The sequence below is a fragment of the Styela clava genome, chromosome 9, assembly GCF_964204865.1.
Source record: "Styela clava chromosome 9, kaStyClav1.hap1.2, whole genome shotgun sequence".
Taxonomy (NCBI): Eukaryota; Metazoa; Chordata; class Ascidiacea; order Stolidobranchia; family Styelidae; genus Styela; species Styela clava.
Window position 1 is genome coordinate 10,749,917 of NC_135258.1, and position 60,948 is coordinate 10,810,864.

At 34.1% G+C, this 60,948-nt stretch overlaps 2 protein-coding genes across 3 annotated transcripts in view; one reads left to right on the forward strand and one right to left on the reverse strand.

Annotated features, from left to right (window-relative positions):
- LOC120339694 (uncharacterized) overlaps positions 1 to 19,183 on the reverse strand; it is a 20,986-nt gene extending 1,803 nt beyond the window's left edge. Inside the window, exons 1-28 of one of the 2 annotated variants that reach the window (XM_039407876.2) lie at positions 19,068 to 19,183; positions 12,647 to 12,758; positions 11,751 to 11,909; positions 11,224 to 11,356; positions 10,591 to 10,694; positions 9,714 to 9,792; positions 9,162 to 9,268; positions 8,663 to 8,835; positions 8,078 to 8,208; positions 6,945 to 7,034; positions 6,492 to 6,654; positions 6,198 to 6,318; positions 5,292 to 5,436; positions 5,037 to 5,154; positions 4,663 to 4,811; positions 4,268 to 4,410; positions 3,728 to 3,870; positions 3,480 to 3,629; positions 3,234 to 3,365; positions 2,901 to 3,087; positions 2,500 to 2,699; positions 2,263 to 2,366; positions 1,878 to 1,994; positions 1,564 to 1,728; positions 1,275 to 1,468; positions 935 to 1,083; positions 595 to 756; positions 70 to 257 (exon numbers count right to left, since the gene is read on the reverse strand). In XM_039407876.2, coding sequence (XP_039263810.2) covers positions 70 to 257; positions 595 to 756; positions 935 to 1,083; positions 1,275 to 1,468; positions 1,564 to 1,728; positions 1,878 to 1,994; positions 2,263 to 2,366; positions 2,500 to 2,699; positions 2,901 to 3,087; positions 3,234 to 3,365; positions 3,480 to 3,629; positions 3,728 to 3,870; positions 4,268 to 4,410; positions 4,663 to 4,811; positions 5,037 to 5,154; positions 5,292 to 5,436; positions 6,198 to 6,318; positions 6,492 to 6,654; positions 6,945 to 7,034; positions 8,078 to 8,208; positions 8,663 to 8,835; positions 9,162 to 9,268; positions 9,714 to 9,792; positions 10,591 to 10,694; positions 11,224 to 11,356; positions 11,751 to 11,909; positions 12,647 to 12,701 — 3,761 coding nt within the window. In that variant the 5' untranslated portion in view covers positions 12,702 to 12,758; positions 19,068 to 19,183. The remainder of the gene's footprint in view (positions 1 to 69; positions 258 to 594; positions 757 to 934; positions 1,084 to 1,274; positions 1,469 to 1,563; positions 1,729 to 1,877; positions 1,995 to 2,262; positions 2,367 to 2,499; positions 2,700 to 2,900; positions 3,088 to 3,233; positions 3,366 to 3,479; positions 3,630 to 3,727; positions 3,871 to 4,267; positions 4,411 to 4,662; positions 4,812 to 5,036; positions 5,155 to 5,291; positions 5,437 to 6,197; positions 6,319 to 6,491; positions 6,655 to 6,944; positions 7,035 to 8,077; positions 8,209 to 8,662; positions 8,836 to 9,161; positions 9,269 to 9,713; positions 9,793 to 10,590; positions 10,695 to 11,223; positions 11,357 to 11,750; positions 11,910 to 12,646; positions 12,759 to 19,067) is intronic. The other variant, XM_039407875.2, reaches the window with a different exon arrangement.
- Positions 19,184 to 35,193: 16,010 nt separating this feature from the next.
- On the forward strand, positions 35,194 to 59,951 carry LOC120339679 (somatostatin receptor type 5-like). Its single transcript, XM_039407849.2, has 7 exons — positions 35,194 to 35,661; positions 38,417 to 38,642; positions 39,001 to 39,207; positions 39,922 to 40,047; positions 49,395 to 49,499; positions 57,545 to 57,758; positions 58,866 to 59,951. Exons 1-7 carry the CDS (start codon positions 35,279 to 35,281, stop codon positions 59,030 to 59,032), a joined length of 1,428 nt encoding a protein of 475 aa, XP_039263783.2. The 5' UTR covers positions 35,194 to 35,278; the 3' UTR covers positions 59,033 to 59,951.
- The last annotated feature ends 997 nt before the right edge of the window (positions 59,952 to 60,948 follow it).

Genomic DNA, 60,948 nt, shown 5'->3' on the forward strand with positions numbered 1-60,948 from the left:
CGTGCGCATGAGAAATAGTTATAAAATTTGATATACGGTATATCGGCAAAGTTATTTGTCCATACGTACCTGTAAAAAACACCAAAAACATTCGAATATAAAATAGGATTTAACGCGCTGTTGATTGGCAGAAGTACGATTGCAGCTATCGCATAAGCTACCGGATTTATTTCGACTCCAAGAACACTGAGAAAAGATGTCAAGCAAACAGGAACCAGGCAGAAAAAGTCCGCTAAAACAAGTCGTGTGATACGAGACTGCAAAATATAAAATAAATTAATGTAAAACCCGTTTATATACACTCTATCTGGTACTATTCATATTAAATCGCTTTTTCTGTTAAAGAAAATTTATGTGAGGCAAAGTGTGGATTTAGATGTATTTGATTCGATTGATGATATCGATTCCCAATTCTGAGCAACTTCGCTTAAAACTGGCAAACTTTTTCCTTAGTTATTGTAACGTATTATATAGCATTTATATATTTTTGAATTCATATAAGGTACGACAAAATCTGCAGGATGGACCGTTAGCATAACCGATAAGTGTATCCAAAAATATTGTAAAACATACAGCAAAGAAAACTGTTTTCACCTGCAATGTTTTATTTTCGTCAACAGCTGATCTGTTTTCTCTCAACGCTCCTTGGCGCGATGCATCATTATAAATTAGTCTATAAGACATCACTATATACAGGAAAGACAAGAAGTCAAACAGCATAATGATAATAGAAAACAACCAAGCACTGTCCTTCACCTGAACAAAATACATCATTACAAGTAAATTTATAGCCAGAAATATTTAAATATTTATAATTCGACTTTAACAATTGTTTACACAACACCCCTTTATACTGCACACCCGCTTGTGGGATTTAAAGGTATTCATTTTATTTTTTGTGAAAATATATGTTAAGCTTATTCCAGCAGATTACCTTGAGAAATAATTGTGGTAAGCAAACGCTGTGACCACTGTAATAACCGAACTCTCCCAATATCCGCAATTCGGGCCAATCCTGGGGGTATCGACTTTTTATTGAATGGTGAATTTGTTGCCAAGATAAACTGCCAGTGTTTTCAAAATCTGAATAAAATAAAATGGTCAGAAATATTATGCAGGTGATTTGAAAGCCACAGTATCCAATCGATTTTGAATCAAAAAGCAATGACGATCTCTTGAATTCAATGACTAACGACAACACTTTATAAGTTTTATTTGTAGAAAGATAAAATTTAATTAACAGATAAATTAGTTTATTTGCATTTATCGCTCACCGTGTGAATATGCTGATAATACGTTTGCAAAGTCACTCAACTCTATCTTTGTTGGTGTGTTTGTATCAAAGAAATAAACACCGGGAGATATATAAACAGAAGAAACGAAATAGTTCTTGAAATCAGGAAGTCTTGGTACAATCGCAATGAAGAGTGAGAAAAACCAGATCAAGCCGACGAATACGACAGTGTACCTGGTAGAAGATATATATATATATAATTGAAGCAAAGTTCAAATCTCAGTCTTTATGCATTAGAATAAGAAAACTGATTGATTAAAAAAGATTACCTTACTCGAAGGGAATCAACACGGAAAGGTCTCAACACTGCAATCATTCTATAAGTTGTTAAAATAACCAAAAAACAAACAGAAGATTGAATCGAGATCATTGCTAGACTTCCTAGTGACGCACAAACAGATCCCGTTCGCCATTCCTGGTCATATCGACAATACCTAAAGATGAGATACTACTATATTAACTGATCCTAACCTACCGCATCTACCTTAGAGCTCAAATAGTTAATACAGGTGACTCGTGTGAGTTTGTAATCCTTGCATACATCAATATCACACGAGCCAACAATAAATGTAACGGCACCTACTTTCCATTCGTTTTCGAGTTTTGAATTGCCAAAGCCAGTAAGTAAACTCCCATCAATAAATCAGCAGTTGCTAAGTTAAAAACTAAAATGTAGTTGCTCCTCATCATGGGCGAGAATCTGTGAAAGTAAATATTCTAGGTAATAGATATGAATTAAATCTGTGGTTCGTTTTTCATTTTGAATTTTTGTGTGAAGGCGTCATCAAATTATATATTGCGCACCGTGTGGCGGTTCTGTGATATGTGGTCGGGCTACCGGTAGTCTACGGTGAACGATTCGATACTGCTTCACCTTGGCTTTCGTGTCCATATATTTGGACATTGCTTCCTTGATAATGCTTATCATTATGGGATGTAGCACACTGTTTTATTCAAACTGAGTTTACCTTGTCTGTGATCGTAGTTTGGTTATGCTGTGATACATCACAATGGAGTTTCCGAAGAAAGCTAATAATCCCATTATCCACACAACACCACTCAAAATCACGTTCTGCAAAAGATATGTTGGGGGTATAAGGAAAGACAGCAGCATCAAGAGGTATGTATAAGTTGGAGAGTGAAGGAAAATAAGTGAGACAAAAACACACAATACAAACGGAAAAATTATAGGACCATATGCTCACTTTTATCATCCTATGCCGAGATGAAAACATGTTATCGTGAAACAGTTTTGTTGGACATTCATCACTTCCATCTTTGCAATCGGGTTTCCCATCCAAAACTTCTTGATTCGTCACGAACAGAGGCCCGGGATCTGAGCTGTTATCTCCAAGTTTTCTGCTCTCGCAGTAAAACCGACGCAACCCTTTACCTTGGCATAGTTCTGGATATTATTAAAATAATATTATTATACTTTGCAACACAAAACAAAATTTTTCGAATTTTTAGGAAACGAAAACCAAATTTCGAACTAATGCATCTCCAGTCCAATATTATTAAAGATTGTGATCTCCAATTCAACGTTACACATATAACAGCACTTTCCGTAAAGTTTATAGGTTTTCTTGTTACTTAAAATTTATACCTTCTGCTTCGTCTTCTTCCCCTTCGCAGTCTATTCTTGCGTCACAAAAGCTACTGATATGGATCGTTGATTTTCGTGATTCTTTGGGACGACTCGTTGGGCACTTGACGCGATCTTTACATCCTTGTTCATCGGGACTCAATTTATCTGGTGATGTTCTTTCACAGTCTTCAACACCATCGCAAATCTTCATAGTAATCATAAGATTCAAATATTATAAGAACCAACAAAAGCGAAAATAAAACAGATGAAGAACAGATAAAAAAACAACGAGACTCACCTGAAATTATATTTATAACACATATAAAACAAACTAATTTAAAGTAAACTTACATCCTTTGAAAGGTAATGATGAGGTTTTCCGGGACAGTGGAGGAAATCGTCTTTTATATCTAGCGCTTTACAGACTTCCATTGTTTTGTTTCCACACAGGAACTGACGTTCGGTTTTTGAAGCATTTTGATCCTACAAGAAAATTATGTAGATAACTTTACAATTGCTTATCCAGTACTCGAATTTACTTTTCTTTTCTCCTTCAACTCAAATGTACTAAGACCAGTTTATTTTTATTGGTCATACCATAACAGGTTGCTTGATTATAGAACATTCATCTTCAGCAAATGCACACTGTGGAATGCCATCACACATTGTAGCGTATTCTGGAGACCCTTGAGGATTCTTTGTCTCACATTTAAAGTTAAGAGATGCAGATTGACGTGACCAATTTTCCTGAAACATAAAAATACCAATCACATTGGATTAGGGTCACAATTTTAACTTAATTTTACGTTGATTTTTCTTATTGACAAACATCAAAAATTTCATACTTCATTTTTCGCTTGACACGAAGCTTCGTCAGTACCATCCACGCAATGTGATATTCCATCACATATGTATGTAACGTTGATGCAATTGTCACCATCATCACATACTATCTGATCATTTTCACAATGTGTACAAGAATCTGTGTCTTGAATGTCATGAAGAATAAAAAAAATTTTGAGTAAAATTTATTAATTAATACATCTGAATCAAATTAATGATCTGCTAAGTGTTATATTAAATCAGATAACTTTTCATTGCTATTTTTCCCGCATGCAAAAGAAATCTTCTAAATGACCACCTGATTTTTGATGCAGCAGTATTGAGACAGTGTCCTCTTTGTCTTTAAAATAAACTAATTTATTATTTGATTTGGGTTTCAGCTGTTTCTATATAGCAATTGTGACCAAGCTATTCAATTAGATTGGTGAAGGTAACTGAATGAAACTCAGATGTTAATATAGTTCTCGTAATTAAATTTAGATGGTAAAACGGTGATGTATTAAAAAATCGACCACTGTTTCAAGAATGCGTACATAAATTACCTTGTCCCTGGCAGTAACTATTGCATACTTTTGAGACATTATCATTCTCCTCCATACACAAGCATTCGTCACTCAAATCTGGACAGTCAAATATTCCGTCACATACTTGACGTTTTGAGATGAAAAAATCGTCGTTGAAGCATCTGTAAATAATTTTAACTTATAAGTCATTTCCGAGCAATCTTTTGAGCAAGTTTTTGAGATGTGTTACTAATAAATAATGTGCAAAATTTTTCCTTCTATGTAAATTATTTACAAAGAAAAAGGAAATGTGTTTTTAAGGAATATTTCAACCGCATAGCAATTAACATAGCAAGCATTGTATTCTTATGACGTGCATGGTAAACTTTTTGTCTAAGAACTTCACGCACGATATATTTAGCAATCGTTCTCACTTGAAGCACGTTCCGTTGTTTCCACACTCATCTGAATGGTCTTTGCAATATAATGTGTCATCGAACAACAACTTTTGCGGAAGTACACAAGAGCGAATGACGTCACCAAACTTTTGAGTTACGTCACATTTAAAACCAAGTTCACCCATCTGAAAACGTAAAATATCAGAATAGTGATATATATATAATATATATTATTCGAAAACAGTAGGCTATGACAATCAACGAATGAGTTGTCCGAGGCAACATTTTCAATACTCTATACTTAGTCTATAGTTTATATAAATCAGAATTTATTATCCATATTTTCTGTAATCCAGGGAATTATTCTCTTATTACATATCGAAACAAGTCAGCAATTTTTATAGCATTACCCGTTCGTCGCTATTATCTCTGCAGTGATTCGTACCATCGCAAAAGTCCTCTCGATTTATACATTGGCCATCGTCACAAATGAACGAATGACGGCAGTCGGATCCACATTCATCGGCCCTTTAAAAGAACATAAATATATATTACTTCCAAGTAAATGATTGCAGAATTTCTTGAAAGTTTTACAAACTGAATCAGACAATGTTATTTATCATTGTTACAAACTCGATAATTTATTTTTACAAAAAAATCTGTACCTGTTTTCGCAATGATCCAAATTATCACATACATATTGTTGTGGTAGAACACATTTCTTGTTGTGGTCGTTAAATTTATTTTTGCACATAAATCCGCTCATATTTGATGTTATTTCGTCGCTTCCATCTTCACAGTCGTCATTACCTAAAATTTAATAATTTCACATTATTCCCTTTTAAGCGTTTTAGCAAGGTTTCCAGTGGTTTTAGACGGTGTTCACTGTTTTTAGGCGTTTTAGCAAGGTTTCTAGTGTTTTTAGACGGGATTTCACTGTTTTTCAGCGTTTTAGCAAGGATCTAATGTTTTTAGACGATTTTTCACTGTTTTTAAGCGTTTTAGCAAGGTTTCTAGTGTTTTTAGACGGGTTTCACTGTTTTTAGGCGTTTTAGCAAGGTTTCTAGTGTTTTAGACGGGTTTTCACTGTTTTGGAGCGTTTTAGCAAGGTTTCTAGTGTTTTTAGACGGGTTTTCACTGTTTTGAAGCGTTTTAGCAAGGTTTCTAGTGTTTTTAGACGGTTTTTCACGGCTTTGAAGCGTTGTAGCAAGGTTTCTAGTGTTTTTAGACGGTGTTCACTGTTTTTAGGCGTTTTAGCAAGGTTTCTAGTGTTTTTAGACGGGTTTTCAATGTTTTTAAGGGTTTAGCAAGGTTTCTAATGTTATTAGACGGTTTTTCACTGTTTTTAGGCGTTTTAGCAAGGTTTCTAGTGTTTTCAGACGATTTTTCACTGTTTTTAAGCGTTTTAGCAAGTTTAATTTACTCAAGAGTGAGGCAATATAATAAAGAGTAAAACTAACAAACACACAGCAACCGATACAGTGTTGTAAATAAAGTGATTCATTTGTCAAGCACCATTTTTTACCACTTGTGAAGTTATATCAATTTTAAACTCCATATACATTACTCACCGTCACAAAATTTATCGAAAGCAATGCATTTTCCGTTGTTTGGACAAGTAAAGGTTTTGTTACAACCTGGTATTCCGCATTCGTCAGATGAATCGCAGCAATCATCCTTGAAGTTACAGACCTTAAAAAATGATCAACGTTACTACGATATATAAAAAGTCATTCATTCCTTTTTCAACCTATATGTCTGCACTCATATAGGGAGCAAGAAATTGTAATGAAAAAGGATCAATCCACATTATGATTTTGTAGTAAATTATATGTTTTAATATATACATTCAGATAGCAGCGTACCTTAGTAGCAGCATATATGGTGTTATTGTTTTTACATGTATAATGGGAGTCATCAGTTACAGAACTTTTACAATATCTTTCGTCTTCAACATCTTTGCAATGTCTGACGTCATCACACACGTGATGTTCTGGTAAAACGCATCGAAGTCCAGATGGGTTGTGTCTATTAAATAAATATAATGTCTTTTCCATAGAATTATTAGTTAATATATTTGAAGTACGACAGTCTTCTCCTATCGGACGGATTTCCAAATATAGGTATCCCCCACTCTGCTCTTGATGGGGTTGGGGTTATTTACTTCGACGTTCGAGAGTGCATAAAATCGTCTTTTCAAACTTATGTAAATGCACATAGAATGCACAGTCTTAAACCCTTTTGGGGCAAAATGTGGCAGTCAAATCATTACTAACAAAAAATTTCTGTTCTCATTGTTTCGAATAAAGGAAATTTACCTGCTGGTGCAGCTTGTTCCATTAGTGACATTTTCAGTCGAAATAATTTCGTCACTTCCGTCTGGACAATCTACACGCCCATTACAAAACCTAAATTGCAAAATCATATTAAAATATGACAGAGGTAGAACTAAAAAAATGCGTGATATTGAACTTCTGTGCCACAGGCGTCATCAGTTAAAGAAATGAAACGATAAAAAAATAATATTTTATTGCTTCACTTGCATTTTTATAAAAACTCAGCCTCTCCAGTTCACCTTATTTTAAAATAAAAGCTCCAACAATATTATAAGAACTGGATATATATTCACAAATGCGAACGTTGTTGGAATATGCAACCTTGAAATAAAGGTCAACTGAATTGATGCCATCCAGTTTCCAAGACTACTCGCCGTTGCTCGATGCAATATCATAAACTACTTGAAATGTAATTTCCGTTATATAGTAAACCATTTATTTATTAAAATGTTTCTGAGTTCACTTCTGTTTGGGAATCTACCCTTCACATTTCAATTCTTTGTAGATCAAGCATGGCATAACCAACCAATCAATCTTTATTAATCCATTAAGCGCTATTCTTATGACAGAAACGGTAAGTATTGATCGGTTGATGCGATTTAGATTGACCACAAAATGAACAAAGGCCCTTTAATCCAGATTTGGAGATGCCACAGAAAGAAAGACAAAATCGAATTCAAAAAGTTAGGAATCGATTTGTGGCCGGGACAAACCAATTCAATTGAAAAAGTCTGTTTAAAATTACAATAAAATTAAAAAATTGAATTAGTGGTACCATTAATGTTTTCACCTGGATTTAGCGATTTTGGAAATATATCGGTATGACTATGTTTTTTCGATGAATTAGGAATAATTAACTTTGCAATCCTGAAGTCTGATATAAGAGTATTAGTAAAAATCGTTGCAACACCAGAAATAAAAACGATCGGGACAACATTCTATCGAGGAATTATGACGTCACAAGAAGGCCATCTACCACCAATCACCCTCTTATGTTAGAATGCCTGAAAATCCTGTTACTCAATTAGTTCATTGGCTAAATCTCGGTCGGTATTTTATCAATCTCGACCTGTAAGGGCTTAGCAGGTAATATTGTAATATAAAGTAAAACTTACAATTCAATTGCAATACAGGTTTTCTTTTCATCGTTACAATGAAAAACATTATTTTTGCCTTGGCAAATTGAATTGCATTCATCACTGGAATCTCCACAATCATCTTTCCCGTCACAAATACTGGGCACAGTCTGGAGAAATACACATAACAAACTTTCTAGCAGATTAAAGTTGTTCAATATCGTTCAAAAACAATATTTATTGATTGAAAAATTCGATAACGTAGGAAAAAACATATTCAAATAAGACTCCTTGAAAGCGGATATGACAATCTAGCCGCTTGGCATTTTAAAAATTATACAGTGACGCAGATACAGGCAAATATTAACAACTGTTTCAGCTGAACAACGATGTAGATAATCAAAGTATTAGTTTGACTATAGATATGATTATGATTCCAGATAGTAGTCGTATCGAAATTTATATCAGAGTAAAGCAAGATAACATTTTTATTTGAAAAATAGCCCACGAATAACTCGAAAAGTTGTTCACTGGTCACTTCTATTTGTTCTTTGTAGTTTGATCCTATATTTTAACGATTCAGCCTACATGTGCTGAAACGTAAACTACATCTAGTTCCCTCACTTTTTTCCCTCTTAGACATTTCCCGTTGTCACATATAAATGAATGTTTACATCCCGGTTGGCATTCATCAACTCTATCATCACAATGGTCAATAATATCACAAACATATCTGGATGGCAGAACACAGTGCTTTGCAACATTGTTCCATTTATTGCTGCAGGATAATCCTGTACCTAAAAAAAGATTTGGGCCATCGAAATTGAAAGTTTTTCGATAAGCAAGATTACCGGTACTGTATAAAAAGATTTGATACTACTTAATTTTTGGATTTCGTGTCCATATATTTGAACATTGCTCGCTTTGTTGTCAATATCATAGCTTGTGGGTGTTTTTCACACATTGCTTATGGAACAGAGAGGGGTGGAATTCATCGGAATGATATACCAAATGCAAGTAGCACGGTATGGCTAAGACGTACAAAAAAGACTAAAATATTCATTCCAAGAATAAAAGGGGCAGTTACAGGGAGGTAAATTGGTATTGAAGTTTTCATGCGTACCTTCCCCAACATTTGTTGAATTTGCTACAACTTCATCACTCCCATCCTTGCAATCTATTATTCCATCACAAAATTTATCCGGTTCCAAACATTCCCCGGAGTTGCAGCTGTGTCAAAGAATGAAGTATTTATCAATAGTAATAGACGACTTCAAAATTCTAACTTCATGTCCTAGCATGAAAGATCAAACATGATTTTACTGGTATTGAATATAACTATTTTTGTTCTTCCCGATACATGCTCTTTGTTTGTTCCGTTGTAGGCTACGATATTACAATTTTAATGAAATTACCCCGGTGTCTACGTCTGCCGAACCAATTTAATTATGCAAATTCACTTCTTGGACTAGCGCGGCTCCAGACGATATTATTGTTGATGAACGCAACATTTCTTACTTGGAAATAAAATGAATCAATTTTTGGAATTTGAATACAAGACTGAGATTTGGGTAATCAAAATTTATCTATGATACTGCGTTCGTTTCAGAATCTCGGAGAAAAAAATCACATTGATGCAGAGCTGCAGCCGATTTACCTAGCAATATTTTATTACCTGAACGTTGATATAGATTCACATTCGTCTGTCAAATCCAAAACACGAGATGACCCGCCCCTACGCGAACATACATCACCTAAACATAAAGTATTTGTAATATTATTTTACTCGACTCGGTTGTTAAATTTAAATGTGCAGTTCAACATTGGCTTGTGGATCAAGAAAGCAATTTGTGTTTCTTTCATATTTGAACAAGTATAATGTAATAATCATTTCCTTGGAACAAATTATTGAAATAAAAATAGAGATTGCTATATCATTTTTGAGTTAGAAAGATCAAAGACCGCAGTATTTTGAATAATCTGATTATTTTTCATATTATTCCAATGAGAGTAAGAACTTGAACCTGAATTAACTTCAACCACCAGCTTGAATGAAAACCTGAGAAGGTATACTCGCATTTATTATGGCTACTAGTTCGTCTTTATTTTTCCTGAATTATTTAAAATTACGTTTTTATAAGCGCGTGTATCGACAATTTCCATGGATGTCAATCTGCTGTCAAGTTCCAAGGTCATTGTAAAACAGTAAACAATCACAACCACATTCGGCCCTTAAGGGAACGCTTTCCAAGCTAGAACCTTACGTGTTCGACTACTTGGATTGAATCTATTTAATTAGTATATTATACAAATATGTTTTCATAATTCATGAAATTAGGTAAAAATACCCCGTCCATAAAAAATTCATGTTTTAGATACTAATACCGTAAACATATTTTCGTGCTATTGTTTTCGTTACACCGTGGAAAATATTCGTAGAATTTCTTGTTATGCATCAGTAATTCATACCATAACGTAAAAAATGTATTTTCAGAGAAGTAACAGCGACTTTGGTAGAGAAAAGCCAACGAAATAAATAATGTAGAACGCACCTTTACATGGTATTTCATCCGAACATTGGTAACCTAGTTGGTTACCACAGTTAATCAACAATTTATTCAAACAATGACCATACTTATCGCACCGCATTCCATATCTGAAAAAAAAACATCATAGTGTGATTAGATCAATTATTCTCATAAACTTTCATGACCTGTTTCAAAGACTCTCAATACATCGTGCCCCAAATAAAAACTAAACTAAATTTTTTTTTATTTTAAACGGGTGTCAATCAAGTATTTTAATCGTCACGTATAATAATGAAAAGACAGCTAACGAAAGTACTAGAATAAACGACATAAAGTGTGTGCCATTTTACTGCAATAGAATAGTGCAGTGCGCATATATATATGTTCATTGAATAGTGTGAAGTGTTTGTTTGTTTTTTTCACAACATTTGAGTGCCATATTTTGCGAGGTGCTTTTTATTTCTCCTTTTAATAATAAAAAAAAAAACGACATCACTGAATCAGGGAATCAAACCTTGTGAAGGTCTCGGAGATTCGCCTCGTGCCCCTCTAGTGGGGCCAAGCGCCCAGTTTGTGAAATCCTGGTCTTGATAGATAGAATAGAAAAAACATAGAGAGACCGCAGTTATGAGATAGAACAAGGAATGAGAAACGTACTTTTTATTCTTACACAAAGTCTCGTTTTCATCTGTTTTATTATAACAATGATGGAAGCTGTCACAGAAGTATTGTTCTGGTAACTTGCATTGTAGGTTCAAATCGTTGAGTGGATTTTGACAGCCTGTTCCAGCTTAAAATAAATATCATAATGCTGTAAGAGATAGGATCGATTTCACCTAACACTTTTGTCTGAAGGAAATATTATAAATAGCCGTTACTCATCGGTATTTACGAACCCCAGCGGGGATGTATTCTCGCCAAATTGAGCTTATAGGATTGGTTATCGAATGGAAATGCATTAGATGTAAACCACGTCCGCAAATGAGTTTCAATAATGTACATTTCGAAACGTCAATTTCATTTTTTTTTATAAAACCCTTACTTGAAAAAAGTAAATAAAAAATTAAAATGCGAGAATGTTACTTTGGCAGTACTTATATATAGGTTTGATTATATAAGATACATGCAGAGATCATTAAAAACGGAATTTACATGATAAAAATAATATTGTATTTTCAACAAACCTTCTTCCAATATTTCGTCACTTTTATCCGGGCAATCGTATATTCCGTCACAAAAGAACCGAAGATTAATACATTCACCAGAATTACATTGATATTCCCAGAATTCACATTCAACAACACCACAAGTTGTTGCACCCCTTGTTTGGTGGCCTAACAATCCTTAAAAAATATCAAACAATTCTGCAGATTTTCTTATATTTAGGTGGGAATGAAGTGGAGAAAGACATCCTGTGGGTAAATTATTAATCTGTGTTCATTGCAAAGATTGCAATGAAAATTTTTTCAAATCCGATTTGGGTACGGATTATCCTTCTGAGACGTTTTCCTATTTGAGCCTAAGTTGATAATATACGTTTACACAATGTTTCAAATACACTATAATCCTTTCAATCCTACGTGTTTATGTTACATTTACATTTTGGACGATACATTCGTGAGCATATTTAAATAAATGTAATATCTCCTAATGGAAAAATATTATGACAGGAACTAATATACAAACCCCAACATACCAATGTTCAAATAGAATTTATAATCACAGAATTTTGAACGGAAATGATTTCATTTAACTTCAAGGGATCTGGAATCCTGGCATTCAACGCAGTTATACAACAGTCTTCTACTCAAACATGTTAAACGTTATCAAATTCCTGTTTCTTATTTTGTTCGTATCAATCTTCATCATTTATTTGTGTCACATTGGCAAAGTTTTATTTCCAATGTAGCGATGCTTTTTCAATTTGATATCGACTGGATTGATATTTTTAGCTCCAATACAACGGATAAGCCTTTGGGGCTCAAAATTATATATATAATGTGTTTATGTGAAAATAAAAAGATGTTTCAAGGTTTTAACTTCAACTTGAAATAAAATGAAATTTTTTTATAAAACTTACCAATAAACACAAGTTTGAATATTATCGACATTGTTCTTCGCATCGTTTCAAACATCCAAATACCGCGCGGAAGATATAATTACAATGTAATGTATTATCAAGTCATATTATGCTGTAAACAATTGTAATAAAGCAATATTAAACTATGATATTCAGGATGAATGTTAATTAAGGCATATATATATGTATATACACATAGTAGGCACGAAAGATGAATTCATGCTAAATTTTTCAAAAATCTACATTTCGGTTCGATAATGATTTTAAGGGAAGACCCTTACTTAACATCCTTGAGAATCAAATCAATTATAGAATCATAGAATAGCAAAAAAATCTTAATAGTTTACTTGATAACTAACATTCTGATGATAGGAATATCAATTGGGGGACACATTTGCGCTATGACAATATAACCTTTCTTTCAACTACAGCCGCGTCCGTATAATGCCGAGTAGAGTATTTCATCTGTAGTCCATGGATACATATTCTCCAATCTAATAACCTATAGGTTTAGTGGATGTTAGTGATTGATAGATACAGATTTCATCGATCAATTTATGTATGTACATCAATGCTCATTTATTGTAATTGTCCCCTTGATATGTGGTTAATAATTATATTATTAAACTGGCATTGTATCGTAAGTCATATTTATATACTATACACTTATACACCAAAATTGGTAAAATAATATATGAAAGATATGTTTAAATTTTTGTATAGTAATATTCGAACAAGGTTAAAAACGTTGTGAACATCTCGTCTGCTTTATTATATGCTTCAAATGCTAATCAACTAATCTGTGTGCAGTTCCATTTACAATGCTAAATCTTGTTCAACGGGAAATCTCACTCTCGTTGCCTAGATCTATGTTATATTATTTTCATCAGTGCTGTAACTATCAATTACTTTTGTTAACTATCAAAGATATTACAAATTTATTCTAGCTCAATTGGAAGTCGGCAACTACAGGCAAGAACAGTCACTCTTATTTGTGAACGTCTGATACTATCCCAGAACTTTTTTTACATAAGTCATCTATTTCAAATTTTCTTCCAAACTATGCAACTAGCACTTCAATCTAAATAAACAATTTTTATCCGCTTCAACTTCAGATTCAATCAAATTTGAAACGCTCAACTTGCTTCGTCGCCATCCAGTTTTATCCCTTTATTGACTGGAGTATAATTCTAGTCGAAATAACGATACCTTGGGGATCTTCTTTTATCGTATTTTCTCTCCTTATTTTCCCCGTCTTGTAGGTACTATAATAAATGATCAGCAGGTATACTGATCATTCCGTGTAAAGCGCAAACATCATTCGGTAGAAATAACACCACTACTCGGGATACAACACATCATGAGCCACAAATGGCCCACGTTTAAATAATCAAAATATACGTATTCCATGTATGATTATTAGTCTTGCCATCATGACTCTACTATGTGGAGCGCATGAAATGTTTCATTTTTTTTCCAACTTTGTGTCTTTTTCAAACACTTTATTGATCTCATTAGTATTCTTTGCAATGTTAATTGGTCGCAAAGGTGAGTCTTTAGCCCTAAATCATTCGTTAATCAGAAAGTATAGATTTTCTGTCCTGTGGGTCCAAATTAAATCTTGCCCTTTCTTGAACCTGTCGCACTGTTTCCGTCTAATATTGACTTGCAAATTGGAAAACAACTTCGTTAACTCGTAATTAAAAATATCAGTCGAAGAAATCGTTTGATAGAGACGCAAACAATCGTTCGAACTTTGATTTTAGCTAGGTTACATCCGAGGGGATATGGACTTTCGCTGCTAAACTGTTAGATATTGCGTCAGAAAATGGCGAATCCAAAATGTCTCCGCGTCGCGTATGTTGTAACCGACACCACTCAAAGCGTTTGTATATTTCTTCAATTATTCGCGTATCGGAATATCTATAAATAAACGAGTATAAAAATTTTCTATCAAAATATTTGTTTTCAAATACATAGCATTAAGATAATTGACAAAAAACCACAAGCCTAAGACGAGTAGAATTATCTTTACGATCTTCGTACGCTGAATTTGAATATACGACCACGTATTTAACCAAGTACATGATATAATCGGAGTATGGCAAAAATTTGCAGGAAAATTTTTGCATGAAAAAATTTCAATATTATCAATAGCTATACTTGAGTCGCAATCACTTTTGACATTTGAATCACCAATTGGGATTCAAGTTCAAACAATACCATAAATTGTAAAATAGCTATGTTTCAACACTAACCAAATCGCCGTGATATTATGCGATCTAAATATAGTATATTTGCATACATAGTTCTATTAAAACATTATTATCTTAAAAATATTCGAGCAGTAATACTAGACGGTTTAAGCGAAAATTGCATGATTGCAACCTTCCGGGATTATACTCTTTCACATCTTAGAAACTTGGAAGATTGATCGAAAATGCTAAAATACAAGGTGCATATAATTTCATTCATATCATGAATACCGAAATACATATAAACGTAAGGAAGGTATCATGTGACTGTATAAATAAACTAAAGCATGAGACAGACTATTACCGATTTCATTGACGGATAATTGAATATTTTGATTAATATTAGATGCCAAGTATGATTTCTATTTTAAATAAACTATTAAAATTCGGCATACCTCAATGAAAAGCATTGATACAAAATCAAAAATAGTATAGTCAATCCAATTGGCAATTGCTTTTCTTGTACAACTTCCCCATGTAGGATCCCCAACTAAAAGTTGTAAATTGGACTAATGTGAAAGGGCTAGGAAAAGAGTGCAAAGTGTCCACTGGTAATATAATAGTTACAAAGGCTTGTCGGTAGATAACAATTGACACTGGATTTAGAATGTGCCACGTGAAATTTGACAGGCAAAGAAATATTTATTGACAATTACATTCAAGGACTTAGATGTTATAAATTTCATATTTTGTGCCGTATCACCATTCATGAGTGCGTACTCTCGAGTGCATTAATATTGTAATTTGAGGACACTTAGCACTAATGTTAATATTATTCGAGAAATATCTATTCTATTATATTTGATCAGGCATTTGCAATTGATGAAGTACGGCATAGAGGCAAGGTTTATCTTTGGCGCATTTTTAACAAAAACGATTTACTAAAAATAGCATAGAAACAGTGATCAATTGAAACAATGAGTATGACGAATTCATATAAAATGACACTTGCCCTACAATGGACAAATGTGACTTATAGTTTGACCATCTAAAATAAAATACAGAATTCGTTTCAGAATTCTAAAGGTGAATAATAATTCGAAAATTATCCCTAACTTAATTTTTTTTTCAGAATGTGTGAAAAAAAAACGAAAAATGATTTATATTTCATAAGGTATTATTTTATCCGCATATTTGACTGTAGCTTTTCTACGACTGTAGCAATGCTCAGCATAGCTACCACTATTATTTTCTAATATAATTACATGTCTTCTGAGTAGAGGGATAAAAATGGTCTTACAATACCCGGTTTTAACCTAATCTACCCATCCAAATTATTAGGAAACATCTTTAACAAAATATAGCATACATTCTCACTGACAATAAAACCACCCAGTTTATAAAAAATCCTATTTATAATTGTTTAGTACGAAGCACATAACTCTCGTCATCGATTTCCAACGTGTCTAATCGCACATAATGGTAAATAGGTATGCAAAACATTTTTTAATATAATATATATCGAATATTTAGATTCAAAAACATAGCCCTGATCAGGAAGTACATAATTCAAAGTTTTAAAGGTTATTATCAATTTTTTAAGTATTGTATTCAGAGTAGAGTTGCAAGCCCGCTCATTCTCCTCTACCTGATGTATTCGAAAATGTTAACTCGAAAGCGGTATATGAGCAAATGGAAGCCCTGAATCAGAACTGAAAACAGAAAAATTTGATCAAATAAAGAGTAATTGTCATATTATAAAAGTGTAAGATCTGGTCTAGAAAATTTATGACACAAGAATTTTTTGTGTTCTGTCTTGAAGAGAGAGAGAGAGAGATTTATTTTTTTTGACAACCAAAATACAGCCATAAAAATCAACTATGAAGCACTATGCTTTTAGTATAAATAAGCTCTAACACAAACCTCTAAAACTGTGAGATCACGGAAACTTAAATATGCATAACATATCAAGACCAAGCAGGCAATCAAATTTTTACTACACACACTACCTTACATCACTAAGACGTTCAGTATTTTCTCTGCATTTAACGAACTCTTTTTAAGCCTGGCCTGTTAGTGACGTGAACAGTCTAGCATGCATACAGTTACTCCGGATTAGTCTAGAATTTCATCTAAATATGCGTAGTTGCATAACGCAAGTAAAATGATATTTCAGCGAAATTAAATGTAATATATAATATCCAATTTTTGCACGAGAAAATTGTCTCAAATTTTTAGTGAAGAAAAAATGCAACAAATTAGTTGGATCTATGCAACCAATGACCATGTGTGGCATATATACGAAAAAAAGTACGTTTGAATTCACTGGAATAACCAAGTAATTTTCTATAATTCATGAATCTTATACAATTTTTAATCTTAGAATATCGACGCCATATGGATTAAAGCAACCCACTATGTTTTCTTTGTACAACAGCAAAATTGATATATTCTACTTGAGTTATGTTGTTTTTGCAACTTAAATTTTTTGAAAGAGTTATTTTGAGTAACAAATTTTGCAATAAAAATATTCCCATGTTTCGTTCTTTAGTGCATTTTTCAGAAATACAGCAGCCTGCTTCAGTTCCCAAAATATCACGAGCTTGTGAGAAACTCAATCCTGATTAACGTCAAACACTTACTGAGGGCTTAAAGTGCACCGCAAGTTTTTGATTATATAGCAAGTTCATAAATGCAATGTAATATTAACCGTACCTTTTTAGGTATATTGGCTGCGTATTAGGCAGAGTACAAAATCAATGGCTTTCTGACTTTATTTACAATCGTTTACGAAAGTGGTAACATGAATTTTACTTCGATTTTATAATTGAAATATCTGTATCGGATTTATTGAGAAATATATTGTTACAATACAACATACAACATCTAATTTTTACACGCTAAATCTGAGCTTAACTACCTTACTTAATCACTTTGTCTTACAAAACAACACTTGTAAGGGTGAACGCCCTCTGATATGTAGTTAGATTATCTGACCGTACTGAATATGTACCCTCACACAGAAATATATTAAACTGTTATAATGGAAATAATAGTTCATTGTGGTACGATCACAGATTATTTCCCTAAATTGCCATTTTCGTGCTGTGATTCTTGAATTACTTTGAACTCCAACAATGACAAAATCAGAAAATGATCAAGAACATTCCTCATTGAACAAGTGTTTTCAAAATAGAACTCAAAATTCATGTTGTCACAAAACTAATTAGGCTAGCATGGCCCTAATATAATACACATGGCGCATTGATGGTTCATGAATGTTCAAACCTAATTTATTACGAACATATTTGAACAATTATTGTAAGATTTTCGAAATTCTACTCATTTTACATCGGCTTCGTAATAGTATTTGTAACAATGGTTTACACACGTATTGTATTTCATTTTAACGATATAGTAATCGCCACAACGTGGATATATTGACGACAATAATGTTAGAACTAACCGAAAATCAGCGTATTATTTATACACGCGGAAATAATATGGTGAGGTCAAAAACAACATCAATTTGTTTCATTTATATGCGATTGATACCCCGATTTTCGAACCAGTTTCCGACAGTGATTTTTATGTAAAAGTCGTAAACAAACAGTAATTTGTTTTGCTGTTCTTTTAATGATGCCATTGCTTAAAAATAACATTTTTCTCACTCTCCGTTCGTTACTCCCGTCGTGTGTATACCAGGTTAGGGTTAGGCTGTACTTTTATTCCGATTTTCCTTTATTTTGTTCTATTACGAACAACGGGGACTGTCTGTGTTAGCCTAGTGAAGATACCCCCTGCTCATATATTTCGGTCCTTTTACACAACTTGATGTAAAGTAGGCGAACAAAGTTAGTTACCTCCATATTGGTACACGTACTTCTGGAGCGCCCTCTTTCCCTCCTTTGAACGGGAGAAAGTTTATGTCAAAAACGATTCATAAATTCAAATATGTATTTCTAAAATCTTTGATTGTAGTAGTTGGCTGTTTAAAACTAGTCATATTGGTGTTATAGGTAAGACATCTCGGGTGCAAACCGTACTATTTAAGCATGATATTATAAGGTAAGCAAGCTGTGCACCGAAACTATGTATTCCAGTTTTTCCAAAAACACAGTCACTTCTAACACATAAGTGTACGCTGACATAAAAACTTATTAGGATCCTATCCCCATTTACAAACAATATTTAATTTTTATATTCACGTCATACGTATTACTTACGTCTCGCAGTGCCATGTGGTATCACCGTTTTCTTGCCTTTGTGGGCTTGAAGTGTTCCACAGCACTGGTCAGTCGACATCTCGTTATGCGGAGTTCGCCATATAGCCAATATATTATCATATATGTTCAAGCGTGTTAGTTTTGCTTGATTTACTTTACTATAATATAATTACATCCCACCTTGTTTTGGCAGACTTTTAAAAAATTGCTCCATTGAAAAAAAAGTTTAGGGATAAATGAAAATGAATAACAAAATTCCAAATTTATCCTACGCGGAAAAATAAGGCGATTGATTTTCACTCACTGTTAATTTGTTATTGCTGATTCCCGAATTTACGACAAGTTTAATTTGGTGTCAAAGGATTTGTATTCCATATTTAATTAATGAATCGTTCTGTCTCACAGTCTCGTGGGATACAATGAACTGAATTTGAACTATACTATGGTTTTTAATTCGTCACATCATTTTCTAATTCTTCAACACATGAGCTGTTGTTTCAATTACGTTTCGTCAAGTCCAAATATAAATTAATATTACTCACTGTTAAAGTGATAATGTCTTCGCTGTCGTTTTTGATGCGAGTATAGGTTATTTTTGTCTATTCATCTTTGTATCCCCCGATCGTAGTTAGGCGTATGTTGTTTTGGGAAAATCGTATCACAACTTCCCATGATTGCTTGAAATTTAATTACTTTTAACATTTTGTAACTTTGATGAATCTTTTAACAGTGTTTATCCCATTTATACATTCAGTGATTTGTGGTGCATGCCGTAGTAAAATATTGGTTTGAGGATTTACATTACTAAATTTGAAATTATTTGAAAGTGCGTGACGTAGGCAAAATCTAGGAAGTCCTAAGGTCAACCAACATTCAATGCTACATGTTTGTATATAAATGCTAAAACTCCGCTGCAATATTTAATTCCAAAGTTCATCGTGCATTCAAATTAAAATTTGCGACATTTAGTGTAAAAAACCCGCCTGTCTAATTTAGCCTTTCCCTGAGTTTAAGAGTGTTCATAGGTCGCAGCCAGGTTTTTTTAAATTCCAAACCCGTACATGTTCACAGTTGATGAAAAAAACTAATTGATTTTCTGCTAAAACCAAAAATATGATGAACATTTTTAAATGAAATCGAGTTTGATCTGTTGCCTAAATTTCGTAACAAGTTTTTTAAGATTTTATCTAGTCGGTGACGCGAACTTAAATCTCACAATGGTTTATAATTATTTTAAATATTATCATTCCATTAACGATTCACTTGAATCCAGTCCGATATTCATCTTCACGCATGTTAAAATGCTCAAATTAGATATTTAAGTACTTTTGAAACAGACAAATTTTACAGACACGATTAAATTTTATTTTGAATTTCAATCATAACGAAAAACGCTTTTAATTTATTGATTTTAGATAGAAAATCTTGTTATAATCCATTATGCAATTTTTTCTGAGATATTCGAAATAAATTCACAATAAAGATTTTTTCTTTTAGGCGATCGCATTTCTTTTATCATTGTCATGTTGCCGCTGTGATGTTGCAGCTGGACAGTTGGGTTTTACAAACACAAGTTCCAAACTTTATCGATTTTTTAAATGACTTCATACAAACTGTCTCTTTTTAGATTTTTTTCGTTTCCATTTAAAAATTTTTACCCGAAATAATAAACTCAAAGACGGAAAATATGAAAATATATTTTTATTTACCTGATTTTTCTCGTGTATTTCTATTTTGCTAGTCTCGTTTCAATGACATAATTTTTGAGAAACATGCACGAGTAATCAAATCAATATTGAAGCAACTCCCTCGTGGTACAGAACACAATAGACAACTAACAATATTTTCAATGAGGTAATGGCTACATATCCTGATAAAATCTAGAGATAAAATATTCTAATTGGCAGGCGGATCCCTTATAAGTAATCGCGTTACATGTCAAAAAGTGCATAAAAGTCTGTTATTAATGTTTCAAACAATTTTATCATTATCTTAAAGGTATATCGAGCACAGCTTTTACTGGACACGCTTTGTATTTTAATTTTGAGTTTATTTTTTTAGTGATGGGTGGTCAAGTTAAACTAAATGTGATATTGGGCAAGGCGCCAGTAAAAACTTATTTATTTTCCTTATTTACGTAATATTCGCCTCATCTTATTTGAGTGGCAAACCATCCATGACCAGAATCTTTTTATGATGTGTGTTGTGTGTCCATCCATCTTGTCATTCTATCATTTCCACGTAAATCTAGGCCTTTTCGCTAACCGAAGGTTGTATGTTATTGTCTTTGCTGATTATTTTTATCATATCAAATAAACATTTGTCATTTTGTCTAAATATGAAAAAGTTAAATGACCCTGGTTTTATTTCGATTTGACTAATTATATATTACTAATTATAAAGGTTACAAGGTAACTGGAGTACAACATAAGAATAAATCATTTAAAAAACTCTGATCATTCTCTCTGTACCTGTATATGTGTATTCGTTTTTCTATATTCTATATCTCCTGGCAAACGTTTTGACAATAAAAGCGAATGATCAGCTGGATACCTCGTTTTGATTCGCTGATCTTACACAATATATCTTTACATATTAACTACCTTGTGAAAATAATACAACACTTACTTTCATGTATAATATTAAGTTTAATTCTTTGTTTGCTTGCCTTTACAACCTTTGCTTTAATTAAACGTTAAGCGTCTTTGGCGCCTCGATTTCTCCAGCTGCCATCTTGTTTTTGTGCGCGTTATTTTTGTCGTCGGCTATACGCACGCATTGATATGGACAGCATTGAAGAATCGACGTAGTAACATACACTGTCACCTCATTGTAAACTCGACCTAGCATTGGGATTATAATATGAGTTTGCCGAGCTATTTCCTCAACCTGGGCGCCGTTGGTGATCGCTTTTGGAATGGAGCTCAACAGCTGACGGCGGTTATTAAAATCTTGTGGAATTCACAAATTTTGTTAGAAATATTATTGCAATTACATGTGTTGGCAAATAAATGTACTGCATTTGTTATACGCAATAGATTAATCAAATTTCAGCATCTGAGTGCGTCACTTTTAATTTAATTTATTATTTGATATGTCTTAATCATCTGACTAATGATTCCAAACAATATAGTCGATTTGTAACGAAATAAGCTTTCCCTAATTATTGAAAAAATAGTATTTACTGGGCGCCGAGCAATAAGTAAAGAAAGGAAATCTAATCTAAAGTCAGTTTAGCGTGGCAATGTCTGCTTCGATCACGACTAGAAGCTAGCCAGCAAGACGTTGCATAAAACCCGAATATATCTCATTAAATACGATTTTTTACATATAGTATTTTATTATACTTTGATGCACCGCACATTGCAATGTTGAAACCAGAATCATGAAAGTGTATTATTGCCGGTGGCTGCGTTGTAATTTAAGCTTAATTTAATCCAAATCGACTGAACTTTTGGTATAGTGGTTTGATAATTTCTTTTGTATTGATTTAACAAAATTAATCTTTTAAATTAAGCACTTAATGAGAACAGTGGCTTTCGATATATGAACAACTGTGTGAACAACAGTTGTCAGTTAACAATATCGATTTTTAGTTGTTCAATGTTAATTACTTGCTTGCTCGGTAGAGAACAATTGCCATTGATTTCAAGTTTCAAGCATTTTAGTAAATTAGAAAAGGGGGAATAAAGTAGGGAATTCCAATAAACTCTATTTATCCACGAGACGCTAAAAGTATGCGAACAAAATTCCCACGAGAAATTACAAGAATCTTGTTTTCTGAAATAGCCCCTTTTCTTCGGAAGCATATCCAAAAATGGAAAAACTAATCAAAGCAAATATTTCACGAATTTTGAATTATACTGAATAGTCGTCTTTACGTAATATGAATTATAAACGAAAAAAAAATAAATACAGAGTGACTGCCAAATAAATTTTATTCTTTTCATTCATCGTAGAAGTATGTAAGAAATTTATGGGTTCTTATCACTCGTAAAACGTAGAAGGTTATATTTTACATTTACGTGAACAGCTGCCAAATCGAAATTCTAGTATTGCGTCGTTTGATGATACTGTGTTTTTGCAAAATTTGTTGCTTTTTGCGCGAGAAAATTTCATCAGGAGTTTAAATCCTGATTTATTTATTCAAAGTCTCCAACAAGTCCTGACAAGCGTTAAAGGTTACGAACCCACTAATTACAATTTGCCAGATGTTATGGGAATTATTTACCTTAATAAAACAATACGAGAGTATGCTTAAATCGATTATTATAGCAAAGGTAAAATTATAAATAAAATTACGTAATTTGGGGACTATAGTTTCCGTTAAAATAAATGATACGGCAAGGTTTAGGCTACTTTTAAAGTTTTCGTTAAAACATGCATTTCCTGCATTGTTGACTGAAAATCTTCGCCTGTTTATTTTCATGATATATTTACTTGAAATCACCCTGATATCTATATTTAAGTTACACTTTTTGTAAGTATATTTGGAGATCCGTCAGTAACGGTATGCATTTCTCTGCAATGACGTTTACGAGGTAAAGGCGACAGACATGACAATCCCATGGGATGGAAGAGAGATTAAAGTAACCGTCTTAGTGGCGTTGAACTAGTGTGGATTAAATTTAGGTGATCAATGAGAAAAATGCCTTATATAAGATGGGCAATGATAAAAAAACCTATTTAAGGATCTTTAAATAATCATCAATAACAACATAAATGAAAATTCTGCAATTTTGGACAATTTGAATCTCTCAAAAAATAGGCATTTCGTTGCGTTTTCTTCATAAAATGATAAATCCCACTTATTTTTATTGTATGTGTCTTTTTGGTATATATTTAAAAGTCTTACTCCCACTGAATCGGAAACAAGCCTACATTGTCTATATCGGTGGTGCATTAGGAGATTTGTAACTTCGTCTTTAAATAGAGAATGTTGGTAGCACTCGCAAACACCTTGTATGCAAATGAGGACGCAGCTCCATTAGTGTTCGAGTGCTAATGGTCAGCAAAAGAGGTTTAAAGATTAATAGGGTGTATTTTTACATTTGATGCGATACGTGAAACAGAATCCATTATAATGTTGAGCTGATTGAAAGATAAGCAAAAATTGGTGACTAAAAACGGAATTTTCTTTAAATTAGACTACTTCTAATACTCTTTTCTTATAAAAATTATATATACAATACGATTATTTATGAGGCTGATCAAAACTAAGGAAACCTAACGGTATATGAGATCCAAGAATAATTTGAAAGCATTTTCTGGAAAGCTAGCCTGATATTATATTCAATTCCACTTTATGACAATAATCAACTAATTTTAATGTTTTTAAACTTTTTGAAAATGTCAATAAAATTAACAACGATAGCAGAAATCGACAGAATGTTTTTATCACAGTGATCGCGGGACGGGAATAATATTCTTCTTCTTCAGAAGAAGAAAATAAGTATAAATAAGATAGCTGGAATTGAAATTATTCTTTCAAAAGACAAGTATATTTATTTATTTGTGCTTTATACACATTACAAAAAAACATTTCAACACAACTTCAAACAAAAAAAAGATAAATCGATTACATAACATTACACACGCAGAGTACTTCCATATATTCACGTTTTATTTAATTTTTACCTGCAATTTTGATATTATTATGGTAAGTTGAGTTTATATCAATCAATGGCAGATTTTTTCACACTTTTCTTATATTTATAATAAGAGTTTAAAAACGATTGAAAGTTCAAATACTAACAAATTGTTTTGTAATATACAACGATATATAAAAATGGAAGCACAAACTTTTAAATCTATCACTACATTTCCAAAGCAAAAAACGAACAGCCCTCATTTTACCAAGATATATTCAGGATGGTTAGCAGTAAAAGATTCATGTCATTCTTCTATTAGATTTTTATATGACAAAATAATATTGCAATATTAAAACAATACAAACGTAATAAAAAATGCGAAATAACAACAAATACTTATTTAATATCACAGTTATCATATATTTTAAATAAATACTTTTTCAATTCTTCTTTATGTCAAAAAAATTTAAAAAAAATCATCGAACTCTGGCCTTTTTTTACAAATATTACATATGTAAAAATAAAATCGGATCAGCAAGCAAAACACGATTACACATCATGTCAAAAAAATTCAGACAGTTTCCTAAAAAAATTCAATCTTGATGACCGCAAAATTAATGCCACTTTTTATACATCTAATGGTCCAACTGCTCCCAGAATATTGGGGAGTACTTACATTCATAAAATTGGTGATTGACATTCTCAACTTGCGCATTATAAAAGTCACATAAGTATCACGAAGGTAATTAAAATAAAACCATATCGAACATTATTTAACACATTGAATTGTGATCTGTGAAACAGCACGCGATCGCTCTCACGTGGCCGTCCAATTTTTATTAAATCGACGCTCGTGTATCATCTGTGATTGTACTCGGCAACGCAAAAATCAGCATTGGACGAAATAAACATGCGTTCCAGGTGCTGGGATAATGATTAATTTGAAAGTTTTTCACTGCAAATTTTCATTGGTTATCATTTCACACTAGTTCAATTGAATATAATATTTTATATTATTGCATAGTGTTTTGAAATGTGCAATGCATTTGCAACAAAATGCCAATAAACAATTACATAAATACTTGATAGTAAATAAATGAATACACTTTTTATTTAGTCGACTAATGAAAAAGTCTATGCAGCGGATGCTATTCATACAATGGTGGAATTCAGAATTTTAAGAACAGGTTCTTCTGGCTTACTGAGCTCACATACAATAGAATCCTTCATTTCAGAAAACCAAATCGAACTTATAGTTGTACAAAACAAGAACGGGTACGGCTATCCAAGAACCCGCATGAACCACGAAATCTCATGACTTTAAATAACTCATCCTTGAGTTTACATGTAAAATATAAATCACAGTGAAATTGTATATATTTTTCAACAATTTTTTTCGGTGGCAATCTGATTACATCGCATACTAAAAAAAATACATTTAGTGATTCCAAGAAGCGTTTCAATGTGCGTAGTAAATCTACAATCATGATGTTAAAATGTAAATTTATTAAAGGTATTCAGTTCATTTAAAGATAATGATCTCCGAGTTGAGCAGGCATACAGCATAAATCCTTTTATCAATAGTTGTGTAAATCGTTAAGATGACGCATTTGGAAAAGCTCGATTGTTTCTTTCGTTTTCATTTCAATGTCGTTTGCTTTTACACAATATACAGTATCAATAAGGCTTGTTTCAGTTGGTGAGTAATTCGTACCAAGCTAAATATAGTAGCTTATATCGTCAAGGCCATTCCTTATACTCTCACTATACTTAAAATAAAGATAAAACATGAGTTCCCGAAAATACTTTTATTTTCTGAATGAGAATACATATGAATAGTGTTGAAATTAGTTTTCCAGTTAATTTCTGAATTTTAGACCCTTACAATCTCCGTCTGGGTGTAAGAATGATATCGATACATACGGGAATGAGCTCTGATGAACGAATATAATGTTGTTTTATTCAAGGGTTTTGACAGAATTTGGTTGAATGAATAATTTATTCTACAAAAGAATGATATATTTGATGATATCATGTCTCTGCACAAAATCGCAAGATATATATATATATATATATACAATCAAAACAGGCCATTTTAGAACAAAACGTTGAGGTGTAGATAGGGTCGGAGGACCCCAATAATATAGAGCATTCAACGATTCGACACATGCCTTATTAACTTATTTAAATAAACACGGCAGGACTTCAGTTTTGATGATTTCTCAATAATCACTAATTATTGCTTCGCCACCTTTTTGTGCTTACCGGAAGCAAGGTTTGGCCGAAAGAGCGCAAATCAGATTGTAGAAACATAGGTAGCGTCAAATGATATTTTAAACAATTATAATATAAATTTTTCAAGCTTTACGATTTTTTAACGTGTAGTAGTCCAGCGGATAAGAGGTAAAATTATGCACTTTTGGAAGCAAGCATGAAACTTGGCACACATGTACAATAGCATCCCCTGATCAATTTTGGAAATGGTGCCATCCGAGAAAATACCTCGTTGCCATGGAAACGAGGCATCATCCGTATTGCTATTTAAGTGAAATGAACATTACTTTATAAAAGGATATTTTCAAGACGAGTGAACCGATGTGTATATAAGAAGTGAAGAATATGAGCAGAAGTGCATTTTGACAATTTCCCTTGATAGCAGAATATCTGGTTACCATGGAAACGAGGTATCATTATCGACCGAACGCGATTATTTGTCGCACAACCTGTATTTTCTGTTATTGTCATGAATCACAAATTAATTAAGCTACAATCACTTTCAAAATGTAATTCCTTTTGTGCTCAATCAACTGCCATCGCCTATGGTATACTTTTAAACTCATAGCCACGTAAAGCTGGTGAAAACATTAAAATATATATCTCATGATTATTGTTATCTTGGAGCTACCATATCGTCATCATATATATTAATAAAGATAAATTCATTCTCTTAACTCTGGCATTAGTATCTCAGCCAGATAAAAACGGAAAACTTGCACAAAGTCTCCCCAACAACTAGTGGGGGTGATTTTACTATTTAGATATATACTCCTGCACTTTTGGATGCAAGCAAGAAACTTGGCACACAGATACAGTAGCATCCCCCGATCAATTTTGCAATGTCAGTCGTTATTTCCGCAATCCCCATCAGAGAAACATAGTGGTGTACATGCCGATGTAGGGGGGATGATCGGGGAATGCTACTGTACATGTGTGCCAAATTTCATGCTTGCATCCAAAAGTGCAGGAGTATATATCTAAATAGTAAAATCGCCCCCACTAGTTATTGGGGAGTCTTTGGGGAATATATTTTTGGAAAATATAATTATTTCAATCGTTTTTCTATTTATTTCTTTTTGTAGCACTTACATAGGGCGACTTTAGATATAGATTAGAATAATCAACGATTCCAGCCGAGTTTGAGCTGAAATGTAATGCAAGTTTTCCGTTTTTATCTGACTGAGATACTAATGCCAGAGTTAAGAGAATGAATTTATCTTTAATAATATATATGATGACGATATGATAGCTTCAAGATAACAGTAATCCGTCAGTTATGAGATACATATTTTATATTTTCACCAGCTTTACGTGGCTATGAGTTTGAAAGTATGCCATTGGCGATGGCTGTTGATTGAGCACAAAAGGAATTACATTTTGAAAGTGAATGTAGCTTAATTTGTAATCCATTACAATAACAGAAAATACAGGTTGTGCGACTTATAATCGTGTTTGGTCGATAACGATATCTCGTTTTCATGGTAACAGGTATTCTGTTATCAAGGGAAATTGTCAAAATGCACTTCTGATCATATTCTTTACTTCTTATATACACATCGGTTCGAAAATATCCTTTCCTAAAGTAATGTTTATTTCCCTTTAATAGCCATACGGATGATGCCTCGTTTCCATGGCAACGAGGTATTTTCTTGGATGGCACCATATCCAAAATTGATCAGGGGATGCTACTGTACATGTGTGCCAAGTTTCATGCTTGCTTCCAAAAGTGCACGATTCTATCATTTTCGAGGTCTTATCCGCTGAACTATAGTATCTTCTTCCACTTAATTTTAGTCTCCGAAATGTAATAATTTCTAAACTTTCCAATGGAGGGATCCAGCGCCATATTTCCATAAAACATCGGAGCGAGGTGTACGTTTTAGCAACAGGTCGAATGCATTAGATCAGGGGTGTGTAACCTTTATTACAGGAGGGCCAGATACAAGTAACTGGGTGAATCCGCGGGCCGCACATTTATTTAAGATAGCCTTTCTAATAGTTGCACAAAAATTGGCACAAAAAATTGTTTCTTTTTGTTATAAACGCATAAATTTCTAAAAAAAAACTGCTATTCAAATTTATTGTCACACCGACTTTAAATGAATTCAGTGAGAGAAACGTCTTTATAACATTGTGTATTTTGCTAGCTAGTTTTGCTAATATGACAGTGGCACTCAGGTACTGTTATAGGCTTCGCGACGCAAAGAGATTGGAATTTTCTCTCACGTACCAGATTAACTAAACTAAAAACTTGTTCCGCGGGCACGCCATTCAAAATTGGCACTTTTCCGCGGGGTTGCACAATTTTCCCTTGCGGGCCGCAATTTACACACCCCTGCATTAGATTCCTACTACACAAATATCGAAATTATGAAAAACTTGGATTAAATGATTTTAAGCAGATGATGGTGTCATCAAACGTGACGTAATAATTTATAAGTAATCCATCATGGGGACTCCAAACTTCGAGCAATAGAAATCTTTTGGATGTAAACCTCAAAAACAATCAAACGCAACAATTCGTCTCTTCTCAATATTGTTATACAAATATACAAGCTAAAACTTGCCGGGATTTCCCTGTCCACAAAAAAAATTGGTTATTTGCAGTGGCGGCGCGTCAATAGGGCCAACCGGGGCAATGCCCCGGTTGTTTTTTCGGTATAATAAAAAATATTCGAAAAATACCTCAATATCGGTTGCACAGACTGTCTACACTAGCCATATTCTCCATGGTTCATTTTTCGCTCGCGGAGCCTTCGCCGAACGTCGACGGGGCGACGCCGATTTTGCCCCGGTTGCTCATTGTATATCGTATTTTCTCTTTTATCTTCCACTCGCCGCGTTTGTCTCGTTTGTTTTCTGTTTCTTTTACTAAATCATCGGGGCCGATCGGGGCTAGCCCCGAAATTATGACGACACAATGCCGACGTTTCTTACAACAACGTGTTGACATATTCACGCATTCCTTCTCGTTCGTTGGTTGCTTGAAGACTGATAGTTTCCTCGCCTTCGTTTTTGTCGCTTGTTTCGCTATTTGAATCAGTTAGAGACCTTTAGTCCATTTGCTTTCGATTTTCCACATTCCTTTTGAGCTCCTCACTTCTTTCCGGCTTCGCATTTCTTAGCCTTAGACCTCATAATGAATAAGGTTGATGCACTACTTCGCACTCCGTTTTCGCAGGTGCCGCTGGAACAAAAATTAGAGGTACAACGTCTTGGTCCTTATCAACCAAAAAATTGTTCACTGGAACAATCCCATGACGGAGGAAAGCGTCGGCGTACATTCTGCGCAGGAACTTGGTATAAAAAACACGAATGGTTGTGTTACAGCGAGGACAAAAATGCACTTTTTTGTTTTTATTGCCTACTTTTTGCTACCGCCCGTGACTCACGTTGGTGTAAATTTGGTTTTAGAGATCTTAAACATCTTTCCGAGCGTGTCAGGGATCATCAATCTTCTATGGAGCATCTGGACAATGCAGTAAAATACCGAACATTCGGAAATGTTAATATTGCAGCACAGTTGGAGGAAGGACGCGCGGTTTCTATTCGTCGGCACAACCAAAACGTCGAGAAAAACCGCCATGTTCTCGGTCGATTGATATATGTTTTGAAGTTCATTGGTTGTCACGAGCTATCCCTCCGTGGGCACGATGAACGGGCTGGCTCTTCTAATAGAGGGGTATTTTTGGATATGGTGGAATACACCGCATCCCTAGATACAGTATTGAGAGATCATCTTGATGCCGCAACTGTTTCGAAAGGGACATCTAAGGATATCCAAAATGATTTGCTCGACTCAATGTATAAAATTTATTTACAACATTTGGCTCTGGAAATTGAGAATTGTCAGTTCCTTTCGATTCAGTCTGAAGAGACAACTGACATCACGTGCGTTTCCCAACTGGCTGTGATTTTTCGGTTTGTGAAAGATGGTAAACCTACCGAGAGATTTCACAGCTTTGTACCAATCGTTGATCGCACGGCTTGCGGGATATCGGCTGTACTGAAAGAAGTGTTACAGCCTTACAACGCGAAGTCAAAATTGATAGCTCAAACTTATGACGGCGCAGCAGTCATGAGTGGGTCGAAACATGGTGTTCAAGTTTATATAAAAGAAGATTTTCCTCATGCGCATTTTTTACATTGTTATGCACACCAATTTAACCTCGTTATTAAAAATATGTGTCTTGATACCCCTCTCGTCCGTATATTTTTTGCAAATGTTTCGGGATTTTCTTCATTTTTTTTCCGTTTCGCCGAAGCGCTCTGACCTCCTTCGCGAGATATGTAGCCGCCGTCTCCCAGCTTGTGCACCAACACGTTGGAACTTCCAATCACGCGTGGTGCAGGGCGTGTCCGAAATTAGGTCTGAGCTCATTGAGTGTTTCAATGGCATTCAGAGCTCCCCGGTTTGAGACGAACGCTCTGTGAGGGAGGCGGCAGGTCTAAAGCGTCTGCTAGAAGATGGTGAGTTTTCCATTTTTCTCGCGTTTTTCTCCACAATATTCTATCACGTGGATGTATTATACGGCGCATTGCAGTCAAGGCTAATGGATGGAGCGTCTGTGCAGTCGGGTATTTCAGACTTCTGCGATGCTGTATCTCGTATCCGGGAAACAATAAAATACGACGACACATGGAGTGCTTCTTTACGCCGCGGGCAAACAACGCAGCGTTTGATTTTGTCTGCAAAGGAATGCTGTGACATTCTGGTGAATCAAATAGGCGATCGTCTGCGCACTGAACACCTTGCCGCGTTCTCTTTGATGAACCCCAAAAATTTTTCAAAATTTGCACGTCAATTTCCCATCCATTTGTTGGCTACTGTCTCCAAAGTTTACCCCATGATAAACGTGGGTAAATTGGAAATTGAATTGCGATGTATATACACCAATCAAACTTTTTTGAACATCACATCAACTTGCGCGCTCTATGGGTTCCTCATAGATAACACTCTAGTAACTACCTTTGCGGCGTCTGCAAAATTTCTGGACATCATTTTGACGACGCCTATTTCTCCGCCGACGCAGAGCGAACATTCAGCACGCTGAAGCGTATTAAAACGTATCTCAGAAACACAATGAAGCAAGATAGATTAAATTCCTTGGCTGTTTTATCCATTCACAGAGACGTTATTTCTGGGATGCATGACTTTAATCAGCGCGTTATTGAGCATTTTGCTTCCAAGAAACCGCGGCGTGTTGCATATATGTTCAAGCAGTAGAAGTCCAGCAGCATATATATCTATGAGTGAGCGACGCATGTCCTTATCTTTGCATTAACTTTCCTTTCTTCATAGTAACATTTTAAACCTTATTTTAGGTTTTGTCTGCTTTCCCGAAGTTTCTGTTAATATGTCATTGTATTTATCTGGGTAAATATTGCCTTTCCTTTTGAAAAAGGTTTCAAAATAAACTATGTCTATATTTATTAATCCCTTGACTTGGACCGGTTTTAAAGACACTTTCTTATCGTTAAAAATTGTCGCTTTTGCCGATTGGTTGTTACCGATGGAATGGTTTTTATACTCATAAAATGATGGGAGAACTTACAGCGCTCATCCTGTCCCCGTAGATGGGGGTGACTTGGTCCCGCAGTAGCTTGCCCCGGTTGTCAAAATGACCACGCACCCCACTGGTTATTTGAATATATATAATACTAAAAATATATATAATTGAATGTTGTTTTTTTGAATGTGTACCTTACCTACATTTTTTCTTAGTTACTAAGAGTTCATGATATCAAACGAATGTCGAACATATTTTATCGCAATTTTACAAGATCTTTACTATATATAAGCATCGTTTTTCGGGCTTTTGTATGATTTTGGTATCATTTCGTATTATTATGTATTTGGTTGAGAAAAAAAAATTTGTCTAACTCGAATTAAGAAATGCCTGAGACTAACGACTCGGAAACCTCTTTATCATAAATTGCAATGTCTATTTACAATCTTTTCTTTGTGCAAAATTTTTTCCGCAAGATGACGTATTTGAGTTGAATAGAAACTTTATCATAAGACTCGGTCGCGGAGTCGGTAGCGCAACATATTTGTATTGGAGTTAAAATGTAAAATTCTACTCTGCGCAAAATAGAACTCTGTCGAAGTCACCCAAGATATACAAGCGCCCAAGAGTTTGGATGAAGCATTGATTGGTAGAAAACCAAAACCTCTGGTTATCGGTGAATCAGTCGCTCACGAACACAGCAAAATAGTGTGTTTTGGGGGCAGAATACCAATGTTTGATCAGAATTTACAGATCTCTTGCTTTTAAGTCCCTAAAAGCAATTTTGAATGAAATTTTATCTTGTTGTCGGAAAGTGATTTCAGACAATATCTATCGAACGTCACGTTTGAAATACTGCTGATTGCGTTCGCCACGTTGTGTGTGTTCACTAACCCTACCTCTGACATCTCTGAATTCAGTGCTGAATTCTATCAATAAATAAAAATTGTAACCGGATAACTACTATGTTTTGAGAGAGAGGTGGAGGGGGTGTTCTTTGGCGATGGCTTTCTACAAAATCAAAGAGTTAATGGATTTATAATTTTCATATATGTAATAATAGATATGCATCATTTTTGCATATTATTGGTTATTATTAGCGTTATACATGGGTCTACCAGGTCAGTTCATTTGCGGCTGTTACATGACTAGAAATTCCCAAAATATCGAAATACTGAATTATTAATAAACAACCATTTCATAGATTTTTTCCAATTTACAACCAAATAACACCGCATTTTGAACGATTTGAAACTTAAGCTAATGGCGGCAGAGCGTCAATAGATTGATTTGAAAAAACGTAAAATCTACTTGTATTTTAAGGTTTGAAGCTAGATTAAAAGTAGGACATGTATGGACGAAAGATTAGATAGAAGAGCGCACAAATAATGAGCAACTCATATACGATCATGGCTCAAACCAACTATTATTTGGGTCTGCAGAACGTTTTTTTTTATTATTCTGTGTTTGACATGTCCTGATGCAACGTGCTGTCCAATCCTTATGCGTGGTTATGTTCATTACGCAAATGAGGTGTCCACTGGTACCAGCGTAACCGATACTAATGAGCGCCTTGGGAAAAATTACTGGCAACTGATTGCAGAGAGTGACAAGTACACTGCACGCGATAATAATTATCTCTCTACGGCAGAATGAGTGAAAACTGTCATTTTTCGACGACTCGAAGTTGAATTCCATTGGGAGGAAGAAAGAGAAAGTGAACTTCGAGAGAAAATAAAAGAAATCGTATGAATCAAGCATAACGTCAAAAACTTCAGGAAGTTAAGAGTATTCAACAGAATGACAATGCCGCGTAGATAGATACTGGTATAATCCAACAATTGCGACAAGAAAAATTATATTATAGTTTATCAGTCTGTTTCTAATATATATTTCATGATGTTAGTATTATGCTTTCGTAACGGTACGATAACGTGTTTTTAAATTTTCAAATATAAATATTATCTTAGGCAAGCATTGCTGAATTAACAGTTTAAACCATTCTTTTCAAAGTAACTTCCATATATATGTGCAAGTGTTTGAATTGTTAAAATCACCATACAATAAATATTTTGTGCTTAGAAGGCAGTTAATATCTATAGACCAGTCCTGATTTCCTCCTTAGTTCATTACATAGGATTTATCAATTTGCAATCAAGATTTGCACCATCTTTATATAAATTTATTATGAACTTGTGCAGACAGTGAAAATTAAAAAAAGGGAAAAAATTTATTTTGTAAAAATAGAACACAAAAATTAGTTCGTTTAACTGGTGGGACTGGTGCGTTTTGTCGATTACAAAGTCGCGCTGTTAGGAAGTATGGTGTTGTCTTGCATAGATATTACTTACGACTTTCCACAGGATTTAAATGTTATTACTGTAAAACGGCGTCGATTTTCCTATTTTTTCATGATAATGGTGAAGATTTTTACCTCTTCTATGAATCCATATATTTGCCAATATAATATTGACAATTACAATATCAATAAGTGATTTCTCTAAAACAAAATACAGGGAAATGCTACTTTATTGTTGCTATTTTCATCACATTGTGTGATTGATTCCAGCAGGCTGACTCCGATGACTCATTTATCAACGCTCTAATATTGTTTGCACCTTTGCACAGTGGTTTGTAATACCCTATTAGCATTTGTCGATTTTAACCAAAATAGGATAAAATCCGCATAATTTTTCTGCCACATGTTCAAAATTCGTTAAAAAATCGAACCTTTTGTTTACCTATTTTTTTTTTCTTTTGTAGCTTCGATATTTATATAAAGCAGCAGTACGTGTAACCACGAATAGTCTTGCATATCTCTTGCTTTTCCATCATGGAATACAGCACCACCTCTTCTGTGGAACTTTTCGAAAAGGACCTTGGCGAAATTCTCAGTCAAACCGCGGGAATAGAAGACGATATTGGTTGGGAAAATTCTACATGGTTTCCGAACGTAACTGTTGCACATTTGATTGCGAGGCGTCGACGACCCGCTCTTGTAACCTTCCAATATAGAGTTGTTCCTTCATTCTATTTGGTATTATGCGTGATTGGACTTGTTGGAAATGGAGTTGTCATTAAAGTATTATGGTCCATCATGGCTAGAAATGTCATGAAATCTGTAACTGATATTCTTGTTATCAACTTGGCAGTGGCTGATTTTATTTTTGTAGGATCTCTACCATTTTGGGCAACGGAACTCTTCTTGAATAAAAGGTGAGAATTTTTTTTTAAACATTCCTAGGGTAAGGTGACCAAACTATTTTGCACATTTCAATTTGCAACATAGCAAAAATTTGGCTCTATTTCACCAGTAAATTGAAATAAGTTTATACGTGAATAAGTATCATTTACGCTTTGAGAAGATCTCTATCGAAAATAGCTGAAATCTTCACCGCTCAAACCACATTGAGCCATGCTTAGAGGAGAAATACAAAACTCGACCAACTTTGTTTTTACTTCAGTTTTTCTTCGTCCACTAAAAAAACTGGAATAACTTGCGTAATTTAGCCCATGTGGAGAATGAAGTATCAATTATAAATGTATAAATTATACATTCAATATTTTTCTTTGCTCCAACGTACAGGACGTTTTTACAATGATAGCAGTTTTTTATATAAATGGCACGAAAATGTCAAATAAATTGGGCGTGCCACTATTACTTTGCGACTATGCAACTACAATGATTCTCTGTGAGGCCTCAACCAAACCTGCCTATATTACTATACTTATTTATTCCATGCTCATCGCCGACCAATTAATAATTTGCGTATTTTATGTCAAACAAACACTACTAATGGCTATTCAAAATTTCCATGTTCTTTCTAGTTTTCGATGTCTGTATATCCGGTTCGATACATTCTTGTTTGGACCAAAAATGTAAATATTCCAGAAAACAAAAAAAGTTTTATAATTATCTCTAAATATTTTCAATTTTTGTCTTATACAAGTTTGTTGTTGAAAGGGATAAAGTAATTATTCAAAAAGAATAGCGAAAATTGTAAAATATATGATATAATATTAATTTGAACTAACACCCACCCCTTCCTCATAACGGCCGTGCAAGATCTTAAGGGGTTCACTAGAATAGGGGTTTCCATCCAGGCTTCTGCAGTACCCAGGGTACGGCCAGGACAGTCCAGGGGTTCCGTGAGTTTAATTCAAATTCGAGAGCCTGTATTATTATTTGTATATTGTTTAAATAAAATCCAATTCCCTACAAATTTAAGTGTTACATTCAATGGAGAACAGTTAATTATTCTAAAATCGACCTGAAATGGAAGACCAATCAATCGATTGCAGTATCTAAAACACAGAAGCAAATAATAAATTTGGATTTACTGAAATTTCGGTAAATCCTTATCGATAATTCGTTCTATCACCGACTTACACACATACATGATCCTGGCTTTATTTACTATCTATATTCTATACCGAACGGATAATGACAATCGCAGTAAAATGGAAGCATAAATCTCTGGCCTATTTCCATATTGCATTTACATATGCGTGCATTTTGCTAATTATACAGTTTGGCGATGTATTGGGTTCTTGTAAAAGCACCACTGGGACTAATCTCGCTTTGATCGAGTGTTACACCTTCGGTCGTTAATGACTGATTATTGTTGTCTAGATTTTTCCATGGAGAATTAATTAATGATTTTGGGAGATGCGTACAATGAACACAGCGCGCATATAAAAATAAGCAATTTACTAAGTGTTAAAGTGTAATCGAAAACTTATTTTATATATTTATAGAAAATTTTGGTATTAAGTAGTTTTGTTGTTCTTGTTTATACTGTGGGTATACACTCTGTCTGGGTGGTATATTTCTCCTAAATTAGAAATATGCATTTTCTGGAAAACTGTAATACTGTTCATAGAATATATTGGAGTAAAAAGCTTAATATAGCCTATATTTCCGGTCGATGAAAATGTTTTGAATATACTTAAAAGCAAATAATTAGTATTCGACCATTACAGCAAAGTCAAATTCGTCTTTGGTGGCATTCAGAGACTATTATATATTTGTATATAAAACACATGAATGCCGTAAAGAAATAAAGCATTCCATATTTAGCCTAAATATACATTTCTTTGACAGAATGCTTTAAATTCAAACAGTATATTCAAGTCTTTCCACGAACTTCATCTCAATTTTGTTATACAATCATAAATTGATTGACCATTTGGAATTTAAATTGAATATTCTTTGCTACAATAGACAATGCTATTTCCGAATAACATCTAAATATTTATCAGTTAATATGTTTAAGTATATTTCAAATTTTGATCTCATTTCAGCTAAGAAAATAAATACTCCCAAAATAAATTGAAATTTCCAATAAACCGATTCCATTAGACTTGACGACAGATTTAAATATCATAACAAGTTGAATTGAATTTGGCATCTCCTCATTTACGGAATTCAAACAAGTGATTTTTTTGGAAGAGCTCCCAATTTGTCATTACTTTATAGGCTATTGTGACACTGTAGAAACCAATGAGATATGTTGGAACTTGTTTGTTTTTATATTTTTGGACAAAATACGCCACATTTTGATTTATTCCTCGATGACATTTCGCATTCCAAAATGCATTCGTCAAAATGAAATCGGTCTGAAGCTATCGGCTCGTGAGCTATACGTCGGATAGGTTTTTTGAATTGCATCGAATTAATATTTCTAGCTATTTCAGAACTTCAACCTATGTTTTTCTTTACTTGATTACAGCCTGCCTCGTATAAGGATTATCATGTTTATCCCGGGCCTTCACTATAAAGTTCTATAACATTCTATGAATATTTACCAGTGAATGAATGACACGACCTGATGTTATGAAATGTTTCTCTTCTCAGGCAAACAAGTCAAATTATTTAAAACGGATGAATGATAAATTTGTAATTGACCAGGGATACAGACAGATTTTATATATGAAATAATTTTATCTCGTTTTTATTATTATTTTTTAGATGGGTTTTTGGGACAGTCGGTTGCAAACTGATGAGCTTCATTACTCTTCTCAATCTTTACGGAAGTGTGTTTTTTCTCGTCGCTATGGGGATTGATCGTTACTTGGCAGTTGTCTATGCAGTGAGGGCACGAAATTACCGTACTCCACGAAAAGCTGTCATTGCGTCTGCCATTATATGGGCGTTTGCAAGTCTAATTGGACTCCAAGCTCTCATTTGGAGAAAGGTGGGATAATTATAGCTATGTTTCTTTCAAAAAAGAATTTGACTGGTTAATTAAATTTTCTAATTGGCGTCTCGGGCGCATGGCACTGCCGTAAGAGATTGTTATAACTGAACATGATGGTATTCTATATTTGGAACAAACCTATTTTAAGAATTATTAATTGATTAAGTCTCGATAAAACAGTAAAAAAAGACTATCACATAGAGTGGGTGGAATTGTATATTGGAAGTGGTATGAATGTTCTTACTAAAACAAAAATATGGACGACGGTAGAAGCGGTTCCAATTTTTCAAATAGTTTGAAAAATATAGACAGTATTAAAAACAGGGCTATAATATAACCTATAACTTTCGTTTAGTTACATGTAAAACCGGGAAGAACTAGGTGCATCTGGGCATTGCCGGATGAACTAATGACAACTTACTACGTGATACGGATGGCTTTTGGATTTTTCGTACCTTTTATCGTTATAGTCTATTGCTACATTCTTATTATTCTGAAACTGCATAGCCGTGTGAACAAATCGTCGCTCACTGGTTCAAGTATGACAAATAAGCAACAAAAAGTGAGTATTTACAATAAATAAATATTATATGAATGAGGTTATGATTGTTTTATATTTTTCATGTCTCTGCTTCGTCAGGCTTATAGTGGTTTTGGACTCTCACGTACTTCGTTATTTCCTAGTGACATGTACAGTTTTAATTTTATTACAGAACCAATATTCCGATTGGCTTCAAAACAGTTTAAAAGAATAATTTCTAGAAAATAATTTAAAATCTTACTTGCTCTGATAACAAGGGGCCACCATCATTATCAAGAATCATATATATGCGCTTCCCCGATTTTTTTCACGATGTATTCCTCGAAGTACAATCATCTTTTTTATCGAAAAACATATGGATTTCAGAAGTGCATCTTTTAATGACCTATTTTAAATACTGTACCCTTTAACCAAACGTCCAGTAAATCATATGTGATTTTATAATTTGCAAGTCAAGAGTAAAATCCTCAAATTAATATTTCATGCAAAGCTTCAAGATCAATCTCATTCGTGCTTTAGCCATATGTTATCGCACAGATATAATACCAATTTCATTATTTTGTAAAACTCGGACTTAAACGAGATTTTATTTATGAGTTCCCCTGGTCCCCAACGCCTATTTGCATTGAAAATAATCAAACCATTTTTGAAAGATTTCCTAAACACTCCATCGACTTTGATTAGACTTTGTTATTTAGTCTACAAGTTTTTGACAAATTACATGCTCTATTTCAGATTACAAGAGCTATTTTGGCAGTCATCAGTTTGTTCGTTGTTTGCTGGCTCCCAAATCACATCGTTACATTAATACTTGCAGTAACAGTCAACGACAAGGCAGCGAGAAGCAGTATGGACTTGTCGGTAAGCACTGTATCTTATACAGTAATACACAACAAAAAATTATTGTTTGTTCATCTGAACATCAAACTATCAAATAGCATGTTGAACACGCTGCTAGCACATGCTCAAATCGCATAGCTTTCATTGTAAAATATTTCGAGCAAGATCTTACAGAAACGCTACTTTTCCGTGACATGAAGATTTCCATTTTCAGTTATCATTACTTGATCTGACCACCAGAGTTTATACCATTTGCTCAATATAATTAAGTTTAAACCCGTTATGACATTATAGTAACCATTGACAATTTGAATAACGTATACATTTGATTAGAGAAGAGTAAACCATTATGCACAGGTTGGCAGAGAAGGCAGAGAGATATAAATAATTTATACTAGTAATTTATTTGAAAATAATATCATTCTTAATTAAATAAAGTTTAGAAAGCACCATTTAGGTAAGACATGTGAAAATCGCGATACAGTAATCGAACGCAAAGGGGTTATACCCAGCATTCGAATACTATATATTTTATGACATCACATTCTGTATGGCTCTAATTTAACAAATTATTATTAATAAAACAATCTTTGGCTAAAACATCTTAATTTGGCTATTAGTTGGCAGTACGGTAAATAAACCCTTGAATGTTCACCAGCGTGAATCATTACCCCAGAGATCAGAGCTTTTTGTCACACTAAAGTGGAAAACTGAGAGAACCTTGGCAAACCCGTTCCACTACACAGAAAAGTACGTGGGTCATATCAATTAAAAGAATGTTGTACTGATAGGCACCAAGCAAGGAATATATATTTTACGATAATGAATGTTATAAATATATGAAGAATTTAGCAATGGTTATCGGCTATCAAGGTTCATATATTCAGATTTTAACCAGATTTTAACAAGAAATTTACATATAAACGAGTCAGTTTATTGTAAGTATAAACAATGGTGTTTTACCATATTTTCCGTCACATCTCTGAAAGATATTTTTACATAGACTCTGAAGTAAATTTGGTTGTAAATTTGTATAACGTCCATGTTTTGTATAATCAAGGAAATGGAAAATTCGCGCAGGAAGCGCGTAGGAGAATATGCAATAAGATGTAATCCATTAGATGAATACTTTCCGATACATATATATAATGGTATTTTGAAAATAGATCAATAGCGATGTTACGATATTCATTTCTCAAATTTTTCAATACTTAATAATATTATAGATGTAATTCAATTTAGTTACATAAGAAATATTATATCTTAAGACTTTGGATAAAAACAAAAAAATGTAAAAATACTCTGTAATACGTTGATTGGCCCAGGAATTAAAACAACTTTTTAGCGTCAAAAGTTTCGAAAGTTGTGCTTATAAAATAATATTATATCAATATTATATCCTGAGTCCTTTTTATACTGTATGAGGGTTTTGGATGATATTTTATGATTTACTGTTCATTAGTTGTTAAAATAGTCTGGTGGGTTGTTTTGATAAACCATAAATTTGATCAAATTAAATTGAAAAATTTGTAAAGGAAGTTTTAAAAATGTTTTGCAGTTCGATATTTTGCAGATTTATTGTCTCTTTTTTATCTACAGCGTGCGCGTCATTGTAGAATAACAGAATAACAATGGCTTTCGTACAATTGTTTTCTGTTCTTTTAAATCATGCTGGAATTATTTATCTTGTTTTTCCTGAGTTCCGTCGGTCGATGTATGCTAAAATATGTATCTACATTCAATGTTCCGCAGCTTAATTGCATTTAGCTTACAATATTCTTTGTCCGAGTCGATTTAAATCTCATTGGCTAGATAACACATTAGTCGATATTGGATATTGTACTATATTCAACAAAAATCGCAAATTTTACCGGAATTCAGTCATGTTTTGATGTATGTGGATCAAATTTTAAATCAAGATTAGGAGTCATGTCCACTTGAAAACGGTTCAGTAACCATTCACGATCACTGGTTCGAGATAGTAATGCATCCGAATTTTTATTACAGTGCGCTAAAATGGATAAATAAACGTAAAAAATAGGGGTACCTTTTCCGGCAATATTGTGTTACCTATCAAAATGACTATAAAATGGCCGGGTATAAAGTGACGTAAAAATGAGTTATTTCGAGTAGTGTGCGTACAAGTATAGGGATTTACTATTTCTTGCTTTGGCAGCCGACGCCTTACGCAACCAACGACATCATGCCCCTGGGTTTTAATGTAATTTGGCATGAATAATTAAAGTATGTGGGCATCGATAGAAAATTAATCTCAGCTTCCTTATATATCAAAATACGACTTTAGGGCGTTGGAATTTGTTAATAAATTACGCAAGATACAAGATTTTGCACACATGTATGGAGTTACTAGTCAATCAAAAATTCGACGTTGAAAGTTGAAAAGAGGGTAGGGCGCTATCGTTTGAAAACGATTCGCTGAAAACATCAATTCTGCTGTTGAACCACAAAACGTTATTAAGAACCAACAAAACCACAGGAATTGTAATTTTGCAAATATTCGACTTGTGGGTACAACTTTATAACAACTGCTCCCCTGTAATATCCAGCTGATCATTGAGCTACCGCAAAAAATGGCATGCCAAAGAATTATTTAGTAAGTTAAGTTTCATTTAGTATAAAACGACAAGAAAGTGCCTGGGCACGCAAGTTATTCCAAAACGGGATTTCAAACACGCAGAATCATAACACATTAAATATTCCGTGAACATTGATTCTGTGTTTTTATGATACCATATAATAAATTGTAAAAGTTCCGAAAACATTTTTATACCAAATTACTCAAAATAAATCGCGATCCAAATCAACGTTGTAATCCTTTATCAATCGATGCATGTAGGGTACTTACAATCTTCTTTTCTCCAAATCAAAAACCTGTATGCGATGCCTAGATTTCAGCGATGCAAAAATATTATAACTACCTTACCCAGCAAGAAAGTTTTTATCTGCAATAACAGAGATCGCAAGTTTCCACTTGTCGAGAACAATGCCTCAATATCTACTTTAAGTTTTCTGTACTGGACTTCAGTTTTTGATATAAACGTGATATATGACTGTACGATTCAAAAGAAGGTACATCTCGTTAGAGCATTTACAAATAATAATTTTACGCTTTCTCGCATCCAGCCGACTTATCCTACATTTTCTTGCCGTATGAGAATAGAATGGGCCTAAGTCACATTTTTCGAAAATTTTAATTTTCTGAATCTGAACTCCCCTGCGGCATTCTAAGTTGGAATAGCACTGAGAGTCAGATTCTGGATAAAATTATAGGATAAAGTTTTTTTTCCTGTTACATATTTTTATGATGACAAAATAGGAATTTGCTTAGTGCATCTTAGACCTAGGTACCAATGGGTGACAGAAAGAGCCAAAGTCCATCTAATAAATTTGATTATCATTGAAAAAAGAATAGGCCTTTAGAGAGATAAAAACAGCAACGAATCTAAGCCGAAGTGCCAAAGAATGTTGATTAAAAAGATATTTTCCGACACATCGACCTAACCCCAGATCATGTCTTTACTGAGTATACATATCTAGATTCAAGAATGATAAATTTCAAAATTGTTTTTTGCGATTTTCTCAAAACTCAAAATTATGACATGGGGCTGTTCAGTTCTCATCTGTCGAATTATGCAAATTCCTTTGCCTTTACCTATCTCAAGTTTCATCGATATAAATACCACAAACACATCTCTGGGATTCCAGCATATTGCGGTTTTGACAGATAGATAGGGGTCAATATAGATGACGTAAATGAAGACGCTCATTTGTATTTGTTATTCAAAGATCAGCAGTCTCAAATGCTAATTAGTATAACACTGAATTCCTATTATGATTTATGATAACACTATGCAAACTTAGCGTTGATTCAAACACTAAATAGATCGGATTAAACGGGGCAGAGCGTTTCTTTGTGGGATCATTATCCAACTGAACAACCACTTTCCTCCTCCCCAATCGCGCTTATAAGATGAGATTCAGTCATTTGTCAGGTCAAATCCTCCCAATCAGGATAGATTATATGAATATTCTTTTGTCGGTCACATTTAGGATAATTTGTGACTCAAAAAACAGTATCTTACACGAAGTTCATTATTTCACAGGCCTTCGTGTATTCATTTTTACGGCTTAAAATGTGCTTTTGATTTGTAAAAAATTCTGTCTATTATCGTTTTATCTCTGACAGTCGGTCCATTAGCGTGGAATAAACTCACTGGCATTTAGTGGCTTTGGTAGGATTAAAGACACGGCTGTATTATTATTTTACGTCCGTAAAATGTTGATCTTTTCTATTTTTAATACTATTTATTCGTCTTTGTCTTTAAATAAGGTGAGGCCATCTTGGGAATTTTGCCAAGATGAACCCGCTCTATTTTGTAGATTAAGCGTATGAACTCGGAACAAAATTTGCATCTTTAATCTAGGTAGGATATTTTAAAACGGTAAATAATGTATAAAAAAAAATATGAAATTGTATATTTTACATTTAAAATGTTTCAAAAGGTTTCGATGAATATTAATCAATATCAGATTAAAAAATAATTACAATAAAGTTCATGAAATGTGTTTTATTACAAATTTTTCAATATTTCAGTATTATTTTTAAGGAGTATCATTTACATCCAATCATCTTTCAATGTTGTTGATTGCTATGCGGAATTGAGTTTCCTTCCTATTTCTACAGTTTTTTTTTATTTTCACTAAAAACATTTTTGTCTACAATTGATCAATCATCACAATAAATTAAATTAAAAATTTCTCAGCTCTCACAAAAATATTTTTTACAATTTGCGACCTTTGATTGAGGTCGTTCTGCATAATAGCATCGGATTAAAGTTCACGGATCAGCTTTGTAAAACTTAATAAAGTAAAGTAATATTCTCGCACGACAACATGAGTAGTATTGACCCAGCCAAATTGACCTTATTTAATTAACTTTCAGTGTGTATACTCCCAACACGGCGCCTTACTGCATTTCTGCGGTATTTGGCTGTTAAAAAGAGAAAAAGTTTCTTTGCGGTTTTACGTTCGTTCGAAGAATGCATTCACATACAATAAATGTAAGAATAAATATAAAATTACATGGTTACTTATTCTTTACTTCGAACTAGAACCTGTATAAGAATCCACTGGATCTATTACTTTTGGAAAGAACGGGATCTCCCTGTTTCGGCATCGTGAATGTTAAAGCAAAATTTCTTTTTTGTGAATGACCTTCCATAAAATTGCAATGCAAAATTAAAGTTACTCCTTCGGAGTAAAATAAGTTCCGTTCGCATATAAAAGATACTTTCTTTATATGCTGATATGTGAGGAATGGAGAAAGTTTTTATTAAAACCGTCGAACCTGTGTTAACCCCATTTATTCGTAACTGGATTACACTTGCGGTCTCTCCCGTGTTGGAGAGGGATTGTTTAATTTTCTAATGAGAACGTTCCAGACACAGAGTGTCAGAGAAAGTTGGGAGTGTACAAGCATCAAACCAAACAAAATCGCTTCTGAAATTTTACGAGGGATAATTGGTCTATCTTCTTATTTCACTCCCCTTAATTGCTTTTTGCATTTTGCAAAAAATTGTAACCATATGTTTGTGTTAAAAAATAAAGCGTATCACTAAATTCACTGTGGTGTCGGAATAGCTGCGATATAACAGGAATCTTTCGAGTAACAAGGTTCATACAGAGGGTGTATAATCTCGATATCTCACAAGGGATTGGTGTGGAATGCACCACATCAAAAGTATGCAATATGTATGAACACGAATCTTGCACTTTGACTGTCGTTGGTGTCAAGTCAGAAAGGTGTTTCATGCCCGATCATGGATCTCTATACCTACATTTACTTATGACACTGTATGTCATAATCGGTGATTTCAATAAGGTCATGGAGCAACTAAAGCAAGTTGATTGAACTCACGCGACTTGGTTAAATTTGATATCACGCATTTTTAAACATAGATATAATGTCTGACTATTTGAAACGTAAGCAAGCGCCAATGTGCTGAGGACTTTGGAATGGCAATATATAGACTCAACCTATTCACGGGGTCATCGATAAATGTTTCTTATCTAGTTGTGGTAAAATTGGAATCTACTTTAGTTTGGCTGCGTTTCATTAAATATCTTAGCGAATGTAGCAAAAACCAAATATATACAGCCAAAAATCATGTTGTACTTTGGAAACGAGTATAATTTGAAAACGTAAGCTTAATGTATAATGAAAAAGCTGCGAAAAAGGTCGATATCCATTAGACACGGTCAAATGGACCGAGAGCAAAAGTCAAAATGCCCAATATATCGCGTGAAATTGAGTTTGCCTCAAACGTAATTACTAAGAACTGCCTTGATTAAATTTATTTCTATGCAAATTAGGAGGTTGTGTCGCACGTGAAATAATCAAATATTTTACAATATATACCATGTGTTTCCCAAATGAATCAGTATCGACCATGTGACTGGTACTAATACCAAGAATCGGTTATTTATAAATCTTCCGAAAAATAGGCGATAGCATACAGAAAGAGCGTAACGAATGTATGTATGAAAATGTATTTTTATATCAATTTTTGGTTATCGTAGAAACAGCTATGAAATTATCAATATTAAAGGCTTATATTCAAATCAACCTGTCTCAATATACCTACCAGCCTGCCAAAACAATTTGGAAATTGTATATATATTGTAACAAGTATTTGTCTTTTGATATGATATTTTTTTCTGTATATTCAAAGAAAAAATTGGCATAACTAGAGTCATTTTCATCATAGCTTATAAGGGCACTGAGCAAAGTTACCGGTGCTCGGAAGGACCCAAGACATTAATAAATTTTTTCAGCAATTCTCAATTTTGTTACTGTTGTCACTAAACGTTAGTAGAGTATGCAAAACTCAATTCAATACAAATTTCAATTCCCGAATGTCTTTTTCGTTTAATTTTGGTATAAAATTACCCCAACATGTTTGAATTGCACATATGGGCACACTTCCTGTATATCAAAGCATTCAAATCCTGCCAATAGTAATAAGATTTGGGGTAACAGATTAGATTGAATTTTGACAAAGCGAGATTGAATTTGTCTATAGTTAATGCCTCTGTTGCAACGCTTGGTTCTAGCACAAATACAGTATTCCGTCAAACAATTCTCAAGAGAGTCGAAATGAATATGTTCAGTAAATCTATATCCCAGAAACATGTAGTTGTTCTCATTACCCTACCGCGTCGAATTGGCGAATAAACTTGTTTTCGTTAAGTGAATTCTGGGAACCTGTATTTACCCAACTGAGTCAGTCATGAGAACGTTTTCAATATTTTCTGCCTCAGCATTATGTGTAAAAACACTCATATTTCATATGCTTTCAACAGATTGTATAAATATAACAAAATTGCCCACGATAGTAATTTTAATATGTTCCTCATATATATTACAAATTTACTGCCGCCCGCGAAAACGCTAATGCACTTTTATTTAGTCTCTGGAGAGGCTGTGTCATAACTACGGACACGGTCGTCGGATGATAACAATTTCAACTGGACTGTCAGATCAAAATAATGATCATGTGTCCATTTATCGTACCCCACAAACCACGCCATTTTCTTGTCTATCGAAAATTTACATTTTTTATATAAATTTATCACTTAGATAGGGTGATTTTGAATAGCTTATTCAAAAATTTAAATTGACCTTGAAAGCAGCATGTTAGGCTGCGTATCTGAGAAATATGGCAATTGATGTTTTTAGCGAACTATCTAAGAAAGAGCGTGTTATTATCGGGTTATCTCAACAACTCTTACCTAACGGTAAAACACTGAAAATATATTATGCAGTGTCAGTGGGGTTTTATGAAAGATTGGTTGACATTAACTTAAAACTCGCAAGAGGGACAGGAACATTCCCCGACAAAATATATTATTGTGTTTATACCATAAAAAAGTAAAAGCCAATTTCGTAAACGCGATTGGAATAACGGTACAATAACCCAAACCATAAGATTGAAAACAATATTTTTCATTCACCACGATCTGATGAGTTGTGATCTCCTTGACGGACCAAAATTTTTGGAGCGATTTTATTCATAAATTTTGTTTTTACGAACAAAAATAAAGCAATACATAAAACATCATATTATAACAATTATTATTAATATTTGCTATGACGTAAATATTCAGCATAGAATGATGTGTTCACACATTTTTGAATGATTTGACTGTGCCTAACGAATAAGTTGATATATAACATGTTTATCATAACTTAAATTATCGATTCTTCCTTTAATTTATTTTTTGGCCCTTGCTCAGCAAGCTTATTTTGCAAGAAATATGGAGATCTTCAGTTACCATATATCTAGTTTGTTCTTTGAATGCTAAGGTGAAACCAAATTTCTGCGTCAGTTGTATATTAAAAATGAATGAAAGAAATTAAAAATATATATATATTCGAAATATACATTTATCCATATAACTGACAAATTGTATGAAGATGGATAGGTTTTCACAATCAAGATTTTGTACAACCAATACAGCAGTACTTTTAAACAAAATGGTGCGTTTTCCGTGTAGGCTATATAGCGTTATGGACGTTATTTTCTATTGCTATTTGAATATTTATATCGCTTTTATTAAAAAAGTGACCAAAACTAGTAATGGGGCATTTTTCAAATTAATATGCAAATAATTAAAAGGTCGGTATACTGGTACATATTTGTATCGTCATCACAAAGCATGGAATTCAATTTTCTGCCACGTTATATTTTAAGCCCTAAGACAAACTTGAAAAATTAGATGGGATTTCAACCTTCACATAATAATCGATTTTAATTCTGACTTAAATAAACTGATTTGCATAATGAAAATTGCACGTCTTGGGAGCTAATTTTCTTTGTATTCAATATATACTATAGTAAATTCATTCATGTTTCTTCTATAACCATATTACGCCAGCAAAACCTTTTTTGCTTTCATCTTTGATGATCGTTTTCGGTATTAATGAGCATAAGCGTTGTATCGACCGAAACACATCTTCGTCATTGTAGTAGTGAAAGCCGACACGATTTGGCCGTGATAGAACAAAAACAACAGAACCTTATGAATATGGATAATAACTTTTCTTGCGTAAACAAATGATAAATTTTAGAATGGTTGTGTTTTATGGATTACGCTGTCATGTTTGTCTTTTGAATACCAAAAACAGTACATCGAGAAATTGTTATATTGAGTATGTTTAATGTTGAATGGCGTTTGGTATCGAAGTAAAAACTGCAACTTTGTTACTACTGCTAGAAAATTATATTGTATCAGCGTACCACTAAACTATAAGCAATAATCTATATATATAAATATACTTTTTTCAGACCGCCAATCTTGTGTCCGTATGTCTGGCATACGCGAACTCGAGTATCAACCCAATTCTCTACGCCTTCATGAAAGAAGAGATACGACAGGAAGGAACCGAAATGGTGGGGATCTTAAATTTATCAAAGATAAAATAATGAGATAATATTGACGTGAAAAATAAATTCTTAAAAATAATCTCAATCTTGCAAATAAACGCCCCAAATGTAACAAATGGAACTGAAGAAAAATGATACCAAACTTAGTTGACCCAAAATTTAAGTCGATTCACTCGAATTTTCTTTTTACTTTGATTATATACGTTGTTAGGGTCATTTCAAGCACCTGTGGTTAACTATGTGAAAGATTACGACGACAGAAGACCAATATTTAAAGGTCAAACAACTGAGCAATAATCCCAACAGACCATGCCTTTAACGACGCCATAAAATAAAATACAAAGATTAAATATGTGACAACAACAAATTGAAAAATAACCACGAAGCAATGTGACTATAAATATTCGACCTTTCTGGAGCAAAGTAACAGCAATATACTTTGTACAGAAATCAAAATAAAGTAAAAGGATTTTCTTTATTGAAATAAAAACAAGTTAAGTTTCGAAGTTTGTCTGTGTGGTAATGTAAAATTTTCTCATTAAATGTTTTGAAAACTTTATGAATATTTGATTAATAAACAGTTTCAAATTGCAGATGACAAAAGGGCAGTAGTTGTTCAGACTTTTGAAATACGATAGAGAGTTATTTTTAAAAGACCAGCTGTTGCAAAACCATTTTGAAATAGCATTAGTGATCTTGAGTTTGAAGATCCTATTATAGTTTTCAGCATTTCTTTGGCTAGGTCCAAGCCAAGAACAAACACTTTTGTTTAAAATACAAACAGCAGGATCCATTACCAAATCAATAACACGAAAACGGAATACAAAACGCGACACGGCCTTCAATAAATTGATTTCGTTGTTAATTATGGTATCAAGTTCAATTTATTTAACACATAATTAATTGAAACTTGAAATCGTTAAACTAGAAGAATGGAATGAAGAAGACTTTTGTACTAATCGAAAAGTCAAAGTTGTGACATATTTAAAATAATTGAACAGTCTTCAACCTAAAAGCAATACCGGTAAAATTGATGTGCACGATATAAAACACTTTAAAATAATAATATGGTCCGTGAAATTGAATCAATCTTTATTTTAAAATATCGCTGGATGAGAACAGAACAGGCCTAAGTCATAATTTTAAGTTTTGAGAAAAACGCAAAAAAAACTTTTTGAATTTTTTTTTATTTTTGAATTTCTAGATATTCACACTTAGTAATAACCTGAGCTCTGGTTATTTTAACGTGGATGAGAATATCTTTGTAATAATTATTTTTGGGCACTTCAGCTTCAATTCCTTCCTGCTTTTTTATCCCCATAGAGGATTTTGGCCCATTCTGTTCTCAACAACTTCTGAAATTTTTTGTATGGGATGCAAGGTAAAACAAGGTGACTTAGGCCTAAGTTGCACTGAACAAATTTTTAGGGATGTAAGTTTCGGACATTTCATTTCTGATGTTCATGCCCATCATATTGGATGGAAGTCCAGCTAACATTTTTATTATTGAAAAATTCAGGATTTCAAGACCACCACCTTGTGAAGAGCATGGCCCAAAACCCCAAAATATTGAAAAAAGTGAATTTAAATGTGACTTAGGCCCCTTCTGTCCTCATCCGGCGATATAATTATTCTCACGAAATATCCAAAATTATATTTTCTCTCCCAAACTTAGATCCGTTGGCATCCGTTAACCAAAAGCATTAATAATGCAAATAAAAGGGATTTGAATCAATAATCGGATAGCAGTTACCCCGAGCAATGGACCTATAATGATCAAGATCATAAGCTTGGTTCTCAGCATTGTATCGAGCTTAGTTGTCTTCTTCAGATTATTGATAAAAGCAAAAGTATATTCAAGTTTTGAAATGTTTTTGCGAATAGACTTTGAGGATAAGTTCCATTAAAAATTTATTTCACGCATTTCACAGTGCGGGTGAAAAACTTTATAAAAACACTTTAACAATTTTGTAATCGACACCTCTTTCTAATCAGTTATTGATCAATTCGAAGGGTTCAACTCAAATTAAACTAGAAAATTGCTACCTTGATCAGTGCACTCTACCCCCTTGATTATATATTACAAAGTGTCTAACAGTAGGAATCTCAACTTAAAAAGTGTACAAAAATTATTAGAAAATATATCAAAATTACATAAAGAAATTCACAGTGAAGTTCTCACGAAGAAAGTACCAAAAATATTTGTTTACTGAGTACTGAATTCAGTAAGCTGTTTTCCATTAATGCTATTGGTTTACGATTAATTGAAATTACTTCGAAATACCAGAGTAGCAAGAAAACGTTTCTAGCAGTGACACCATCGGTCATTTTACGAAATGAAGTGATGAATTATTCAAACCTGAAAGTTACCGTTTTGGATCTTATCAGTTTATCGGCGATAGGAAATTACAGCGTTTTGATAAGATCTATTTCACACTTTGAAGTAGAAACCACATCCGTGAAAAGTTTTACTGCATGTGCATTGCTTTTTTCGAGAATAGACGAAGAATATCTTAGAGAGCAAGCTCCCGTCATTTATTTTAAAAGGGTCGAATACTTAGTGGACATAATGATTTATTTACGAATTCATCATCAAAGTACAGATTGCAGTAAAACGAATGACCAATAATCATGAAATATAATTGGAAGGGAACGGGCAAGACTGCAACGTCAACAAGGTCGACCGACCCCTAATTGGATCGCGAACCTCTTCATTCAATGGTAAAAATTATATTTTCATTGTGGAAAAGAAGACCATGGGTCATAGATATTTCATCAAAGTTTGCAACAATGCGAAACTTGCTGTTGCATCTTTTCCGCAACTCTTATTATTCTTGTTTGCTATTGTGATTGTGTAGTTTTGAGCTTTACACATGCCCCACTTACGTCATGACTGAGGCAATTTCTCATACTCGACTACGAAATTCAATACACGGATTCGCAAGCTTTCTAGATATAGGACAGATTCGACAAAGCTGAGTCAAGGTCAAGGTCACGATTCGAATCTACCGAGTCTGCGGTGTCATAATGGAAACGTGAAAGACAAATTCCCGATATTCCTGCAACACCGTCAAAATATGTTTTTTCTCGTATCTATTTTCCAAACATTCCCAGTCTTTAAACTATTTTGAGACGCGTGTTTCTCATTTTTTGTTTTCGGTCCCAATATGTTGACAAATGTCACCATCAGTGGCGGCGCGTCAATAGGGACAACCGGGACAATGCCCCGGTTGTTTTTTCGGTATAATAAAAAATATTCGAAAAATACCTCAATATCGGTTGCACAGACTGTCTACACTAGCCATATTCTACCGACATGGTTCATTTTCCGCTCGCAAAGCCTTCGCCGAACGTCGACGGGGCGACGCCGATTTTGCCCCGGTTGCTCATTGTATATCGTATTCTCTCTTTTATCTTCCACTCGCCGCGTTTGTCTCGTTTGTTTTCTGTTTCTTTTACTAAATCATCGGGGCCGATCGGGGCTAGCCCCGAAATTATGACGACACAATGCCGACGTTTCTTACAACAACGTGTTGACATATTCACGCATTCCTTCTCATTCGTTGGTTGCTTGAAGAGTTGGTAGTTTCCTCGCCTTCGTTTTTGTCGCTTGTTTCGCTGTTTGAATCAGTTAGAGACCTTTAGTCCATTTGCTTTCGATTTTCCACATTCCTTTTGAGCTCCTCACATCTTTCCGGCTTCGCATTTCTTAGCCTTAGACCTCATAATGAATAAGGTTGATGCACTACTTCGCACTCCGTTTTCGCAGTTGCCGCTGGAACAAATATTAGAGGTACAACGTCTTGGGCCTTATCAACCAAAAAATTGTTCACTGGAACAATCCCATGACGGAGGAAAGCGTCGGCGTACATTCTGCGCAGAAACTTGGTATAAAAAACACGAATGGTTGTGTTACAGCGAGGACAAAAATGCACTTTTTTGTTTTTATTGCCTACTTTTTGCTACCGCCCGTGACTCACGTTGGTGTAAATTTGGTTTTAGAGATCTTAAACATCTTTCCGAGCGTGCCAGGGATCATCAATCTTCTATGGAGCATCTGGACAATGCAGTAAAATACCGAACATTCGGAAATGTTAATATTGCAGCACAGTTGGATGAAGGACGCGCGGTTTCTATTCGTCGGCACAATCAAAACGTCGAGAAAAACCGCCATGTTCTCGGTCGATTGATAGATGTTTTGAAGTTCATTGGTTGTCACGAGCTGTCCCTCCGTGGGTCACGATGGACGGGCTGGCTCTTCTAATAGAGGGGTATTTTTGGATATGGTGGAATACACCGCATCCCGAGATACAGTATTGAGAGATCATCTTGATGCCGCAACTGTTTCGAAAGGGACATCTAAGGATATCCAAAATGATTTGCTCGACTCAATGTATAAAATTTATTTACAACATTTGGCTCTGGAAATTGAGAATTGCCAGTTCCTTTCGATTCAGTCTGACGAGACAACTGACATCACGTGAGTTTCCCAACTGGCTGTGACTTTTCGGTTTGTGAAAGATGGTAAACCTACCGAGAGATTTCACAGCTTTGTACCAATCGTTGATCGCACAGCTTGCGGGATATCGGCTGTACTGAAAGAAGTGTTACAGCCTTACAACGCGAAGTCAAAATTGATAGCTCAAACTTATGACGGCGCGGCAGTCATGAGTGGGTCGAAACATGGTGTTCAAGTTTATATAAAAGAAGATTTTGCTCATGCGCATTTTTTACATTGTTATGCACACCAATTTAACCTCATTATTAAAAATATGTGTCTTGATACCCCTCTCGTCCGTATATTTTTTGCAAATGTTTCGGGGTTTTCTTCATTTTTTTCCGTTTCGCCGAAGCGCTCTGACCTCCTTCGCCAGATATGTAGCCGCCGTCTCCCAGCTTGTGCACCAACACGTTGGAACTTCCAATCACGCGTGGTGCAGGGCGTGTCCGAAATTAGGTCTGAGCTCATTGAGTGTTTCAATGGCATTCAGAGCTCTCCGGTTTGGGACGAACGCTCTGTGAGGGAGGCGGCAGGTCTAAAGCGTCTGCTAGAAGATGGTGAGTTTTCATTTTTTTTCGCTTTTTTCTCCACAATATTCTATCACGTGGATGTATTATACGGCGCATTGCAGTCAAGGCTAATGGATGGAGCGTCTGTGCAGTCGTGTATTTCAGACTTCTGCGATGCTGTATCTCGTATCCGGGAAACAATAAAATACGACGACACATGGAGTGCTTCTTCACGCCGCGGGCAAACAACGCAGCGTTTGATTTTGTCTGCAAAGGAATGCTGTGACATTCTGGTGAATCAAATAGGCGATCGTCTGCGCACTGAACACCTTGCCGCGTTCTCTTTGATGAACCCCAAAAATTTTTCAAAATTTGCACGTCAATTTCCCATCCATTTGTTGGCTACTGTCTCCAAATTTTACCCCATGATAAACGTGGGTAAATTGGAAAATGAATTGCGATGTATATACAGTAATCAAAATTTTTTGAACATCACATCAACTTGCGCGCTCTATGGGTTCCACATTGATAACACTCTAGTAACTACCTTTGCGGCGTCTGCAAAATTTCTGGACATTATTTTGACGACGCCTATTTCTTCCGCCGACGCAGAGCGAACATTCAGCACGCTGAAGCGTATTAAAACGTATCTCAGAAACACAATGAAGCAAGATAGATTAAATTCCTTGGCTGTTTTATCCATTCACAGAGACGTTATTTCTGGGATGCATGACTTTAATCAGCGCGTTATTGAGCATTTTGCTTCCAAGAAACCGCGGCGTGTTGCATATATGTTCAAGCAGTAGAAGTCTAGCAGCATATATATCTATGAGTGAGTGACGCATGTCCTTATCTTTGCATTAACTTTCCTTTCTTCATAGTAACGTTTTAAACCCTATTTTAGGTTTTGTCTGCTTTCCCGAAGTTTCTGTTAATATGTCATTGTATTTATCTGGGTAAATATTGCCTTTCCTTTTGAAAGAGATTTCAAAATAAACTATGTCTATATTTATTAATCCCTTGACTTGGACCGGTTTTAAAGACACTTTCTTATCGTTAAAAATTGTCGCTTTTGCCGATTGGTTGTTACCGATGGAATGGTTTTTATACTCATAAAATGATGGGAGAACTTACAGCGATCATCCTGTCCCCGTAGATGGGGGTGACTTGGTCCCGCAGTAGCTTGCCCCGGTTGTCAAAATGACCACGCGCCGCCACTGGTCACCATGATTTTAAATCCGGCTTTTGTTAGTATTAGGCGCCTTTTAGCACATCTGGTGCAGTGATGCCTTCATTACTTGATCCTCCAAATCAAAAATGCGTAATTCTTAGATGTGAATCTCAAAAAACACAGTTTTCGCTACGATACGTCCCCGTAATTGCCAAAAAATTTGCTGTTTAGTTAAGATAACTAATTAAATGGTGAGGCACTGGTTGTCATACGGCAATACTGACAGAAAGTTTTATTCGGAAATGAATTTACACTATCAGAAACGGGTTTTATCAACTAAGATATTTTCCTGTATTAGTTTTGGGGCATTCTGAACTTTCGCTTGGCTTCGTACCGGTGAGAGGTCGTTTTATATGCTGCATTTCTCAACATGGGTTAAATGACACTTACTGTCAGGAGGGTGAACGTAGATTGAATGATTTTATAAACAAACGATGATATTTTTGGAATCTGGGTAGAGTGGTGCTGACTCCCATAAGGTTGACTTAAAATCACTCAATCGAGTAAAAACGGAAAACAGATGATATGGCCTATTTAACATGGCCAATGCCTATTTGAAACTCGATGTTGAATCAGAATGCTTGGTCATAGCAGTAATCATTATAGCTACAGTATTCTGCTTAATAATCTTGTTTTTGTGGTTTCGAGAAATAATGTTCATAATTTGAAATCCAATGGGATTGCAATTCCTATTTGAGATTGCATGTTGACTCCAAATATTTGTTTAAAACAGTAATCATCAGTCAAAATGCTACGGGACCATCGCGCTAAATAATATTATTGTCTGTGGTTACTCTGTTTTGAGTGATTTTGTAAAAATGTATTTCTAATCAATTCGGTGACACGTGTATATGATAAAAATAGTTAATGTGGTACGCGGCATCAATACCGTTGAGGAATACTGCGGTAGATTAGTGCTTGTCCATAGCATGTCGTGAAGCTACTAGTGGTTTATTAGTTCATGTATTGATTTCTAAAGTTACTCACTGCTGAGATTTACTGCCTTTGAGTTGCATGTGCACTCATCATATGTCGTACCAGAAGCCTATCGATTTTAGATGAATTCTGTCGTATAATTAGCGAGTTATCAATTAATTAGTGATGGGACACAAGGTGTCACTATGAAGTAAGAGCGCTGTTTTGGGGGATCCCCCAAACTTTCGATCGATAAGTCTTCGGTCCAGTGGCGTAGCAAGACTCTCGTAGCAAGACTTATCGTACATTATTACACTTTTTTATGCTTTTAAAACAGTTTGGAAGGAAATTCCACTGTGGAAGAAATATATTTTCGGATCAATAGCATCCCCATGTATTGTCATTTCAGATTTCTTTTGTCTTTAAATTATATCCATAAAATTATGTTTTTCAAACTTATATACCCCACAAAACATTCTGTGGCCCTCTTGCACACCCGAGAAGGGAACAGCGGTTACAAGGAGAAGTTGAGGGAAATGAACTTGTATTGTTATGTCATGAATAACTGCGGCATACTGGTATATTATAGTATAATGTTAGATTGAATTAAAGCCAGATTCGTTATCAATTTTTATTACTGAAATGTTAATATGTTTTTTTTTGCGTGAATTTGTGACTTGGAAAAAACTTGATAGATTCGCCATCTCTGTGATACCTTAGGGCCTTAGGCCTAGCTTTTAACCATACATCAGAGCAACACAATAGCAAAAAAAACATGTTTTCATTGTAGATTTTCATGAACAGCAATAATAAAGATTTGCAATCCAATTTAGGTTTTCTCAAATCCATGAAAACATTAATAGAAAACGATAAATAATACTAATATTGATTGCAGATTGTAAGATTTTTCACCTGCTGTAAAAGAGAATCAAGAAGCGATTTTAGAGGACCAAGCGTTACTTCTAAGACCCGTGGGCTCAAATTATCTTTCTGGCGTTCAACACGTCACACCATGATGGCAGTTGTGCCGCGCCACTCACAGGCCGAAGTCGAAATGAAAGGCAATCTTGACAACCAGCAAGTTGATAAAGAATGTAAAAATGCTGATGGTATGCTATCCTAAACTATTCTCATTTTTTCTCAAACAAACACCAGACAAAACAATACTCGTTCAGACCAACTTTTTTTGGTCATTTTATAATTTTGCTTCCATGTGTAATTTACATGTATATTCTTTCACTTCACAATTCTGGTGATTCCCTATAATGTTATACATACAGTATAGAGAAAATGGTGTCAAGGTAAAACGAATCTAAAATAATGAATGAAAAGCACCATTTTAAAAAGCAATTTCACAGCACTAATTCCAAACTGAAAAAAACGTGCATCAAAAATGTGAAGAGCAACAAAGAAAGCCAGATAATTTAGGAGTGTTCCCACAGAACGCGTGTTTCAACATAGCATTCAAAGTAAACTATAACCCAATATTATGGATAACGCATAGAATCCGGTATAATAAATACCAAATGTTCGATTTCGGTAACGTTTTGACTTTTATGTATTTAGCTACAATTAGTAATCATTACAAAACTAGGAACACGGTTCATTAAATTAGGAGCAGAATCAAAAGACTCATCTCGTCAAATACATTACACAACAACATGTATTAATATGACAAATTATGGATGAAAGTTGTTGGAATACCCCGGAGAAAATGATTGATTAAAAAAATTCTCATTTCAAATTCTCCTTCCTTGGGTAAAAAAAAGTGCGACGTAGTTTTATAATTATGAACAAAGATTACATACTTATGAGAAAATGTAATTGCCCTCTATAGATACAATTTCCTTGAATAAATAAAAGTAAGCACTGTTAGACATTTTAAAACAAGAAATCGTATGTGTTCGACGCTACTATTAAGATTTCACAATATAAAAAGCGTATATTCAATTAGCAAATATAAGGAATCCTAATATGTTAAACGGAATTTTGTTTAAAATTTAAATATAGGGTTTGGATGATACAATCAAGTTTATCTGCTGGTGAAAGTGCTTTGGACTTGGTTTTTTCAAAACTTTGATATATATGTGTATCCTCAGCATATGTTGTTTTACAATTCAAAATCGTTAGACAGTGTACATTAAGTTGAAGAAGGGTAATAGAGCGTGTGTAAAGTTATGAACAATATTTACCATTTGTATAATTCTAATGCACAGACTCGTTCATTGAAGACACCAAGAAAAGCGATAATTCGGGTTCCTCATTCCCGACTACACCTGGTATAACGGTTGTTAACAATGGACACCATACATTCGATGTTTTTCGAGACGACTCAAACGACCGTGAAAAAGTTAATCTTGTCGTAAAAATGGATGACATCTGAATAAACCACCACACTGAATTGACGTTTTCTTTTCTTGTTTTGTGGCTGATTGTCATACAGTTCTCACAAAATTTTTCAATAAACAGTGTAGAAAGATTATATATACATAAAAAATTGTATGAACCAACCATTTCACCAGTTTTCCAGGTGTAATTAAAATATATATTATAGAGAATAGATATTACATCACCATCCCGTTCTTCGTTATGTTCTGTCCATGTCTAAAACTGGATATAAGATACAGCCTTCAAAATATCACGAGTATCAAATTCATTTTTGTCTTATTCCCGGTCAGCGGCGTCTTTCCGAACCTAAAAGGATTCTCAAGCAAGAATAGCTAGTTAGATATTAACTAGGGTATGATCTGATAAGTTTGATAAGGACAAGTAACTCAAATGGGTTTTAGCGCAATCCTTTATTGTGTCATGTATCAAAATCCACTAACTTGCCCAGAACGTATAAATATATAGTGTGTAGTTTACGTTTTATTGGAAAGTTACTTGGAAATTTCAATTTATCAGTAAATTCTGCACACTTTGTTGCAGATTACATCTTTCCTCAATGAGGAGTGTTCTATGTGTATCAAATGTCAATTCTGACTGAATGTGTGAAAATAATTCGAGTATTATGTATTAGACAATAATAATATTAAAACAGCGTCAATTTTATATTCTAAGATAAGTAGTTTTTAAGTCCCCCTTTATTGGGTGAAGTATTTTAATTTATACTGTGCTTCCAAAATTACACAAAATCGAAAATTGTGGAATCGTTGATAACACTTTGGCTTTACATTGAATTTTTTTGCTTAAATAAATCGTTAAAACTTTTTCCTATTAATTTTATTTATGATGATATTGTTTATTTACTGACATATTTTTGGATTTTCAAAAATAAAATAAGTTAGCAGCTGTATAGTGTACAGGTAGCGTCAATTATTCATTCACTACAGATAGTCCATTCTTCATTTTGAGATTCTTAGGTACTGAACTATTTTTGCATATAAATTAAGTATGAAATCAATTAAGCGTACGCCCATTCATTCCATGATTGGTCCAAACAGAGAATGTGGACTTTGAACGGGAGTGCCTATAATTTTTAATACGGCGTCAGTATTTATCTGATAATATAATAAATATATATATATACTCATAAATACATGGGTATTGGAAAAAGCGTGCGTGGATTAAATCTCTAGGTCAGGATGGCTGGGAAACGTTACCAACCAGCACGTTGAATTTTATATCTAAATATATTATATCTTAAATGCGATGAACAATGCTATACAAACCATGAACTTCGCAAAATATTTTTTTGGAATTCAAATTTCTGCACAAAGCTCTTTTAGCATGCGTTACTATGAGACCAATCTGACGTTGCTTTTGAGAATATCGTAAAAGGAATTCAACTATAGAGAATATATGTTGATCATAAAGGGGATATTTGGGATATAACGGGGTAGAAGTTATATTTGAAACTCAGCTTTGACTGATTGCAGGAAATATTCAGTACTTGTTTCTGCCCTGTCAATTATTCATTTTTCGAGAAGTCATCAGGTCAATGACGGGAAGTAATACACACTCCGAAAAACACCAGATTGCTCAGTTAGGCTTCCAGTGTCATTGCCCATAAAAGAAATGACTTCTTCACTTTATTCCAAAGTATGTCAACCTGAGATTTATTGGGTTTAGCATAAACGAAAATCTCACCTACACACTCGATAAATTTTGAATATTTGAAAATCTACATGTGATAGTGCTACGCAATCAATAAATCAGGTTTTGCTTTCTGTCACCAATCTTGGTCGGATATTGTCCAGAAGGTATACTGAGTTAGGGACATTGGCCACTCTAACTAATTTCAGTTTAAAATTATTGTTTATTTTCTTGAAATATCTGATTTAATAAAAGATTTGCGAG

What these genes read in the sequence shown, in the direction of transcription:
- LOC120339679 (XM_039407849.2), top strand. Translation starts at nt 35,279, where the DNA reads ATGGAATACAGCACCACCTCTTCTGTGGAACTTTTCGAAAAGGACCTT. An exon ending in TGACAAATAAGCAACAAAAA is followed by an intron (nt 39,208 to 39,921) that starts GTGAGTATTTAC and finishes GCTCTATTTCAG; the next exon opens with ATTACAAGAGCTATTTTGGC. An exon ending in AGAATGTAAAAATGCTGATG is followed by an intron (nt 57,759 to 58,865) that starts GTATGCTATCCT and finishes TCTAATGCACAG; the next exon opens with ACTCGTTCATTGAAGACACC.